This window comes from Nicotiana tomentosiformis, chromosome 3, assembly GCF_000390325.3.
Source record: "Nicotiana tomentosiformis chromosome 3, ASM39032v3, whole genome shotgun sequence".
Taxonomy (NCBI): Eukaryota; Viridiplantae; Streptophyta; class Magnoliopsida; order Solanales; family Solanaceae; genus Nicotiana; species Nicotiana tomentosiformis.
The window spans coordinates 7764240-7836328 of NC_090814.1; the positions used below are offsets into that span (position 1 = coordinate 7764240).

Below are 72089 nucleotides of genomic sequence, written 5' to 3' on the forward strand. Positions count from 1 at the left end.
CAAATAAATATCTTTCGAATAAAAGTCACCGTGTGACACCTCATTTCAAAATCATACAAATACGGGTCTCAACCCACTTTCATATTTCCACGGTACCTCATGCTAATTTCTCTATCACAACTGTACGGACAACTCACGTGCCAATATCATCATCATTTACTCACGGCACCTCGTGCTCACATTTCATATCATAATTGCACGGACAATTCACGTGCCAATATCATCATCATTTAACCACGACACCTCGTGCCCACATTTCATATCACAATTGCACGGACAATTCACGTGCCAATATCATCATTATTTACTCACGGCACCTCGTGCTCATATTTCATTTCATAACCCGCCTGACAATAGCCATAGGCTCCCATTTTCAACATAGATCAGACTATCAAGTTTACCAAAACAACAAGATAAATTGCACAAAATATAGAAATAAACACAAGAAAAATCATAACATCACATAAAAATTACCAACGCAATAACTTCACATCATCACATATCATCCCTGAAAATAGCCACCATTATCTCTCCTATAGCCATCCTTATCACTCCTATAATAGCCTCCCTTATCCCTCTGCCCTGACAATATCAATAGCCACCCTTATCGCTCCTATAGTCACCCTTATCTCTCATATAGCCACCCTTATCATTCCGCCCAGACAATATCCCAACACACATAACAACAGTGAAATGACATCCTTATACCCACATAATATCAACAGTGGAATGCCACCCTTATATCCTCAAAATAATAACTCAAATAACATAATAATTTACACGGAATATTATCACGACAACATAACAAAATCAATTCATATCACAATTTTTTCAATGACCACAACCAATTTCAAAGATATAACAAAAATAATTAATTTCATAACAAATAGCTCAAGGCTCCACACAATGTGTATAAAACATCAAAACAACAACAGAGATGGAAAATACTTAGTATAGGGCAACCCATTCATTAATCCAAATTCTTGATAATTATATTAACGTCTCAGTTTAAATTTATTTCATTAATTATTTGCAGATGAAAAATCCATAATATAATTAGTTCCATGAAATATCAAATCACCAAACTCACGAAATTCACATAAATATACAATTAATAATCACATCAAATTGTCATATAAAAACAACTTCAACAAACGCGAATTGAGGCGTGGCAAATAGATGATTTAATAAATGCCAATAATTATCCAATTTCACCTTGTCACCTCGCGTACACGGCTTTTCACATTTCACAAATGGCACATAAGACTCGATGCCTAAGGGGTAATTCCCCCACTCAAGGTTAGGCAAGATACTTACCTTTTTGAAGTTATGCCGGTATTTTAAAATCACCTTCTTGTTTGAATTGACCTCCGGACAGCTCAAATCTATCCAAATTAATTGTATAACTTCATTAAAATTCATCGGAAATAATTCCGGATAATAAAAAGTCGACTTAAAATTTTATTCTAAAAAGTCAACCAAAGTCAACGCGGGGCCCGCCTCTCGGAACTCGATATAATTTTTACAAAATCCGAACACCTATCCCGATACGAGTTCAACTATACCAATTTTATCAAATTCCAATAACAAATCGTCCTCCAAATCTTGAATTTTAGTTTTTGGAAGATTTTGCAAAAATCTTGATTTCTTCTATTTAAATCCGAATTAAATTATGAATATAACTATAGATTTATGAAATATAATCACTTTAGGATATAGAATACTTACCCCAGTCGAAATCGTGAAGAAATCCTCAAAATCGCCCAAAAATCGAGCTCCAAAAATTTCAATCGAAAATGAAGAAATGAAAGATTTTCAATCCTTAAATTTCTGCCCAGGTTCGCATTTGCGGATAAAAACTTTGCATTTGCGAATGAACAGTAACCTCCCATGAACAATGTTCGCAATTGCGATACTTTGTTCGCAATTGCTAACTCCACTAAAATCCAAAAATCATCGCAATTGCGATAAATTATTCGCAATTGAGAATGAACAGTAACCTTCAATGAACAGTGTTCGCAATTGAGAATGAACAGTACCTCACCAGAAACCATCAAACTCAAACTTCTCCAAAATGATCCGAAATTACCCCGAAACTCATCCGGAACCTCCCAGACATAAACCATATATGAATTTCAATCATAAAACACGCTACGGACCTGCTCGTGCACTCAAAATACTGAAAAGAGGTCGTCTTGACCCGATATTTACCATGGTCAAACTCCCAAATTTCTTAACTTTACTAGTCTCTCAACCAATGATCCAAAAATACACCCAAGCCCCTTGGGACCCCATAAAATCATACCAACAAGTCCCAAAAGATGATACAAACTTAGCTGAGGCCTCAAATCACATCAAACAATGCCGAAACTACGAATCGCGCCGCGAATCGAATTATGAGTTATGAAATTTCTAAATTCTATAATTTGCGCCGAAACGTATTAAATCAATATGGAATGACTTTAATTTTTGCACACGCGTCTTAAATGACGTAATGGAGCTATTTCAATTTTCAGAATCAAAATCCAACCTCGTTATCAAAAATTCAACCTTCGGTCAAACTTTCCAAATTTTTTTTATTTTTCCAATTTAGCCAAAATACTTCGAATTGTCCTACGGACTTCCAAATCCAAATCCGAACATACGCCTAAGTTCGAAATCATCATACGAAACTATTGACTCCATCAAAATTCTATTCCGGTATTGTTTGCTCAAAAGTCAACTCTCCGGTCAACTCTTTCCATTTACGCTTCAAAAATGAGAATTGTTCTTTTAATTTAATTTCGAATCTTCCGAAAACCAAACTCGACCACACCCGTGGTCATAATATATATTATGAAGCTGCTCAAGATCTTTAGTCGCTGAACGGGGCGTAAATTCTTAAAATGACAAGTCGTGTCATTATAGTAAATCCATTAAAAACTCCATTGACAGCCATTAAAAAGCTTCAAAGCTTTGAATTCGAAAATAAAATTTCATGAAATTATTTTTTGTTTGGATTGGGTGTTGTTGCAAATGATTGAAAATATCCTTTGGAGTTTATATCTCAAATTTGAGACAATTTGGTAAAGATTCGAGGTAGTTTTGATTGAAATTTCAGATTGAAACTCGATAAAGAAGACATGAATAAATTGTATATATTTTGTATGTCGAATGTAGAAACGGTATATAAAATATCTACAACTTACATAATTATATATAAGTTGTATATAAATTGTATGTAAATTGTAGTTTTTGACCAGATTCTGTACAAAAAATGTATATTTATGTTGTAGATAAATTATAAATTTTGACCGAATTTGTATATATTTTGTAAAAAACTTTTGTTACTTCCTGTAAATATGAAAACTTAGATAAAATCGGATAAATAAGTTTAAAATCTTGTATATATACAAAAAAAAAAAAGTCCCTTTAGATATTAATGAATGTATCAAAATTATGCAGTCGCAACTCATCTAAAAACTCAATAATTTTGATTAATTTCTTGAGTTTAGGAACAGTTTAACCTACTTCCTTTATCTCTATTTCGTTGTGAGATCACTAAGCAAGGGATTTAATTAAAATGCAATATGCAAAAGTGATAAAGAAAATCCATAAAATTCATTTCCGTGGGCTTCATTCATACTAAATCATACACATAAAATTGGTCATTCCTTTCTTTCCCTTTTCTTGCATGAAGCGTGTCTTTCTCACCTTATGTTTTCCTCAGAATTGCTTACTCTAATTTAGTAATAAATGATAGATAAAAATCCACTTTCCAAATCCTTATATTTATCTGTTTTTTATTATAAGTGCACATCATTTGCCCCCTTCTGATTTGACCCGTAGATACACTTTCCCTCTTCTTTGTAAAAGTAATTTCCACTATTTAACTTTTCTCAAGTATTTCATAAAGCAGAATGAGAACTTTTCAACAGGGAGTGAAGAAACCAAATTTATTGAGCAAACTGAGAGATCTGAAATTCAAACTCATAATAAAAAAACTGGGTTAGATAATTATTAAAACCTGATCATCAATTAATAGGTTATCAATATTAAGTTATATACACTTTTAACGATATAAATATTTTTTATATTATTAACAAAATTTAACACGAGATAGTAGGTTAGTTAATATTTTTACCTGATAATCAATTAATACTTATCAAGTGATTTACTTGTACTTATTTAATAAGTGACTAAATCATATAAATATTTTTTACATCGCAGAGTGTACACTAAAGTTGAGAAGGCCCAATCAAGCCATACTGAAATGAAAAAAAATCAAATTTATATAACTTCAGTTCGATCTATTTTTATTGAAAAGTTAATCTGATCGCCCACCCAACCCCTTCAACGAAAATATTCGTTGAATATAATATATATATATATATATATATATATATATATATATATATAATTTATATGTAGTTTATATATATCGATTATGAAAAGTAAATAATAAGTCCGGGCAGCAATTTGTATAAAGATTCCTTTTTAATTTTAAAAAGCTGAAAAAGAAAAAAGGTCAAATCAAAATTTGGCGAAACCGAACTGAACTACGGATGGGCTGTATTGTATTCTCTTCCTACTTCTCCCTTAGGAGTCGTTTGGTAAGATGCATTAGGGAAAAATAATATGTGTATTAGCTTTGATATTATTAATCCCTTATTTGGTAGTATTTTTCAACCTATAGACCCTATTTGGTATAATTATAGAGTCCATTACTCAAATGGTCAGTCAAATATTCCAAATTATCTACTAAAGTCACTTTTCTTTTGTTTGTAACAACAAAGTCACTTAACTATGCATATTGCACTCAGAATGTCACTCAACTAGATTTTTTAAATTTTTGATTGTCAAATACCTATTTTACCCTCTAAATTATTAATTTTTTAACTTTTTTAAATATTATAAGTTTTTTATCTTTTTAATCCACATTCTGGACTTACCTATAGAAAAATATATTTTATTTATAAAATAAAAATAAAAAATTAGTTTTCAGCTCATATAATGACGGAATAATAATATACTTGAGCATAAATTTCAACCATATATAATGTATATTATAAAAATACCTTTATTTAAATAATTATTTTTATATTACGTGCATGGAATATATATTTTACAACCTTTATTTTCTTTCATTCTCAATTGTGTAAATAAATTTTTAAATTTTTGTTGTTAATACTAAAATTATTACGAACAAATTATTCTAATTAATTTGCTCATTATTTTGTTATTCCAGCATTATATATAGTTAAATTCTTTTTATTTTTTTAATTTATAAATAAAATTTATTTATTATATAGGTAAGCCCATAATATAAATTAAAAGGGGGAAAATCATAATATTAAAAATTTAAAAAGAATAAAGATAAATGTTTATAATTTAGAGGGTAAAATAGGTATTTGACAATCCAAAATTTGAAAAATATAGTTGAGTGACCTTCTGAGTGCTATAGACATAGTTAAGTGACTTTGTTATTACAAAAGAAAGAAAAGTGACTTTAGTAGATAATTTGGGATAGTTGAGTGACCATTTGAGTAATGGACTCTATAATTCTATGTAAAACTAATACATAACAAATAATGGCATTAATAATACCATAATTTTTAATACATGAATAAGCATGTATATACCCCTATGCAATGCATGTTAATACACCAAATCAAATAGTGGATAAAAATAATCCAAATATAATTAATTCCAATATTACTATTTTCAGTATTACTAATACCTTATTCGATACTATTCGTATACACCCTACCGAACAATCATTTAACGCGACCATCACATAATAATTCTTAAGAAGCCAAAAGTTGACAGTAAAATAGTAAAAAAAGAAAATGGAAGGAAATAAATTTAACATAGATATACTTCAGATTGCGAGGTCTGATGTGACAAAAGAAAGATACTGATTTGACATGTAATTCTCATTTGATGTCATTTTACTATGAATCAATTCATAGATTTTTACCTAGTTACAAAACATGCGAAGCATCTTTCTTAGATTCTGTGCGGTGGATTTACCTCTTTCTTTCACTTTCCTTTGTGTTTTTGGAGATTTTACTGTCCCAAAATTTACCCATCTAAAGTAAAATTTTATCAGTTAGAGGAAAATTGCGTCGAGGACCAACACTTCACTGCTATAAGATATTTTTACAATGCTAGAATTAGAACTACTGTTTAAAAGTTCTTAAATTAGACGTAATACTAACGTAGAGCACAATATTTACAGTTAACTATAAATAACATTTAATTTATAACATAGGCATTAGGCAGTGTAATTATGACCAATATTTTGGCTAATGAAGTCCATCTCACATGAGCATAAACATCTTTGCAAAGTGTAGACTTTGATGGCACTATTCTTTGGGACCCAAAAATATTACATTGTGTGTTGGACATCATTTGTACAAGTTGTATCTCTTCTTTTACACCTAAGAGGCCAAGACTTTTTTGCTTATAAAAGGGAAGGCCATTAGTTCATTTTAGACATACCAACAAGACTTGTCTTCAATTCTTGTTTCTTCCTTTCTTCCTTTATTAAGAGTGTTTTGTATGAAAGTTAGTATTGGGAAGCACTTGTGTGAACCCTTTCTTTGGAGTGATCTTGTGAGTTTATTCTCTTAGGGTATTTGGGATTAATTAGAGTGTTTACTCTAATTTTGTACTCTCTTTTGTACTCTTATTGTTATAGTAAATTGCTCATCTCCGCTTGTGGACGTAGGTCACTTTGACCGAACCACGTTAAATTTGTGTCTTCTTTATCTACTTTAATTGTCGTTGTTATCAACTTTCATTGTCTTTGTTATTGACATTATATCGTTGTTTGGCTATATTCCGCACTACCCGAGTTTCCGATCCTAACGGACAGTGTAAAGATTTAATTATAACTACGTGAATTACTTGCAATGTGAACTATTTGCAATGTGATTCTGGGGCTAAGGGATCCAACTTAAGACTCTGAGATGCATCTTACGACAGTCTTTGATCGTTTGCAATGAACTAAAAACAAGAGCTATACCACCAAAAATTATGGTGTGGTGGACGAGATTCCTCCACCCTTAACTAATTAAGATCACGTGTTCGAGCATGCGAATGAAAGATAAGGAGTACTTTTACCTTTAATGGATCTTACGCGACACGAATCTGAATTAGTCGGGGCCCAATATAATTACCGGATACCGAGCATCATAGATAGAGTAGAAAATCCAAAAAGAAAAAACAAACAAGAAGCTACATTTTTTCAAATTCCTATGATGATCAATTAACAGCCTGGGTAGAAAAATAGAAAAGACGCGATATATTAAATATACCAAATCGTGATAAATGTTTTCAATTTGTCCAAATAATAGTTGAAATGTCATCGTTTACGATTTATACATACTGAAGTTGAACATGCAAAGCAATATTCTCCTCATCTCACACACCCCTGCCCCCAAAGAAAAGAAAACAAGAAATATGTAGTGTAGAGTTCTTACTTTCGGAAATCTTTATTCTCTCCTAACACGATACTTCAAATTAAAACAAGTTAAAGAGGAGAATATTAGCAACTCTTTTTCTTAGGTATATACTTGGTGACTTCTACATAGATTCCACCAAATATCTTATATATCTTATCTAAAATCTTACTTCCTCCCTCCGTATCATGCATCTTTAGCTCTTTACACAACTATTAGGAAAAATAATAAATACAAGTTGTAGTTTATTAAGTTACCTATATTAAATGCTTTTGAGAATTGAGCTAGTAAGAAGAAGGGAAGAACTACTTCTTTAATATTACGGCTATAGTTGGAAACAATTAACAAAAATATTCTTGAAAACCTAAATTGTCCATTATTTTGGAATAAAATTTCTAAAACGACAGTTAAAATTGGATGGAAGGAGTGATTCGTTAATGATGAAATACATTGAGTGTAAAGATTTTCTTACACTATCAATCGGAACATATATAACGTATTAGTTACTATTTTTATCAGGTTTCAATTTAATGTTTAGCATAGAGATTAATTACTTGTAATTTAATTTACAAAATGATTTAATTATGTAAATATATTTAACAGTATCAATGCATAAAATTTAAATTCAGTGCATAATATTTTACCGTGTCAGTATCCGTGCATAGAACTTAAATTACATGCTTAAGACAAAGAGGTGCTAAATTTGTACATAGAATTTAAATTCTTTACTTATGTAGAGAAAAAGCAACGTAGGGAAAATTAGTGAAGTTGAAAAAAGAGCAAAACCCTATGCTATTTTTGGTTTGCAAAGCTGCAAATAAGAAACAGACCACAACACCACGTCTGGTTTATAACTAGAAAACTTTGCTTTCAATGTCATTTTCTTTGCCAGCTGCTATCTCTTAATCTCTTTTCCTTTCACATTTTGAAGTCATATCTAAGCTAAGACTATATACAAAGATATTTAGTAAAGAGTTTCTTTTCTCATTCCTAAGGTGTTTAAAAAGAAGGGGTGTAAATTTGATCAAGACTAGCTTTAGTTTTTGGAATTCGTGTGACTTTCGGAAAGGGCTTTGAAAGTCGCCGGAAAATAGCAATATTTTCCATTGAAGATAGTCAGGTCTGTTTATGTTTTTCTTAGCATATGCTCTCATCTTTCCAATGAAAAACTACAAAATTTATATTATAGGAAAATGGAAAATTATAGTATGTACTATATAGTTTTACTTTGTTTATCCCATTAATTTCCTTACATTTTTTGCAGTGTCTGAAACGTTTTTATCTCTGTTCTTTATGGCAAATTCAAGTATCGTACGTGTAGCACTTTGTCAATATTTAGATCTGCTGCTATATTTCCAGAAATTGTTGAATTTTCTTATATGAAAGCTCAAACGTTTTTTTTTTTTTTTTTTTTTTTTTTTGGTTTTACAAACTTTCGAATTCTCTCCCACTTGTCAGGAGTTTTGCCTTTCGAAAACCATTCACCTTTATCTTAATAATTTTGTATCGCAAAAAAGTTTCCTAAAACAATTCTTCTCTTGTGTTGCCATATTTTTTTGCACGAGATTAATCAAACTATATATGCAATTGCATATAGTCACATTTTATGTATCTTGGAATCTCCGAAAACATCCCCGCGTGTCTTGCATCCTTCAAAAAAGTAATGTATTTTTGGAGGATCTGATACGGGTGCAGCAACATTCGTAGAGTTCCCGCAACTTAAGTCATATTTGATGTTTTTTGAGAAATAAAATGGAGAGAAACCCTACTTTTGTTCTTCTAATTGGATCTTCTACAAGGATATTTCTTTGGATGGTAGTAATTGTTATTACATCGAAAACGGAGGTATATATTCTTTTTCTTTTATATGTTAGCAATGAATACAATTTTGATTTCCTCTTCATTCTCCATATTATAAGTGTCAGAATTAAAAAGGTTATCTTGAACATCTACTATTTTTTCTGATCTGTAAATATATAAAAGAATGAAAAAAAGTTGTAATTTTGTTTAGGATGGGGAGAGGAAAGATTGAGATAAAGAGGATAGAAAACAACACAAACAGGCAAGTGACATTCTGCAAAAGGAGAAATGGACTGCTGAAGAAAGCTTACGAACTCTCAGTTCTCTGTGATGCTGAGATTGCTCTCATTGTTTTCTCCACCCGTGGCCGCGTCTATGAATACTCTAATACCAAGTAAATTTTCTACATCTGTTTTTTTGTGTATATATGCTTTTTTTTATTCTTATTGGGAGAATGGGAGCTAGCTAGGGTATATATATATTCATCTCATGCTTAATTTGCTAGATTTGTCATCTAATGGTTGTATTTTCATTTCTCCTTTTCGTAAATCCTTTTGCTGACCAGAGGCTGATCCAAAACTTAAGCTCTGTAGGATCCATTAAATTTTCAAAGTTATGTGTTCGAATCTACTATTTCTTACAATTTTAGCAGATTTTACACTCAAATTTATACACCACGCCGGAGTAGGAGGGTTAAACTATCTAATTTTCAGTTTGAATTTGGACATAGAATTTTTAAATAAAATTTACATTTAAAAAATACCTAAAAATTACAATAAGTTACAATAATTAACAATTTAAAATATTTAAAAGGCTGTGTGAAAAAATTGAGATAAAAGAACTTCTTTTAACTCTACGAATAATAACCTTGTCTCATATAGTGAGAGAGAGTTATAGTACGTTTGTGTATGTTCCTAGCTAACTACCAGAAGCCTAGACAATAAAGCATGGTAGAAAGATATATACACTGATTCCAAGGAATTCTCTGCTCACAAGTTTAAGATGCTTCTACTCTAAATGGATTCATAATACTTTAAAAAGTTATAGTAATTACTACTAAAAGAAAGAAATTATAAGAACATCTCTGTACAACAGTCAAGTGTTTATGTGTTGTTGATGATGAATTACTCGAGAATGGTATAAGCTTGTTTTCATATATTTCATGAATAATTTTTCAAATAGTCTCAAAGTACTTGGATCTGATGTACTAATACACCAATTAGAGTTCCCTAATAGTTTTGTAACCAAAATTTGTTTTCTGACTGCTTTGTGTTTGGACTAGGTTATTAATATTTGCTTACTTTTCGGGGTAAGTTTTCAAAATGGATTTAACTCATGACCCGGTGTGAAGAATTTTTACATCATCAATTATAGCCTATGTATTGAACTCCACGCCAGTTTTCAGTCGATGCTACACTTACATAAATTCATGTAAAGTTAAATAATATGCAAATCCCCCGCTCCACTCACGTCTGACCCAGAGGCGGAGCTAGAATTTCAAACTTATGGATTCAAAATTTTAATAAGTTACATATTCAATAAATTTTTTAAAATAAATACAGAGTTGGAACCGAAGCTAGTGGGTTCGGTCGAACAGCTCTCGGCACTCTAGGTCCGCTTCAGCCCCAACCAATCCTTTGGAGCCTCTTTGTAGAAATTTTGCTCCCTCGAACTTCGACGTCTGACTTCATCATTTCCTTTTATATGTTGGCTACTTGGCTTAATAACGTGGCAACAACAGCTAAAAAGAAAGTTATAGAGGAATGAAAGAGTAGTAGTTATATGCTAGTTAGTTCTCAGTGTTTCAGCCTCGGTATGCAGAAAGAATTTAGACATATATGTTAAACAGCAAGCTAAATTAGTCTTTGAAAGTCCAATAACAAGGTAAAAATATCTACAGAACACAAACAAGAAAATGGACGTCAATCTATCAATATAAATATAAAAGACAAAGGGCATAGCATAAAGAGGTATCAAGAACTACAGTTTACCTTTGCAATGCCTTCTGATTTCTTTTCACTTTCATTGTTTGCTAACTTCTGGTTCCAGGGGTTGTTTATTTTCTATTTGTAGCTTATTTCTGTAAAAGCTTCTTTAGCTTTGGTTTTTCCTTTTTGGTGAAAGCAAATTATTTCACAAGCTAAGTTCAGGTTTTGACCTATATTTGTGATAAGAGAAAATGATGCATGGCGTATTTCTCTAGGGATTTTTCCCTTGCATGCATATGGCAAATTTTGGTACTTGGGTTCCTTTTATATAGTATATGCATTAACCAATAAATAAATAATACTAACTAAAAACTAAGATTGCTTGCAGTCTCCGAAATTGTCGCCAAATGCGTATTGGATCCTCCAACTGTATTTTCGAAGGATCCGATACGGATAAAACAATATTTTGAATAGTCCGTGCAACATATACCAAAAGAAAAGTGAATTTGAATTAATGGAGAAGAAAATAAAGAAATGTCTTCTTTCCATCATTGATAAGGACTTGAAATAATGCACCTTTTCGAGGAGCCCACAGGCCAGCGTCCGGAGCGCGCAGATGCCGAAGCACGCCGGAGGCGCGCGCTGCCTACCACAATCAATTCAATTCCCACTATATATGATTCCTTCTTGTTTGAGTTTGTTATTCCTATAAATATAATATACTTGGTCTTCACATCTATATATTTGTTTCAATTTTCTTTCTGTTTAAGAAGAGAACTTGTTAAGTGTTTTTACACTTGACTTACGTTAAAGCAAATTGTTGATTGGTAATCCGCATGTTTACCTTACTATATTAAAATTTTCGTTTAATCCAGTTTTACAACTTCTTTACAATTCTTTTAGAGTTTTATGTGCTATTTAATATCACGAATAATTAAGATTTCTAGAAAACGTATGATATTTTCCTTCTTCTATTCTCTTAATTTTGTGATATTCCGAGATAAGACTTGCACCTTATAGGAATAAGGGTTTCGTCGTATAAGGTTTGACTGCAATTTTTAGATTGAAAAGTAATAGTTTTTAGTGAAGTAATAAAATAAAGGGCAAGTAAGAATTATGAGGGTAGAGCAGCATTTATGGTCCTTCCATAACTCCATATGATTTTGAAAGACATATTAATATATTGACTTATTCAATAAATACCCATCAAGTTACGTAGAAAAATATAATATGAAATCACTGTGGCCATCTCATCTAAAAGTTTAAACTGTTAGATACAACATATTTTTATTTACTTAATTAAATTTTCAACATGCTCATTACCTTGGGGCTTAATTCTTTTTGATGAGCCAAACAGTCTGCTCTGATACCATATTAGACAAGATACATTGGGGAGTTTTGATATGCCTCAATCTCGAAGAAGCTAGTGGGTCTAGTTCAATGAATTTTTACTATCCACAACATTCTATTTAAGTCGTTTCAGCCAAATATTAAAGTTATGTAGAGAAATATAAATAATATTCAAGCTTATTAGTTTTATAGTAAAGAGAATATGACTACTAGGTGCATTTTCGAACATTTTTTCTAACTTGGTCTAGTATTGGTGACGGATTCAATAAACTCCTCTCAATTATGTACTATTAAATTAGAGTTACCAGAAATACGGTCTACTCTCGAAAAATTCCGAGTTGGGATATATTTTAAATTTTGTCTTTTGATATGTGTATATCAATTTGTTTTATTTTTGTAGTAGATTTTAACTGTTAGTTATCGAATAAAACTGCTAAAACTGTTTGATATATACAGCATAAAGGCAACAATAGAACGGTACAAGAAGGCAACCGCAGAAACCTCTAGTGCCTACACTACTCAAGAGCTCAATGCACAGGTAATTAACTATAAAAACATGTCATCATATGCCTTTTAGACTGTTTAATTCCTAAAAGAAACTAAACTATCGACTATCCCCTTAGATTAGTATCATGTAATGTTAAAAGAAATAGGATATTCTTGTGTACGTTGACTAAAGCGGCCATGGAGACCAAAAACCTTTTCTATTAGAGTCGCGAGCTTGTTATAGTCGGCCTAAGGGGAAAATCTTGCAGCATAACAGTAATACCAAAGCTTTTTGTAGTGCTAGAAGGAAATGCAAGCCAATGAATCTCACCCCCTAGCGATTGAAGTGCTTACATCCCTTTAAATATAGAGGCGAGCAAAAGAACTTGTTCTTCCATTTTGAAATCTTTTGATAAACTGGATTCCTATTTCTCTCGGTTCCTTCTATCATAACCAGAGGAGTGACCCAATAAAAATAGCCCGTCATGTCTCATTTATTTTTTTCCTTTTCTTGTGTCTTTTTTTTCTTCTTTTAAATATGTTTTCAGTTTTACCAACAAGAATCAAAGAAGCTGCGCCAACAGATACAATTGATGCAAAACACAAACAGGTGATTTCATGACTGAATAGCTTGCAGAAGATTTTGCAACTATTTCTGCCTTCCAAATATATTTTTTTTCTACGCACATCACAAGAAGAAAATAAATATTGTTAAATGGTGTATTTACTGAAAAATTTAATGCAAAAACATTTTTTCAAGTCCAGACATTTGGTAGGTGAAGGAGTGAGCTCTTTGAATGTGAGGGAACTGAAGCAGTTGGAGAACAGACTTGAACGAGGCCTTACAAGAATTAGGTCAAAAAAGGTATAATGGCTTTGTCAAATTATTTCCTTCAATTTCTGTGTCTTTTTTGAAAAAACATATAATTTTAGGTCTTTCAACTTTCAGGGTTAATGTTTACATTAATTAGGGAAAACACTCCTCCCTTATATTTTTCTTCTAATAACTATGTCTTATAGCGTGTGCACCTCCACTGTTTGATCGAGTACCTGCTAAATATAGAGTAACTTAACGTATTAAGGATTAAATAAATAAGAAAACATTTCTTAGCATTTTTTTTTATCTATGTTGATATTTGAATTATAATCTCTCATATTATTTATTCACTTCGACCGCTATTGTCACACCATGGTACTTCTTACTTAATTTGAAATCTTATGTTTTCTTATAAGTGTACCAGAACTGTAAGCATTTGTAGTTATATCAAATAATTTTCCCTGATTATAGAGTGGAAAATTCAATGATCTTATCCATATTACTTGTTTTTCTTGAGCAGCATGAAATGATACTAGCTGAGACTGAGAATTTGCAGAAGAGGGTAATTTTCTTGAAACTTGTTTGCTTTTTCTTAGTAGACTCTTAATGTTTCTGATTATGCTTTATTGATAAATACTCACTCATTTTCATCCTTGAACATGCATGCTCTTCTTATAGGAAATTCAACTGGAACAAGAGAATGCATTTCTTAGATCAAAGGTACTTCCTTTCTTGGCTTATATTGTTGGAAAAAATAATATCTCACCCAGGAATAATATCCACGATAAATAATAATATCACAAAAGAGTTACGACACCAAATTTTTTAACGGGGTAAAATATAATACCAGAGCAAAGCAATATTACCACTATAATATTACAACTTGATAGTGTCAAGAAACTATTACAACTTCAAAAAAAATAATATTTTTTATTTTATATACTTCACTATAATATTCTTTCCATTCACTATTTATCTCAAAGACTACACTACGTTGATTACTCAATCTAACCCTATGTTAGCTTCTCTCAATTTGCATAACTCCTTATAAGGGAATAGAAGCTCCTTATATATTGGAATAAGGGAATAGAAGCTCCTTATATATAAGCCTCCACCGTTGAACCAACCAATCAGAATGTTTGCATAACCAAAATCAATTGTTCCATCAAAACTAATTGCCGCCTAACATTGCTTTCTTTTCCACCAATCACATTTTTTCTTTAGTTCTTTTTTTCTCTTTTATTTAATGAGGCTGACCCCACATATATATATTCGTCAGGTCAAATGATTTTGTGGTCTATTACAAACTTATTTTTAGTTCTATGATTCCGTCTTTTTTTTTTTTTACGCATAAGAGATTTGCTTTTACACATGATAGATTTATCTTTTATACGTAAGAGATCAAAAAGTTATTTTTTTAATTTCAACATTGTAAAAAATTATAGAGGCCTAAAACCTCGGAAATATTTAGTAAACTTGTCCCTTTATATTAGACACATCAGTTTTTTTTTTAATTCCCCTCCCCTTTGATCCTTTTGTTGGAGCTATTGCTCATTTTGGTGACTCAAACCCACATCTCGGGTTGTAAGTGGAGAGTGCTGACATCTGACCAAACCTTCTTGTCAGACACGTACATCAGCTAAAGTACGTAATTTGTTTGTTTGTCCAAAGATAAATCAACATTTACTTAAAAGCTGAAGAAGTTTTTATATTAATCTTGATTTCAAAGGCATACTACGATTGGCAGGAAAAGGTATTGAAGCTTTTTTGGTCTTTTAACTGAAGAAACAAGCCTTTCTCAAATTTCACTGGCCAAATCTGTCCACTAGACCTAAGAATAAGATAACAAAAAAAATGAATTAACTCTTGTTTTCTTTCTTGCTATTCTAGTTTAATAATTGTTTACCGGAAAAATCGGATAGAGTTAAATTTGTGTATGATTCTAAGGACATGTGATATAACTTGATACAAATTATAGAGTGAAATGGAAATATCTATATTCTTGACAAATGGAACGAAATATAAGGCAGAAAAAAATGATATGTTAATGAACAAGGCAACGTAATTCCCCCAAACGTGTTGAAATCCCCCCTTATATTAGAGGAATCCTACTTTATCTATAATAAAAAATATATAGTGGAGAACTCACGATGAATTGTCTTTTCCTCGATTTCCGCCAAGATTCTCTCCCATAGTGCGGTTGTAACGGCTCTTGTCTGCGAGCTCGATACTGGCTCGAGCTCGGTATTGGATCGAGCCCTCGGCCTTGGTTCGAGCTCGATTCTGCCTTGGGGTCTCGATATTCGGGGTGAGTGTTGGTCGGTCTATGCATCTTCGATAATCTCCGCTTTACCTCGTAGTTTGATTTAGATATGAGCTTGATAATGATACCGAGCTTGTCATTGATAGGTCTTAGAGCTCGAAGCTCGACGCCCTTACTTCGGACCTCGACCGAGCTTGTCATGCAGATACCCTTTGATCGAAGCATTATCGTCTCGACCAGTCTGTACGACTGACTCAATCGGTCTTGACCGTACACAGATAGTCCCCTCGTTTCTCGAAAAAAGATGTGGCGAGAAACAATATGATTTCCCAACAACTCGATCAGATATATGCTGGCGTTTTCATCGATCCCGAGCATGACGTACGTGATAGCTGTCCCATCGGTTCAGTTTTACCAGGGCATTTAATGTGTGTCAGACGGTGGTCGGCGACCACTGATATTGAACCGCCATTGCTTCAATATATAAATAGCCTTTCCTTCCACCATTCATCACTTTTACGTCTTCAATCTTCCATAATCTGTGAGTTTTACTGCAAGCTCTTTCTTAAAACGCCAAATACTCCCGTTCTTTGTTCACGGAATTTTAAATGGAAAAAATGTCTAAAACTGTTTCGCAAAAAGAGACCGCTTCTTCATCTCGACCTGCTGGTGGCGAGGATGTGGAAGAGCCCCTCCCCGCTTCTCCGATACCGGGTCGGTATGAGCCGATGTCGAGGTACCAATGTTTAATTATCGAAAAATTTCTCGATAAAGTCATACAAAAATGCAACTGGGATAATAAACTCGTAGTAATCCCATCGCCCGATGAATCAATTACTGCCCACGTCGAAGGGTTCTTAAGTGTTTATATTTATCCTTTCACGTTGGGACCTCTAGACCCTATCATCGTTGCCTTCTGTAAGAGGTACGATGTGACCCTCGACCAAATCCACCATTCCTTTTGGAGGATAGTGATTCTTCTTCGATTTTTCTCGAGCAAGGTCGAGGGGCGTATCTTCACCCTCGATCATCTTATGCACCTTTACAGTCCCCGACTTTATCGAGGAGGGTTGATCAAGCTTGCTCGCCGAGCAACCAAAGGTCCATTCTCAAGCATAGACGAGACTCGGGATCGAGGTTGGATGGGCCGTTTTGTTCGAATCAAAACCTTTGACCTGATCCCTGCCGATGACTTGTCATTTCTCGAGAAATGGAATATGAGCCGTGAGTAAATATTTCTCTTTGCCCGTTTTGATTTTGTGATTGTCTTTTATTTTGTTGATCCATTTTTCTTTTCTTATCACAGCCGTAGCTCGAATGCCAGAACCGATCCCGGATCTTAAACAATGGGTCAAAAGTCTGGTGTTGCAGAGACCGTACTCCGAGCGTGCTTGGGTCGAATTATCAAAGGATCGGTGGGAGGCCCGCAGTCATGGTAAAACTTTTTGTCGATTTGTCTCTTCATCGGTTTGTATGGTAAATCTCCCTTTTCCCCTTTGTAGGACTCGGGAAAGATGTAGTCATGAGGGCCCCATCTGATGGCGAAGAAGTTCCTACCCTGAAGCAGGTAAAAGAAAGGAAGAGAAAAGGCGTATCGGGCTCTGGTGTTATGTCTTCGGAAGTGTCCCGCCATTTAAGGGACGAGCCCGAAGAAAGAGAGGATAATTTAGCCTGCATACGGGCTAATGTTGTGATTCAACAGTCTTCCAATTTGGTGAAAGCAAATCAGGGAACCTTGGCCATAATCCCAGAAAAAAAAGAAGCCGAGATTATCCCTTCTCGAGCTAAGATGATTGAAAGGGATACCGAGGGTGGGTCTTCTCGGGCAGTAGAAGATATTTCAAGGGATGAGTTCGGGATAGTTGACATTGGCGGATCCCCTCAGATTTCGGATGCCATGATTTGAGAGGCCATCATGTTGGAGGATCGGTCCTATGAGGGGATTCAGGAGTCGACCGATATCCATGGTTTTCTGGAGGGGCTCGAGTTAGGTGCCTCGGAGGAGGTTACCAATTTTGGTAGAATGTCGGTACCCAAAAAAGTGTTGTGGTCGGGTTCTACCGAGCCTTCATCGATTCATATACTGGTGGACCGATTCCCGACCCCGAGTATCGAGCCCGACCGAAGGCGGAAGATAGTGCTCTCCGTACCTGAGGATACCCGAATTTTTTCTTCCCCTGTGGGGATTTCCAGTTACCTTCGGTCCTTGGTGACTGAAGAAGATTAATCAGTGATGAATGCGGTGAGGCCCGACTGTCTCTTCAATGAGGCCCAACATGCTTTGAATCGGGTAACTCTGATGGCATTTTTGCCGCTTCTTTTACACATAGTTGTAGGTAATTATAATATTTCTCCTTTTGTTTTTAGGCTTCGGTGTTACATCACGAGGTCTTTCTTCGAATCCGGGAGGAGCATGATGTCGAGGTTCGGAGCCTTACTGAGAAGAGTGACTCGTACAAGCTCCTTAGTGAAAAACTTCGAGCAGATTTGACAACGGCTCGGGAAGAGCATGAGAAGATGGCTGAGCAGGTATTCCGAATGTTCCATGATAGTGAATATGAAAAAGAGATAACCACCAACAATCCGATTCTGCAGGTTCAGCAGAGGATCGAGAAGATTGGGAGGCTTAACTCATAGGTAGATGCACTACTGGCCGAGACAGAAGAATTTAAAAAGTATATGGATATCCTTTCCTCGAAAAAGGAAGTCGTTCAAGCTCAGTTGGAGTTGTCTGATGCCCAACTTCGATCAGCGAAAGAAAATGCTTCGGGGCTGATCGAAAAGATGAAAGAGCTTCAGCATCGGTTGGATTTGGCCACTTCTGATAAAGCAGATTTGACTAAAGAACTTGAAGTGGCCATATCTGAGGTGATCGAGGCCAATAAAAGAGCTGATGCCAAAGTGGCTCAGTTTAGGATCGATGTTGAGGTTAACCAAGCCAAAGCTAAGAGCATGGTCGAACATGCAAAATGGCAAGCTCGGAGAGAAGCTCTCGAGGAGGTCAGAGCTCAGGGCTTTGATATTGGGGTCGAAATTGAAGCCGCCAGGGTAGAGGAGAACAAAGCTCGAAGGCTGGCCTTTCTTGAGGAGGACTCCGATGACTCGGGGAGTCTGAAGATGAGGACGATGCCGAGAATACGGCCTCCGCTGAAGATTGAGTCATTTAGGGCCTTAGGTCGTTTGCTATGTTCTTTTGATACCGCTTTCGGTTTTTGTATAAAGAACTTCCTTTTGGCAGAGTTGCCGCCTTTGTACAAAAAAATTATAAATATAAATCTTTCTTCCTTTTGAAGAAAAATAGCCTTTCAAGCTAAATAGATAGTTTGATTTTAATCTCGGTTGCCTTCGGGCCTTGTGGGTAGTCCTCTTTGCTTTATCGGGCTCGAACATCCTTCAGCCTTAAATACTCAAGTGTTCATTTGAATTCGAATAAATGAGTAATTTTACTCGAAGTAATGTAGCCTGTAGGCGTAATGGTCGAGTGAGTACTTGCTCGAACTCGGAATAAAAGTAGCCCGTAGGCTTAGTGAATGATTCAAACTCGAAGTAATGTAGCCCGTAGGCGTAATAGTTGAGTGAGTGCTCGTTCGAACTCGAAATAAAAGTAGCCCGTAGGCTTAGTAGTCGAGTGAATGATTCTAACTCGATGTAATATAGCCCGAAGGCATAATGGTCGAGTGAGTGCTTGCTCGAACTCGAAATAAAAGTAGCCCGTAGACTTAGTAGTCAAGTGAATGATTCGAACTCGAAGTAATGTAGCCCGTAGGCGTAATGGTCGAGTGAGTGCTTGCTCGAACTCGAAATAAAAGTAGCCCGTAGGCTTAGTAGTCGAGTGAATGATTCGAATTCGATGTAATGTAGCCCGTAGGCATAATGGTCGAGTGAGTGCTTGCTCGAACTCAAAATAAAAGTAGCACGTAGGCCTAGTAGTCGAGTGAATGATTCGAACTCGAAGTATTGTAGCTCGTAGACGTAATGGTCGAGTGAGTGCTTGCTCGAACTCGAAATAAAAGTAGCCCGTAGGCATAATGGTCGAGTGAGTGCTTGCTCGAACTCGAAAATAAAAGTAGCTCGTAGGCTTAGTAGTCGAGTGACTGATTCGAACTCGATGTAATGTAGCTCGTAGGCATAATGGTCGAGTGAGTGCTTACTCGAACTCGAAATAAAAGTAGTTCGTAGGCTTAAGCAGTCGAGTGAATGATTCGAACTCGATGCAATGTAGCTCGTAGGTATAATGGTCGAGTGAGTGCTTGCTCGAACTCGAAAATAAAAGTAGCCCGTAGGCTTAGTAGTCGAGTGAATGATTCGAACTCGATGTAATGTAGCATGTAGGCATAATGGTCGAGTGAGTGCTTGCTCGAACTCAAAATGAAAGTAGCCCGTAGGCTTAGAAGTCGAGTGAATGATTCGAACTCGATGTAATGTAGCCCTTAGGCGTAATGGTCGAGTGAGTGCTTGCTCGAACTCGAAAATAAAAGTAGCCCGTAGTCTTAGTGATAGAGTGAGTGCTTGCTCGAATTCGAAATAAAAGTAGTTTGTAGGCTTAGTGATCGAGTGATTGCTTGCTCGAACTCGATCCTGTTTGCATAATAAATCTTGGATATAGGATATCGGTAAAGAAGAGGGCTTTCTTTGCAAGTCATTATACATGTGTTCATGTTTTGCGTCAGGGCTCGGGCCAACTACATAAACATAGTTTGTTTTGACTACTTGGCTCTTACAACGTTTCCTGTCGAGACACTGTTTGTCATGAAATAACGAAGTAACTTTCTTTGCACCAAACTTGATAATCATCACAGATATGTTCAATGATAAAGCCCCCAGTATTCGAGGTTGATTTTAAAGAGGCCTCAGATACTCAGCAGTAGTATCATTTTAGGTGTTACACGTTCCAATCACTTGGTAGTTGATTGCCATTTTATGAGACAAGGGTTTGGAGGATTTCCGCTATATGGCCGGTATCGATCTCTGGTCGACCTTTGCTTGGTAGTTCTTTTAGTAACGGACCTAGAAATCAACTGGTCATCTTCGACTCTTATTTTGGATTGATATCGATTGTGCACATCGGTCCAAGTAATAACTGGGTACTCGATTATATTTTTCTTCAGCCGCCGTGAAGCTATCGAGCTCCGCTCGTTTAGACCTTGAGTGAAAGCTTGAACAGCCCAATCGTCTGTGACTGGTGGCAGATCCATTCGTTCCATTTGAAAACGAGATACGAACTCCCTTAGCATCTCGTTATCTTTTTGTATTACCTTGAACAGGTCCGACTTTCTGGTCTCGACCTTTATGGCTCCGGCATGTGCTTTTATGAAGCAATCTGCAAGCATAGCAAAAGAATAAATAGAGTTAGATGGTAAATTATGATATCATACCATTGCCCCATTTGACAGGGTTTCACCGAATATTTTCAATAACACCGATTCGATCTCATCATCTTCCAAATCATTGCCTTTGATGGCACACGTGTAAGAAGTGACGTGCTCGTTGGGATCGGTCATTCCGTTATATTTGGGTATTTCGGGCATACGAAATTTTTTGGGGATTGGTTTTGGGGCCGCTCTCGAGGGAAAAGGTTTCTGCACGAATTTTTTAGAATCCAACTCTATTATCATTGGTGGATCCCCCGGGATCTAATCGACCCTAGAGTTATATGTTTCTACTTTTTTATCGTTAGCTTCGACTTGCTTTGTGAGTTCCTCGAGCAATTTAGCAATTTCGGGAGTAGTCCCCGATTATTGCTCATTTGACTTTACTATGGCTGGCTCCGTTCTGTGGGTGATTTCTCGAAGAGGATTGGGTTTCGGCCTGCTTTGTAGCTGTGTTTGGCTCTGCAATTGAGATTTTGCTGCTTGTTGGGCTTGCAACATTTCGAAAATCATACGCAAGCTAACGTCGTTTTCCTCGACGTTATGGGTATCTCGAGCTGCAGACCGAGTGCCACCATGAATGCTATTTTCGGGTTCTGCATGTAGGTTTGCCTCAATGGCTACATGCGAATTGATATCTATCGGCGCTCTGATTCGAACTCCAACGGCGTTTATAAGTAGTCTTTCGGTACTCGGTGTCAAGTTATTGTTTTCATCTTGAAGACTGGCTCCATTGTCGATTGGTGAAGCCATTTGATTGATAGTTAGTCGTTGCTAATCCGAAATTCAAGATATTTTCGGAAACAAGCGTAGAACACAATGGCGTGCTTTTTCAGATTTGTATCAAATAACCACTGTTATCCTTAGCCCCACGGTGAGCGCCAAACTGTTTATCCGAAAAATCGGATAGAGTTAAATTTGTGTATGGTTCTAAGGACAGTGATATAACTTGATACAAATTGTAGAGTGAAATGAAAATATCTATATTCTTGGCAAATGGAACGAAATATAAGACAGAGAAAAAGGAAATATTGATGAACAAGGCAACGTAATTCCCCCAAATGTGTTGAAATCCCCCCCTTATGTTAGAAAGATCCTACTTTATCTATAACAAAAAATATATAGTGGAGAACCCACGATAAATTATCTTTTCCTCGATTTACGCCAAGATTCTCTCCCATAGTGCGGTTGTAACGGTTCTTGTCTGCGAGCTCGATACTGGCTCGAGCTCGGTATTGGATCGAGCCCTCGGCCTTGGTTCGAGCTCGATTCTGACTTGGGGTCTCGATATTCGGGGTGAGTGTTGGTCGGTCTATGCATCTTCGATAATCTCCGCTTTGCCTCGTAGTTCGATTTGGATATGAGCTCGATAATGATACCGAGTTTGTCATTGATCGGTCTTAGAGCTCGAAGCTCGACGCCCTTACTTTGGACCTCGACCGAGCTTGTCATGCAGATACCCTTTGATCGAAGCATTATCGTCTCGACCAGCCCGTACGACTGACTCAATCGGTCTTGACCGTACATAATAATGTTGGTGTAACTTACTATTCTATTTTATTTCACTTGCCATTCTAAAAATATACCAACACTAACGCGTCGGATCCTATTAGAACTTTGAAATTAGGCGAGGGTAACCTTTTGGGAAGTCTTCATGTTGTATCCCTCTTATTCTCTTGACGTGCGGCCTTCCCCGGATCCTGTATAAACGCGGGATGCTTTGTGCACTGGGCGATCCTTTTTATTCTAAAAATGTAGTACTTTTTAAATGCCACTCGAGATATTAATCCACTTTGATCTTAGAAAAGAATAAGGCAGAGTCAAATCGAATTAATTCATAGACTGAATTTGGTATATTTTTTGTGCAGATAGCAGAAAATGAGAGGTTGCAGGAACTAAGCATGATGCCAGCAGCAGGGCAAGAGCAAGATTACAATGCTTTTCAGCAATATTATGCAAGAAATATGCTTCAACTCAATATGATGGAAGGAATGCAGCCTTCTAATTATGATTCATTATTGTCTTCTGACAAGAAGTCTCCTCACCTTGACTGAACTCAGTATGTCTTTCTCTCAAACACTTCGTTCTTACGTTTCTTCTAATTAATTAGTATAAATTTCCAAATATAATAATAAGAAAAAGCACAACCCCATGCATAAGGCATCCCACGTTCATCCCACGTTCATGTAAGGTCCGGGGAATTAAGGGCCGCACCCCAAATATATAAAGCTCAAATAAGTACTGGTTTTACATGCATGAAAATTAACTAGACAGTCTCCTAACTTTGAATATTACAACAACAACAACAACAACAACCCAGTATAATCTCACTAGTGGGGTCTGGGGAAGGTAGTGTGTACGCAGACCTTACCCCTACCCTGGGGTAGAGAGACTGTTTCCAATAGACCCTCGGCATCCTTCCCTCCAAGAACTCCCCATCTTGCTCTTGGGTGACTCCCCACTTTGAATATTGAATAACATATTTAATTGTACTATAAGGAAAATAAGAATTTAGACAAGAATTTGAATGGAAAATAATGCTGAAGTTGAAGAGTTTATTTGATATATAAAAGTGAAACCACATCTTTCTCACTATAATCATTTGGTTTCTTTTCATGCAGGTTAATCCATTTGGCTGTGGAGAAAGAAATTTGGTCTTTTAGAACATATAAATAATCTTTGATCTTTGTGCTTTTGCTTTAATTTAGTACCTTGTTTTTGGTGTTTTTGAATTCTTTGCTATTATTACGTGTAACTGATGGACGTGTCAGCTTTTTTTTCAATAGACCTTGCACCTTCTTAAAATATTTTGAGATTAGATGGAATGAACTTTTTAATGATGTTAAACTAATATGATTTGGTGTAAGCACGTCTGTGCAAGTAAGTAAATTTTCTTTGGTAATTGTTAGCCCAAATACCAATTACTAGCTTAGTTTTATCTTGAATTACACCATAGCTGGGTGATTCTTGTATGAGATCTCTATTTCTCTTGGTTTGTTCTGTTGATGGAGTATAATCTAAATTAGTGTCAAGTTATCTTTGGCTGTTCTTGATGTTAATGAATGTGCTTTAATTACTTGAATTAACTCTTCTTTCTTGCTATTCGGTTAGAATTATCAAGTGTCCAACTAATTCATAGTTGTTTGCTTGTTAGTTTCTAACCCACCCTAATTTCTATTCCACACATCACTTGTTTTTCTCTTCGATCTTAATTCTCAAGAGATCCGTTGACTCAACCACTGTCCTTTCTATTTTTTTAAAAGCAAAGAAAAATACACTTAAAAGTACTTTTTAAAAGTTTAGCCAAACAGTAATTAAGTATTTTTCAAATTAATTAACCAAATACAAACTGGTAACCAAACTCCACATAGATGGTTAAACAGTGAATCTGACCAGGTATTTACATAAATAGCCCATTATTAAATTAGTCCGCCTGACATATAGACCACTTGGTTGCAATTAGAAGCCTCTACAAAATAATTTCTTTCGGGAAAATAGCAATAACTTTATGTCATACGAATAAACAGACACCGAGTTGGTTTATATATATAATGCAATAAGAGAAGAAAGAAATATCAACAAAAGGAGAAATATAAACAAAAAATAAAAGCTAATCTCATCATCCCTCAACGTAGAGAGTCCACTTCTTTGATCCTTGAGTTTGTTCTGATTGATACTCATGACCATAAACAAATATGATCTCGCAATATATAATCAACATATTAAAATATCAGTCTTTTGCATGATAGGAGGAGGTGAAAAAGAGTCAAAGCAGAGTAAATTCAGTTTAGTGGCAGATTTTTCCCAGAAGAGTATATATATATATAACTTTGTCATAAAATATTACACACGCCATGATCTGCAGAACGACCTCGAAGCTCCTCAGTCTCCCTTTGAGCTCTCTCCAAATATTCTCTCAACTTGCGAATCTCGTCATCTGATTTCTTCTGTGCTTCTTTCGCACTTTGTTCTGCCTCCAACCGAGCAGCCTGCTCTTTCGCCAATTGCTCTTCAAGCCTATGTGTTGTATCCTTCAGCTTTGACTCAACCTGTCAAAGATGAAACAACAGCTATATAAAAAGCCCAAAGGCGCTACCTTGCTATCAGATCGCAGACCTAATTCATAGATTATAACGTACTTCCTTAGCACCAAAATACTACATACAATTCAACAAAGTTGTATTTGTATCGTGAATTTTCAAATAATCTTTTTCATCTTATCATTCTATAGCTATGTTTTTAGGATATATTTGGAAGAATACTTTCCACATATATATTTTCCAAGTTGAATTAATTCATTTACGAAATTGAGACATAATTTGCAGTTTGACCCTTGTTGAGTGAATCAAATTATCTGCTTTGGGGGGCAGAGTAAATGTCCAGCAGAATGACTTACAAATGCATATGAAGTGAAGTACTTTACTCTAGGTAGAGGGAACAAGACAGCTAAAATTACTATTCACTGCTCATAAGCGATATGATGTTCCAAACATGCCAAGTAAATTCCATAAACATGAAAATTTAGAAAGCTAAGGAAGATTGTTCAGACTTTCTCTCAAAGTCTAATATTTACCATGATTTCCAAGCGAAAAAGCAGTGCCAATTAAAAGTTTCTTTGTCGAAACCTACTATAACTACAGATTAGTAGAAGGTAGACATTAGCTCAATCCCTTGCTATTACTAAAAATGTATTGCACGATTAGCAGAGGCATCATTTGGCAATATGATATACAAGTTGATCAATGACTGATTAATTTATTTGTAGTAGTAGAAAAGGTTCAATAAAGATCAAACATACCACTTCAGTTATTCGCCTCAGTTGCTCTTCATACGACTTCCGCATTTGTTCCTTCAACTCTAATATCTCTTGCTTCGTATATCCCACCAAGTTATTAACCTCGGTTGCTTGATTTTGAAGTTTGATGGCTCCTTTCTATACATGTAACATTACAATTAATAAGTAGCCAAATTGCTGGATGAGGTCAGTTTGATTGATAATACATACCTTTAATTCCTTGAACAAGTCATCTGTATATGGTTTTCCACCATTATTCTCTACGACCACATTTACCAGGGAAAGTAGTTGTTTCAATTGGTCGGCTTTCTTCAAATGATCTTTAGACTTGTTATCAAAAAGCACTCGCCTGTTTCCACACATGGCGAGGATATCCTAGATCATAAATACAAAATACTTTAAGTTGAATACATCTCATACTTGTGTACAAAATACTTCAAGTTGAATATATCTCATACTTTCACAAGTTTGAAGAGGAAAACAAGAACTAACAAAGCCAACTAAAGTTCGACGATTGAATACTAACAACATATAGCTCTATTAGTGGAAAAACTTCTTTTTCCTGACTTTTTGAAAGGGAAAAAAAAGTCTGTGTATCGCAATGTTCAAGGTGCATTGTAATCGACGATTGAATACTAACAACATATAGCTCTATTAGTGGAAAAACTTCTTTTTCCTGACTTTTTGAAAGGGAAAAAAAAGTCTGTGTATCGCAATGTTCAAGGTGCATTGTAATTTTTCTCCCCATTTTCTTGTTCTTTAACCCTTCAAACCCCGACTGCAACATAAAACCATTACCTGGTGCTGATTTTGCTAGATCATCAACACAAATAAAGTCCAAACTATCTTATTTAATTCCAAGAATTTGAAAAGAGAAAACAAGGCAATCAAAGTACCTAGCTATGTTATTAGAAGAACTTCATTCCTTTCTCGTTTTTTGTAGTTCCTTATTTTTTTGGTTATTATAAATCAAGTCAGATGATTGGATCATAATCGTTTTCCTTTTACCATCCAACCACAGAGCAACCATTACTACCAACTCTTGCTTCTCCTGCCCCCCCCCCCCCCCCCCAAAAAAAAAAAAATTCCTCACATCTTCTACTAGATTCATCCCACAAACTAATGTTTCTCAACTATCAAGATGATTAAATCTCCAAAGTGTTGGGGGAAAAGAAAAAAAAAAACTCTTGAACAGAAGAATTTTCTAAATACAAATACATTTGACAAATAAAATCAATTAGCTTACTGAAAGTAAGATTGCATGAGATTATCTCTAAGCACATTATATACCTTTAAAGGCTCAGGGCAGTCACGACCTAGGTAATCGTCCAGAGTTTCGTCATTGTCCTCAAGATCATCCCCACCAGTGAAAACCAAAACCATGTAATCACTAATTTTGCCCCCAAAGAACTCCCTCAGACTCTGAACAGCAGCTTGTTCTTCTCTTGAAAAGCGAGTACGCACAGATAAAACTACAAGAACAGCATGAATCCCATCCTTGGCCATGTTGATGCATTTAACAATTTCATTTCCAATAAATTCAGGTTCAGCAGAAAAATCAAATAATCCTGCAATTCCGACAAAGTCAGCTAGTTTGGACTTTGATGTAATCAAACAACAGATCAAAGATCCAATATAGAGCATCTATACATGGGGAATTTTCTAGTGTTGAGGTCACATTGTTCAGTATGTTTTTTTTTTTAATAACCGCGGTGTCCGGCCCAGCTTGCGCTCACCTCGACTAATTCCACGGGATACCTGCCACCTCCCACCAGCAACAGGTATCAGGTAACTCTATCCACCAAGGCTTGGATAGATGGGAAGAAATCACCTAGTATTTGCCTCCGCTGGGATTTGAACCTGAGACCTCATGGTTCTCACCCACTTCATTGACCACTAGACCACACCCTCGGGTGCCATTGTTCAGTATGTTAACACGTTCATTTGCAAATCTGATGCACCGTGCTTTATCAGTCTCTTTAGATTACTCAGGAACAGTTAATACCATATGAGGAATGAAAGAAAACACAGTAAGACCGTCTCACCTGGTAATTTAAGATCTATAAAGAAGGATACTCCCATCAATAAGTTTACAGTTTACATACTTAAACAAAACAAGATATACATAATACACTCACAGTTCCGAGATTACACAACGACCAATTGAGAATTCTTAGAAAACTTTTTTCATGCCTTTTTATGTGCTAAAATTGGGATTGACTTTTTTCAGCACTATAATTCTTTTGAACATGTCAATCGTCAAAGCATATCACTGTATATAAAATGTACTCCACATGCCAGTCAAACACAACACAAATATAGATACTAACATTTCATAAAGAAATCTGCATTATATTCCACCTTTACTTAACGACAAAACATTTGTTCGAAAATCATTAGTTATAAACATCAGACAGAGTAGTACTTGACTTACTTGAACTCTTATCAATTATAAGATACTATCTTTATAATACAAATATAGCTTGTTGCAACAACTAAGGAAAAGAAACGATTTGCATCATATACCAGGGGTATCAATCACATCGAGTATTTGGCCATCTTCTAGTACAGTCCTCTGCAGCTCACAAGTACTTGTAACACCAGCTGAGCTAGACATTGACCTGAACGCCTTTCTTCCAAGAATGCTATTGCCTGTAGCACTTTTACCATTACCTGTACGCCCAACCAGAACCAGTGTCCGAGCTCCATTTGCAGCGAATTCCCAATCATCACTTATTGCACTTCCACCCATCTTATCTTATTGAATCAAAGAACATAAAATGAAGGAGCAGTTGAGTAAATGGTGAAACAGTAGGGTCAAAAGATGCTGCTGTTCAAAGAGTACAACACTGATAGCTATATGATCATATAAGCATTAATGCATTATCAACAAAACAAACTTTTCTTTAATCAAATGTCAAACCTGGAAAGTAATGCATGTGAACAGAAAGTGAAAGTAAGTAGACTCTTAAACAGTAGGTTCCAGTCAAAGCTAGGCTTTTTCTTCTATGGAGGTAAACGAATTATGTCTAACTATAATAGTTTCGGAATGGTTAATGGATGAAAAGAGGTAAGGAAATAGATGAATAAAAATACAGACAGTTTAAGGGGCTATTCAAGGTTTTCATGCAATACTATAAGATCCCTAATTGTTTTTTCAACTGTTATCTTGGTGGTTTGTATAAGCTCGAGATTATTGGATCTAGAAGGAGTTTGAGGCATGTTCCTGAAAATTCCAATAAGCAGACTAAAGGGATGAAGTTGAACTCTAAAACAAAGTAAGAGAAGAGAGCCTTAAGAATTTCCCTTGACAACCCTACAATTAGGTACAATCAATCTACTAATGACCGCAAAAAAACATAATCAGCTTGTTTGAAAACCTTTTAACTATTAATATCTGCATAAGATAGCTTATAATGCGGATAAAATCTGTAAAGAGAAGTCACAGAAATCTTGAATACTGGTTCAACAAACTATCATACTGGTCAGAGACATATTTCGGAATAGCTTGATAAATAAGTTAGATACGGCGAGACTTGAATGTAAATCTCCTTTGAAGTCCCAAGGCCCCAATCAACACCAGGTTAGACATTGAAAAATAACACCAGGCTAGCACCCAAGTGTGTGGCTTAGGGGTCAATGGTGTGAGTTGAAAACCTTGGACGCCATATTTCAAGTCCCCACAGTTGGGTAGAGTTATCCAATACTTGTACTGGTTGGAGGTAGAGGTACCAGAGGGAGTTAAGGTGCGCTCAGTTATTAAAAATAGTAATAATAACATACTAGAATCAAACTCAAACACCCTAGACTAAGCAAACAATCGGCAATATCAAGTGACTATCATGCCCAATTTCTACTCCCTCCCCCCCTCCCCCCCCCCCCAAAACAAATAACTACTATAGTATTACTACTAGAACACCATATATTCTCTCTATATAGTCAACTAGAATTGGTAGAAAACAATGCCAATGGATCAAAAAATTAGTACTAATAAACAACACACAAAAAACTAAAAAACCTCCAAAAATATAACTATAAAATCAGCTTTATCTAAAGCAGCACAGAAAGGGGCTGATCCCAAGCAATTCCAACTGGACTGTGCTCATTCTTTCATACTGATAATTTGCAGTACAATTGAGATAGAAAGCAGAGAAATACTACCAAATAACTTAGCATCTTTCCAGACCCCATACCTCTGATCAAACTTGTATAATTTAAAACATGAAACAAGTTTCAATGCAGAAAAAAAACATTTTTTTTCTCACCTTAATAGAATTAAACCCTATTATCAGTTGAATATCCCCAATTCAATCAATCACTTCATTCCAATTTCTTGATTTTCCCCATTTCATTAGATCATTAAAAAGGTTTTAATCAAAGAGAAAAACAAAATCCCAATTCATGAATTAAAATCTTTATGTGAAAAAAGAAAATAAGATTATACTTTGCTTACCTTGAGAGTTGCTAGAGAGAGAACCAAGAAACTGTGTTTTCGGAATAGAAAAAGAAATAATAACCTAATCAAAATCAGTATAAAAAGCAGAGAGACAAAATCTAAGATAACTCTATGACTTAATCGATAAGTAAGTAATTGCCAAGAAGTTGCAAAATACTTGTCAACATAAAATACAAAAGGAATAGAATTATATCACAAATAGGAGTGTTACTCCATCATACTTTATTATTTAGATAAAAAATATTTTTCATTTAATACGTAGTATACTACATGTACGTCTTCTCCATTATATTCAAATTGACTTTTAAGTTTATGAATGCCAAAATTAATTCGAGAAATTAATTTAAATAGGTGCCCGCCCAAAGTTAATTTTAGACTCTCTGTAATCTAGGTTGGTAATCTCTTTAGATCTTTTAAGATTATGAAATTATTTTTCTTTTCATTTTTTTTAGTTTATGCTATTAGACTCACTAATATAGAAGATAGTTTGTTATTTATGGAATAGAAAAGTAAATAGATATTAATCAAATATATTTGATACTCCGATTTTATTAATGAAAATCAAAACTTAAAATTCTATCTTCTCATTCAAAATCCACGATACCTAGCACAACTTGTGACCGAGGGTCTTCACCTAGCAATGAGCAATTACTGGAATCATGTGTGAGTGAACAGCATTCTACGACCACTAGCTCCACAACTAAATCCAAACTTAGTGCAAGAAATGAGAGCACAATGGAATCTCCCTCCCACCTTCAATCCAGTTCCCATACTTCCACAAAACCTAGGATTGGATCTTCCGTTCTTTCCACCGGAAGCCCTAATTGTCCTCAATCCTATTCTAATGCAATGGGAGGCACCACACCCAGCACCACCTCCCCAACCACAACCATAGAACCCAAACATGCAAATGCATATGGAGAAAATGAATCTCAACCCTCCAGCAGTTCCAAATGTATGCAACCTAATGAAAAACGAAATGAACGAACAAATAGACTTAGTAGGAGAATCAATGGTGGAATTATCAAACCTAGACGAGGTAAAAATGCTCCTATTCAAGGAAACACAAGAGAAGAGGCACATACTTGCATGCCTTCAGAATTTTCTCAAATGCTCAATGGACATACGTCCTCCACAAAATCCAACGGTGGGCAACAGGGCAATGATCCTAGTTCCTTCTCTAAGGAGAAACTCAACAACCCCTAAGGATGTGGTGGTAAATGGTCATGCACATGCACAAGATTTTAATATGATTAGTCCCATTAATATCATTATATGGAATATAAGGGGAGGAAATAATGAAGATTTTAGGAGGAACTTTGGAGAGTTAATGATGCAACACATCCCTTGTATGGTCACACTTTTTGAGACCAGAATGCAATCCCATGTTTTACTTCTAAATGAATTTGGATTCTCCGATATGATTGAAGTCCTGGCAGATGGTCAAGCTGGTGGTATGGTAGTTCTATGGGACCATGCTAAGGTCAATGTTCACAACTTTGTCCGTAAAAATCATGAAATCCATGCAACCATTGAGGTATGTCCTACTAAATTCATATGGTTATTTTCATCAATATATGCTAGTACTAATTCTACTACTAGAGACGAAATGTGGAAAAATATTAAAAATATTTCTGATAACTATAAAGGGCCATGGCTAGTGGGAGGGGACTTTAATAATATTTTTAAAACAAATAAAAAATTAGGAGGGAGACCACTGAACCGTAGGTGTATTTTTAAACTTTGGTCTGGTATCAATTATTGTAATCTACTTGATCTTGGTTATAAAGGTAGTAGATACACTTGGTCTAATAATAGATTTAGTAACAACAGTCTAATTATGGAACGACTTGACAAAGTCTTGAAAATGATCAGTGGATCCAAATCTATCCAAATGCTACTGCAACTCATCTCCCCAAAACTCATTCGGACTATAATCCATTACTCATAAATCTCATACCTAAACAGTACCATAATTTTCCAAAACCTTTTCTCCTTGAACCTTTTTGGTGCAAGCACCCTCAATTTAAAGAATTAGTTACTAACGCTTGGTCTAACAATCACTATGTAATGGCTTCATCGACCTTTAAAGATCATGTCACTAACTGAAAAAACAAAACCTTTGGTGATATATTTAGGAAGAAAAAATGAATTTTAGCTAGGCTCAAAGGTATTCAAACCTCTACTTCTTATCATTCCAGCCTTTTTCTTCAAAATTTGGAAGCTGCCCTATAATTTAATTTTAATAACATCCTAAAAATTGAGGAAGACTACTGGAAACTCCGCTCTAGAATTCAATGGCTCAACGAGGGAGATGCAAATACGAAATTTTACCATATTATGGCTACCAATAGGAAAAGAAGAAATAAAATTATTTTGTTTAAAGATGATAATAATAATTGAATCGATGATCCAGGGGCCATCCTTAACCATACTACAGAGTATTTTAGTAACATTTTCACAACAACACACACCTCCAGTGATTGGAATGCTATAAGATATGATCCAAAAAGTCATAACAAGACTGATCTATCCTCACTAGATAACCTCTCACAAACGGGGAGATTATTAAAGCTTGCTTCTCCTTTAAATCATACAAAGCTCCAGGTCCGGATGGACTTCACCCATTTTTCTTCCAGAATTATTGGAACATAATTGGCAACTATGTGATTAATCTCTGTAAAGAAGCCTTCAGCAGTGGAAAATTTTCTGATGGTATAAATGACACTCTTCTATGTCTTATTCCAAAAATTCCCAATGCAAATAACTTAAAAAACTTTTGGCCTATAGGACTTTGTAACACAATTTATAAAATCATTACCAAGGTAATGTCAAATCGATTAAAACCCTTCCTAAACAGCCTCATTAGCCCCTATCAATCAAGCTTCATAAAAAATAGGAAGGCTAGTGACAATTCTATCATTATTCAAGAACTCATGCTCAAAATGAATAAGTATCATGGTAAAACACACAATATGTTTTTAAAAATCGACCTAGAAAAGGCTTTTGATTGTCTTGAATGGTCCTTCATCTATAGAGCCCTCTCTTTCTTTAATTTCCCCCTAAACATTACGAAACTTATTATGAACTGTATTTCCTCATCAAAAATTACAATCCCAGTTAACGGCTCTAGAACTAATTATTCTATGTATGGAGATGCTGTCTTCTCTCATCAACCACAAAGTAGATATGAGATGCTGGGATCCAATAACCATAGGAAAAAATAACTACCAACTATCGCATTTATTCTTTGCGGATGATCTTACCTTAATGAACAAGATTAATAATAAATCTATAAAAACTATTAAACATTAACTTGATCTATTTTGTTCAATGTCAGGACAATCCATTAATAGGGTCAAATTAAAAATTATTATCTCCAAACACTGCCCAAAGCCTAGAGCGACTGATTTCTAATTTTTCATTGACAACATGCTAGCAAGACTAGCTACTTGGAAATCAAACTGCCTCACAATGGCAGGTAGGTGCACTCTAGCTACCTCGTGCCTAAATACACTCCCTAATCATATTATGCAGTATACCCTCTTACCCTCAAAGACTCTTAAAAATATTGACAAAATCCAGCGTAACTTCTTATGGGGCACAAATACTACCTCCAAAAAACTACATCTTATAAAATGGGACACCATCACCAAGCACAAAAAGGAGGGTAGATTAGGGATTCGTACGGCAAAAAGCAAAAATTTGGTAAACCTAGCCAACCTTTCTTGGAGACTCCTATCAAATGCTCATTCCTCTTGGGTAAAAACTATTCATGAGCTTCATGGTAATAGAAAGAATATTAAAAATTCTTCTTTTATTTGGAATAGCATTATCCATAGATGGGATATTTGTAGTAAAGGAATTACTTGGATACCCATAAGTTATCATCTCTCAATACCTGGAACACTCGTTGGATCCACTAATCCCCACCATTACGCCAATGCACCTATGGTCCCCTTGCCCAAAAAGATAACTTACTAACCATTAAGGACTTATGGATTAACAATCAGTGGGACTTATCAAAAATCTCTATGGAGCTTCATCCACCCTTAATAAATAAAATAAAAGCCACCACTCCTAATTCCAATAATTGCGACACCCCTATTTGGTCACTAACCACTAATGGTCACTTTACCAGTAAGTTGTGTTATAATCTATTAGATACTCACCCAATCATAACTCAGGACTTTACTTGGATTTGGGAACTGACTTGTCCTAACAAAATAAAATTTTTACTATGGAAATGCTTTCATAACAAACTCCCTATGAGAACCTACTTAAACCACATTGGTATAAACATTGACCTTACTTGCACCTTTTGTAAGAATGATAAGAAAATAATTACCCATATTTTTATGCACTGCATAGCCGTAAAAGATTTCTGACTGCACTTAGGCATAAACATAATCAGCTGGGATTCATCGAGTAATTGGCTAACAAATATTCATGACCTTAACTGTTTACTAATAAAGGGAACCATTAATTGGAAAGAAATATTTTCCTTTGCTATATGGTCTATTTGGGTTAATAGAAATAATAACCTTTTTAATAACACTACTAACAAAGCGTTTATGCAATATGCTTACAAGCTAGCAGTGGAATATAAACTCCTCACAGAAAAGGAAACTATACCACAGCAAAAAAAATTTATCTCGGTAAAATGGCTTACACCTACTTGTAACCATATTAAGCTTAACACTGACGGCTCCTTTAATGAAGAAACATCTACATGTGGCTTTGGTGGGCTATTCAGGAACAACAATGGTAAATGGGTGCTTGGGTTCCAGGGGTCTCTACCAGGCCTATCTCCCTTGCATGCTGAGCTGATGGCACTAAAGACAGACCTACATCTTGCAATGGAACAAGGATTCACTAACTTAGAAGTGGAATCAGACTCTACGGATGTCATTAACTGCTTACAAAATGGTAACACACTGCTTAACAACATTATTCACGAATGCAGGTTATTGATGTACCAGACGAGAGTGCAAACGATCGAGCACACCTTCAGAGAGGTCAACAAACCAGCTCACAAGCTGGCTAAGCATGCTCTTCGTGTCAACAATGGCAGGGATCTCGAAACTATGCACTATCCACGACCTTTTGTAACCGACGTCTTATCCAGTGACTATGAAGGTTCTATCTACCTAGTTAAGAATATTAGGAAAGGTGCATGCACTAAGCTTGCATATTGGAAACAAAAATGTCCTACGTGACATTACTATGTTATGTAATAGCCAAGTAGGTAATGTCCCCTTGGGCAACGTTGACTATGTAAAGTCTGTTTTATGATTTTAATATAATAGATCCCTGCTTATCAAAGAAAAGTATGTACACACTGGAAAACGGGTGAAAACTCAACATCGCTATCGACTTGAGCAGTAAGCATATATTTATAATTGAAGTGTTCTAAAATTAGATAATCATACCAAAGTAATACCTATTGTCATGAATAACTATAATTGGTACAGTGATATTAATTCAAAATCTTAATCTGTTCCTACTAAAATTATTAAAGTTAATGACGTTGGGTTTGATTTTATCCTAGGCCTAAATAATATGGTTATTTACACTCAAAATCGGATAACAATTATATTTGTAAGTAGTTTTAAGGATACACGGATTAATTTGATACAAAACGATAAATTGAGTTGTTATTGAATAAACAAAGACAAGATAAATTCAAATCACATAAGTTGGATAGTTTCAGTCTTAATAAAATAGTCACTCTCCTCACGTCGACTCAACGTTAATATCTAGCCGGACACAACTATCTCCATCGAAACTCAGTCATGAATTTCTACGTTCCTCCACTAGGAACGAGCACACACAAGCCCCCAGATCCACCAGATGTTATGAATTTCCCACCCCTTACCACAAATTCCCAAAGAAACCATAACATTAACACTCAAGTTGTGAATTTGGGGCAAAATCCCAACCCAGAAGATCAGGCTACTTACAGAGGAGCCCTAGGGCTAAAGGAGCAATCTACAAATAAGGCCAGAATCAAACTCCAACACAGAAAGCATGAAATCATCAACGGGAAACCAGTAGTAACATTCACAAATGAAGAACATGATCTACTAGCTGAGACTTGCAAATGGACGCTAATAGATAACTTCGATCAAAATCTCCCCCAAATTGACAAAATTAGGGCAGATTTCGCAAGAATCGTGCCTACTAAAGGGCATGTGAAAATTGGGGCCAAAGATGCTAAACATGTCTTCATTGATGTTGAGAATGAAGAAGACTACAATTTAATAGCTTCATATACCTTTATACAATTTGGTGACGACCAATCCATGAAGATATAGAGGTGGACCGCTAATTTCAAACCAAACAAGGCTATGTCTCTAGCACCGGTGTGGATCAATCTTCCAGATCTTCCATGGCATTACTACGAGTGGGCAGCCCTCTGTAGGATTGCTGGGCCTATTGGAACACCAATTGTCATGGATAAAGCCACTCAGACAAAAACCAGACCAACGACAGCAAAAATGAGAATTGAGATAGATTTATTGAAACCTCTGATCACGGAAGTTCAGGTGGCCATTCAGAACCCAGAAGGTATCTTGGAGACATTCAATCAAAAATTGAATACGAAATAGTCCCCCTTTTTTGCTCTCATTGTAGAATCCAAGGTCATATAAGGGAGGTTTGTCAAAGTGCCCCCAAAACTGATCATGTGGATACCCAAAATAAGGAGCTAGCAGAAGAAGAAAAGAGGAACCAGCAGGCTGAGAGAAACAACAACAACCAGATTAACAAAGGCAGCATATATAGTCCTAATAAGCCCACTTCTAGCACCATCAGTACAAAACATGGAACACAACAAATAGAAGTCGATACAAATATGAGCGACAAACAAGTCACCAAGGCTTCCACATCTACTTTAAAGGGAGGATGGCAACAAGTGGATAAAAGAAAAGGAAAAGGCAAAAACAACATCAATGTGAGTTCTTCTCCAAAGAGCCCACAAATCAGTGAGGAGAATCAAGTCATAAGTCAAGGTAACAACTTTCAGCTTAATGACAATATGTTCAATCAACTAGCTGAGAAGGAAATAATGGAGCAAACGATGAAGACTAGCACAGATAAGGAGAACATTGTGCAAGGAAAAATTGAGGAAGACTCTAACTTTATCTTTGGCATGAACTCCAGATGGGACAGAAAACACGACAACAAAACAAAGGAAAGAAAGCAGAACAAGAACGAAATGCACCACCATAACCTTAGAGTTAGGAAGAATAGAAATGTACCCTCGACCTATATGGAGAACACTGATCAACAAGCAAAAAGCAACAAGGATTCCTCGAACGGTCATGACGCCAATAATAGCAAAAGGATGCCTTCCAAGAAACAGAGATTCAAAGACAAAGTTAGTATCACTAAAGGGGTTACTACTAAGGGAGAGGATCAAGTACCCAAGACTGTACCCCAATGGACCCCCATAAACTTTACTCAAATGCAGAACCAGGATTTGGATATACTGAAGAAGAAAGAGGGAAACGGACATCAAAATCCTGAGGTTGAACCCCCAGACTCAATGGAAGAGCTTTTTAATGTTCCAGTGGGCCAAGTGCAAGAATTGGATATGGTATCTGGTGAAATGTTTATGGAATGTATTGAAGGGATATTGAAAAATCTCTATCAGATGATGAAGCGATCATGGAGGATATCAGAAAATCCTACCCTGAGGAGTCACTCTGCTTTCGAGACAAGGAGCAGACTAATGTTTCCAATATCAACAACTTGTCCCCAAGGAATCAACACAATATTGGAGGGAGATAATTTTTCAAAGACAAGTCTATTGACTCCTCAGTGGCAGATCAAAGCCCCCCCAATCCTAATACTTCCCATGATTAATACAATATCGTGGAATATCAGAGGTATAGGGTCCAAAGGATCTCTTGAGAGACTCAAAACCTTAAAACTTCAATATTAACTTCCTCTCATCTGCCTACAAGAACCTATGGTGGATAGTAGCAAGATTGAGAAATTCAAAAGAAAGCTGAGAATACAACATGCCTTCTTTAATTGCTCTAACAAGGTATGGACTTTCTGGACTAATGACATCAACATTAATATCCTCTAAGACAAAGAAAAACATGTTCACATTAAGGCTAATCACAATAATTGCCCCTCCTTCCTTTTAACGATTGTTTATGCTAAATGCTCTGAAGAACTGAGAAGGGAGATATGGGCAGATCTAAGGAACTTAGCTACTACCATCCAAGATCCTTGGGGGGTCATTGGTGACTTTAATATGATTACTAATAGAGAAGAGAAACTGGGTGGCAGATCTCATAGACTAGAGGAAAGCATGGACTTCATAGAATGTCTCAACGAGTGTGGATTACCAGATGCTGGTTTTACTGGTGCTAAAGTTACTTGGTGTGTAATAGGGATCCGCCCCTCACTATATGAAAAAGACTCGATAGATTGGTATATAATTCTGATTGGTTTGATATTCTCAATAGACAACTGTCACACACCTATCCAGATCCTGCTCAGATCATGCTCAGATCATGCTCCACTTCTAGTGAAGTTGCATCACGAAGATATACAAGGAGCCAGATACTTCAAGTTTCTCAACTTCTGGACTGAACATCCTGATTTCATACAGACAGTACAGAATATTTGGAGTATTTACATCCAAGGCAATGCCTTATTTATCCTGCAGCAGAAGATCAAGAACACTACTAAGGCACTTAGTACATGGTCCAGGTAAACCTTTGGAGATATCTTTGAGGAACCTAAAATATTAGAAAACCTCATTAGGGACTAGAAGAGATCTGCATGACCAATAATACTCCAGAGAATAGAAGTGAACTTTCTAAGAGTAAAGCAGAGTTTATAAGATACCTAAAGATTCATGACTCTATTTTGAGCGAAAAATCTAGAGTTAAATAGTTCAATGAGGGTGATGCCAATACTGCCTACTTCCATGCGACTATTAAAGAGAAAAGAAGAAAGTTGACAATTAGAAGGATTCAAGATGGAGAAGGTAACTGGCTTGAAGATTATGAGTCTTTTGCTGAGGGGGTTGTGAACTTTTACAAGAACCTCTTTTCAGAAGACTCCAGCAACACTGACTTTAGAGAACTAGACTGCATTGAAAGATGTATTACTGATGAGGATAACACTAGAATCAGTGCCATCCCTACTCTCCAAGAAGTCACTGACATTGTGTTATCCATAGATGCCAATAGCTCCCCAGGGCATGATGGCCTAAGTGGGATGTTCTATCACAAGTGTTGGGACATTATATCTGAGGATGTGCATAATGCTGTGAAAGCTGTATTCAGAGGCTCAACACTTACCAAATTCTACACTCACACTTGTATTATCATGATTCCTAAAGTTGATCACCCCCAAAGTTTCTCGGACCTTAGGCCAATTAGCCTTTGTAATGTGTCTTCCAAAATTATTTCTAAAATTCTCAACGCCAGGCTCTCCAGCATATTACCCTGGGTCGTCTCCAGGAACTAATCTGGCTTCATAAAGGGGAGATCAATCTCAGAAAACATACTCCTTGCACATGAGATCATCAGTGACATCAACAAACCAAATAAATGAGGCAATGTTGTTCTGAAACTTGATATGACCAAAGCATATGACAGAGTCTGGTGGATCTTCCTTGGAAAACTTTTAAAGAAGATAGGCCTCAGTGAGCAATGGATTGATATTATTCACATGTACATCTCCAATAATTGGTATTCTGTGCCGGTTAATGGAAGAAGAAATGGTTTCTTCCAATATGAGAGGGGCTTAAGGCAGGGAGACCCTCTCTCCCCTTCTCTCTTTATTTTAAGTGCTGAATTCTTTCTCATATGATGAACAATCTTTATAATAGAGTGGGTTACGAAAGTTTTTACATGAATATTAATTATCCTAAAGTTAATCATCTTTCTTTTGCAGATGACACCATTCTATTTTGTAATGAAAATAAGAGGTCCATGAGATTGGTATTAAGTACCTTAACTGAGTATGAGAAGATCTCTAGGCAACTCATCAATAAGAACAAGAGTTGTTTTGCAATGAGCACCAAGACCAATTTGGTTACTATCAACAGAATAAAGGCTATCACTGGCATGAAATACCAAAAGTTCCCAATCAAATATCTGGGATACCCTCTCACAACAGGGAGAAACAAGATTGAATTTTACTCAGATATTGTGAACAAAGTCATAGGTAGAATCAGAGGATGGCATACCAAACTCCTCTCTACTGGGGGAAGAGCCATCCTCATCAGACATGTTCTTCTGGCTCTCCCTATACATCTACTGGCAGCAATGAATCCACCAAAAGGAACATTAGAGCTCATAGAGAAATTTGTAGCCAAATTCTTCTGGTCAGGGCAAGATAGTGGAGGAAAATATTACTGGGCTGCATGGAAAAACTTGTGCTACCCTTATTGTGAAGGTGATGCTAATTTTAGGAGGCTCAGTGATACCTGTAAAGATTTTAGAGCTTAACAGTGGTGGCACCTTAGAACAACAAACTCTCTCTGGGGTCCTTCATGATTGCTAAATACTGTGATTTGAAGCACCCTATTACTATTAACTGGAATAAGGGGAACTCACAAAACTGGAAAGCCATTTGTGACATCAAAGAAGAAATGGAGCTCAATATTGTTTGGAACATTGGAAAAGGAGATGTCTCATTTTGGTTCGACAACTGGTGCCCATTGTGACCTCTATACAAGATTACTTCCACAGAGGTCTCCCTGCCAAACATTAAGCTGAATGAAATTCTATAGCACAACACCTGGAATTGGAACATGCTCACAATTTAACCAAATGAAGACACCAAATCTCATCTTTTATCCTTGGACATTAAACTAGAGATCAATAGCTATGATAAAGCTAACTGGAGCCTTTCCAACTCAAGAAAATTTATCATCAGCTCGACCTGGAACTCTATTAGGTAAAGGAATGACCATAACCCTTTATATAGCAACTTATGGACAAAGGACATACCATTCAAGATGCCTTTTCTCTTATGGAGAGCAGTTGGTAATAAATTCTACATTGACAAGAGAGTGGCTAGGTTTGGATTTACTCTAAACCCCCAATGTTATTGTTGTTGCCCTGCCATCAACCGAACTGAGCTTGAGGACATTAATCACCTATTCTGTCAAGGTGATCTTGCTAGGAAAATTTGGAGGAAATTTGCTGGCCCGTTGGGTATTGGCTGGAATTTCAACAGCCTGAACATAACTCTTTGGAGTTGGTGGAACCACAAATCTTCCAATCCAATCGCGAGATTCATCACCAAGAATCTCCCACTTATCATTTGCTGGGAGCTCTGGAAATCAAGATGCTGCAACAAGTTTGAAGGGACTAGACCCTCAATATATATAACCAGTTCTAATATCACTATTTTCTTTTTGCAGATAATCAAGAAGCAGTTTAGCAGAGTTCGTATTAGAGATAGCTGGAGCATCATATACATAGCCTGTGACGCACACATTCAACAAACTAGCAGTTTCCCAGTAAAATGGATCATACCACTTGCTCAAATAGTCAAACTGAACAGTGATGAAAGTTGCTCTAATGGGAAATATGGAGGGGGAGGTATTATTAGAGACCAAGAAGGAAATTTCATCACTGCCTACTCCATCTCTTTAGGAGTAGGCACCAATAATTATGCAGAAGCTGAAGCACTACTCTTTGGTTTGAAATGGTGTGCCGACAGAGGTCTAAAGAGGGCCATAGGAGAGTCTGACTCACTCCTAATGGTCAAATGTGCCAAAAGGGAGTGGAAACCTCCATGGAATATCAGTAACCAAGTAAAAGAGATCCAGAAAATGATTGAAGTCCACAGCTTCAACATCAATCACTGCTTCAGAGAAGCTAATAGACCTGCCAATAACTTAGCAACTCTGAGTCACAGAATTGAAGGAAACAAGATCTTCAACCTTTTCTCTGATCTGCCTAGCCACATAAGGGGACTAGTAAATATGGACAAATGGAGCTTACCTACCTTCAGAATCAAACACACAAAACCAACTAACATCATCTATGATCCTCCTTGAGCTAACTTTATTTTTGCCATCATTTACTTAGGATAGAGAGTGATAGCCAAATCTCAAGGATCATGTACAAAGTTTGGGATGCCAAACTCAATATGTAACCTTTTACACATCAATGATCAATGGTAACTGTTTAAATAAAAAAAATAATCAGTCTCGAACCGAGCTCACCAATACCGGTATAGATGAAAAAGAACAATAACTGAAGACAAAAAAAATAATAATATAATTGCTTTTGAGTGCAGGTTACAATGTCTTTCATGAATTATCAGACCCTCTTTATATAGTAGTAGGGGAGTTCTATTTTAGGTACAACTCTATAAAAGGTAAAGATCTTTTCATTCACTGATTGTCGGTTCCTTATCGATACGTGCCGAGATTTCCGCTGTAATATTCGGCCGGTCACGGATATTTCGGCCCTCTGTTGGCTATACTGGATTGTCTGGCAATGTTCTTCGAAGCCGTTCGAGGCTAAGACCGATTCCGAGACCATGACCTCGATATTCTCGAAGGCAGACGTCACGCCCCCGGGTTCTGGCCGGTGGGACTTTGGCTCGATTTCGGTCCCTTGTTGCCATATCTCAAGCCTGGCTTGTTTTGTCGGAGGTTAGGATGCACCATGAGCTCGATTTCATCCGTATATAGATAGTCCCCTTATTTTTCGGAGAGTAAGTTACGAGAAACGACATGAGCTTCCGATTCTTACTTCGATGCACCGTGACATAAATGACAAAACAACCGAAATATCTCGTCGATCAAGTCATAATTGCATTAAATGCATGCCAGCCGCCGGTCGGCCGTCCCTGGATGCGAAACGCCGCTGAACTACTATATACCCCCTCCTTTGTTCATTTTGACTTTACATCCAAACCTTCTACCCCCTTTAAGATTTCGATACTCTTTAGCACTTTTAATCAGGTTATTCGAGGTCCTTTGCAAGAATTTTTACCCATCTTCATCTCAAGTCAACAAGTCTATTCCTTCAACTTTCTTTCTTTCTTCGTCTTTTCTCAGATTTTCCTCTATTTTCTAAAGATATGGCAAAGACTTCCAAAACCATTCCCCATAAAGAAGCTCTTTCTACTTCGTGGCCGGCCATTGAGGCTGAGGAGACCGTTCCGCGCGCAGCCGTCGATAAACCAGTACCTGAACCCCCTTAGAAAATGTTCATCCCCGGGGGATGCTCGGTCAACATCGATTTCAAGGTCAAAAAGCCTTCCTCCGTACAGGGACGGTGTGAGGAGGTCTCGAGATACATCTACTCGATTACCGAAGAGGTCCTCCCTACGGTCCAAAAAGATTGCAACTAGGACGATAAAGACATAGTGGTCCACGACCCCCATGAAGCCATTACCACATATGACGAGGGATACTTAAGTGTTTACACTTATCTCTTTACACTGAGCCTGGTGGACCCGGTCATCTTAGATTTTTGCAGAAGGTACAACACGTACCTAGGCGAGATTCATCCATCGCTCTGGAAGATCGTGATCTGATGGTAGGCTATAATTGCGTATTTTGGCCATTAATTGCACTCTAATTCGCTGTACTTTACTAGTGTTTGAGCTTTAAATAGTATTATTTTGCACTGAGTGTGTGTGTTATTCTTTGTATGAGTGATTCTAAGTTGCGATGAGGTTGTGGAGCTAATTGGAGCTATTTTGGAGCTTTGAAGTCTGAGTAAAAGCCCAACGATCAAGTTGGGATCGTGTTCGGGGATCAACGGACAATAGTACATTTAACGGGAGAAACGAAGAGCGAGAAGGAGGCTCACCCAGGTGCGCAACCGCGCATGAGACCCCTCCAGTGCGCACATGAGCATGCAAATGAAGCAGTATACTGTCTGAAGTGCGTGACAATATGCGCGATCACAGACCCAGGTGCACAGCCATGCACGTCCAGTTCCAGAAACTTTTTCCAAGCCTATTTTTGTAATTTTGGAGGCGACTCCTTTTGACCTATATGAAGCCTAGCTCGTCTAAAAAGAGGGTATCTTGGATTTTGAGAGCAACTTTTTGGGAGAGAAGACGGAAGGAAGCAACGGACACGCAAAATACTTGATCCAATTCATTTAATACGAAAGTTTGTTTGATTTTGGGAATTGTAATGTCTTCTTGTTCTTCTAACACTCTTGTGATGAATAAATTCTCCACTATGGAGTAATCTTTCTTAGGTTATTGACGAATGTTGTGATTTAACTATTATTTGGGTTTTACTCTCTGTTAATTGCCCGAATTCATTGAATGAGTTATTAATTGAATTGCAAGGCTAATTATGGTTTTACTTTAATCGAAAGAGAAGTGTTGCTGCAATTTGCATTGTGCCATATTGTTTGGGTTGATTTTACTCCTCTCATAGGTAATCGAAAGAGCTTAGAGAGTTATCAATTAACCCAGTTTAGAAGAATAGTCAAGATGCGTTCTTCGAAAAATCCTTCATTCACTGTATTTGTGCATATGTTCATAGGACCTGTTATTAGGTTGATTAAGGGCACTCTCATTCATTCGGAAGAAGAATTTGAATCCCTAAGGTAGCCTAATCATCTGTTGAAATCGAGGGAGTCAATAGAAATTAAGAGTGAACTTAACACAGAGTTACACGGAATAATAGTTGATCACATATCTTGTCACAACCCTTACTTCTCACCTTGATATTCAATTTAGTCATTAGATTGCCATTAGTTTATTACAATCGATAATCTTAGTTTTATCAGTAGTCGATAATAACATAAATCAAAGGTTTATTATCCTGAATAGTCTTAAGTTGAAGATTTATTAGAACATTATTTAAACCAATCCATGTGGAGACGATTTAACACTATACTATCTTTGACTAGCGAGCCTAAGTTTTATACAGGGGTTTTGCGCTCGTCAAATTTTGGCGTTGTTACCAGGGATTGGCAATTAATAGTGTTTGAATTAATTTTTGGTGCTAATTCAGGAGCAATTTTATTTTATTTTCGTTTTTTACGCTCCTCTTCTTCATTTTTTGGATGATTAAAGATTATTTACTTATTGCACCATTATAATTTTCTGAAGTAGTCCTATTCATAATCTTTTTCTATCAACATACTGAATTATTCACCCATCCAAGTGATCTTTGCCGATCGACGTCGCCGTCACATTTTTCGATCAAAGCTATTAAGCTGTTTTTGCAGAATCTTCTGCAATTCTGGTTCAGATCCTTTTATTCTCATCCATATTTTCCACAATTTAGATTCAAATCTTTGGGGAATAATCTTTTCTTGGAATAATCTTTTCTTGCAATTCGTCTGAACACTTCTCCTTTGGTGGAGGAGGCATCCATTTCTCTGACAGTTCTATTTTTTCTATTTGCTCTTCTTGTGCAGGAACGTCCATAACATATCGGATTTGAAAAAGAAGTCAGGAAAACAATACAGAAAAAAGCAGTAACGGAGCAAAGATTGTTTCACTTTTCGAGCGAAGTTCTTGAAAGGGTCTCTGTTTCGCTCTAGCTTTTGTTGAGTCTCAAAAAAGATTAGTTCATTGTTCTCAGTTCTTTAATCAAATTATTTAGAGGAGAGGTTTCACATTTTGGCTGGGTATTATAACTTCGCTTCAGCTTCTTAGCCGATCAGATCTGTTTGCTCCATCACGTGCCGGCGCCACATTTTCGTTAACTTCAAGGGCTACAATCCAGGTTTTATTGTTGTCTTGATATTTTAATAGTTTGATATTTTAGCTCCTTGCCTACTTAGTTGTTCTGGAATTGTATTTCTTTACCTGTTTTTCTGACCTTTAGTTGTAGATTATAGTTCCCTTTAGTGCCTTTATTTTATTTCTACACTTGTTTCTCTCACCTTTAGTTGTAGATTATAGTTTTCGTTAGTTATTTTATTTTAGTTCTTCACATGTTTTGCAACCTTTTAGTGGTAGATTATATTTCGATTATTCATTTTATTTTTGTCGCTTGCTTTCGGGATAGTGCTTGCGTAGTGACTCCTAGATTATTGTGGCTTTGGTGAATGATGGCAGGGTAAGGTCTTGTCATCGGGGGTGTCATCGCAGCGGAGGGAGTAAGGGGGTAAGATGGATAAGGGAGCTACTAGGTTGAGAGTGGGGTCTTGGAACATAGGAACTTTGACTGAAAAATTTGTAAAGTTAGCGAAGATTCCCGAGAAAAGGAAGATTAACATAGATTGTGTACATAAGACTAGGTGGGTAGGAGATAAGGCGCGGGATGTGGACAGGTTCAGACTATGATATTCTGGGAGGGTGGGGGAAGGAACGGGTTAGGTATCGTGGTTGATAAGGACCTCCATGAACTAGTGGTGGAGGTTAGGAGGGTGAATGACAGGCTGATAACTATTAAGTTAGTTGTTGGAGGTTTTACTTTGAACATAATCAGTGCGTATGCACCCCAAGCAGGCTTGAATGAGGAAGGCAAGAGACGTTTCTGGGAGGATATGGATGAGATGGTGCATGGTATTCTGCATACCGAGAAGCTTTTCATAGGAGAAGATTTCAACTGCCACATTAGAACAACATCTGGAGGGTATGATGATGTGCATGGTGGCTTTGGTTTTGGAGATAGAAACGGAGGAGGAACGTCTCTGCTGGACTTTGCTAGAGCATTTGATTTGGTGATATCAAACTCGAGTTTCCCGAAGAAGAGGGAGCACTTGGCCACCTACCGGAGTTCGGTGGCCGAGACTCAGATTGATTATTTACTCTACAGGAAGTCCGATAGAGGTCTTTGCAAGGATTGCAAGGTCATCCCGAGTGAGAACCTCTCAACCCTTCATAGGCTCCTGGTCATGGACCTTGAGATCACAAGGAAGAGGAGTAAGAGAGCAATGTATAGCCAACATAGGATCAAGTGGGGAGCATTGACGGAAGCTAAATCGCAGAACTTAGGGGTCAAGCTGCTGACTATGGGGGTTTGGAGGAGTAGTGGGGACGCAAACACTATGTGGATCACTACTGCGCAGTGCATTAGGGAAGCCGCGAGAGAGGTATTAGGGGTATCAAAGGGTTACTCTAGTGGTCACAAGGGAGACTGGTGGTGGAATAGATAAGTACAAGGAAAAGTGGAAACCAAAAAAGTGGCGTATCTGAAGCTAGTGGAAAGTGTAGATGAGGAGGAGAAGAGGGCGAATATGGAGCAATATAAGTTGGATAAGAAAGAGGCAAAGCTAGCAGTTACGGCGGCCAAGACTGCAGCTTTTAATCATTTATATGAGGAACTCGAGGGCCGAGGTGGGAATAAGAAGTTATTCAGGTTAGCCAAGGCGCGAGAAAGGAAGGCTCGTGACTTGGACCAAGTGAAGTGCATAAAGGACGCAGAAGGTAGGGTTTTGTTGGATGAGGAGCTTATCCATCAAAGATGGTAGACCTACTTCCATAGTCTCTAGAACGAGGAGGGGACATGAGCATTGTAATGGGTGATTTGGAACTCTCTAGGAGTTGTTATGACTTTCGGTATTGTAGGTGGATTAGAATTGATGAAGTGGAGGGGGCTATGCGTAAGATGAGTAGGGGCAAAGCGTCTGGGCCGGATGAAATCCCGGTGGAGTTTTGGAAGAGTGCAGGCAAAGAAGGCTTGGAGTGGCTCACTAGGTTATTTAATATTATTTTTAGAATGAAGAAGATGCCCGAAGAGTGGAGGTGGAGCATGATGTTTCCTGTATACAAGAACAAGGGTGATATCCAAAACTGCAATAACTATCGGAGTATCAAGCTGCTTACCATACTATAAAAGTCTGGGAGAGAGTGGTAGAGCTAGGGGCGAGGAGGAGTGTGTCTATTTTTGAGAACCAATTCGGGTTTATGCCGAGGCGTTCGACTTCAGAAGTCATCCACCTTGTAAGGAGATTGATGGAACAATATAGGGAGAGGAAGAAGGACTTGCATATGGTGTTCATCGACATAGAAAATGCGTACGATAAAGTCCCGAGGGAGGTTTTGTGGAGATGTTTGGAGGCTAGAGGTGTTCCTATTGCATACGTTAGGGTGATTAGGGACATATATGATGGAGCAAATACGCGAGTGAGGACGGTGGGTGGGGACTGGGACCATTTTTCGGTTATGATAGGGTTGCATCAAGGGTCGGCACTCAACCTTTTTTTGTTTGTCCTGGAGATAGACGTACTGACGCTCCACATCCAAGGGGAGGTGCCGTGGTGCATGCTATTTACAGATGATATTGTATTGATTGACGAGACGCGAGGTGGAGTGAACATGCAGTTAGAGGTATGGAGGCAGACCCTGGAGTCTAAAGGTTTCAAGTTGAGCAGTTACAAGAAAGAATATTTAGAGTGTAAGTTCAGTGGTGAGAATCAGGGGGGAGGGGGAGGGGGAAGGGGAGGTGAGGATGGACTCGCAGGTCATCCTTATGAGAAGAAGTTTTTAGTACCATGGGTCTATTATTCAGGGGGATGGGGAGATTGATGAAGATATCACACATCGTATTGGGGCGGGATGGATGAAATGGAAACTAGATTCCAGTCTTTTGTGTGACAAGAAGGTGCCACTGAAACTTAAAGGTAATTTCTACAGAGTGGTGGTCAGACCGACGATGTTGTATGGGGCTGAGTGTTGGTCAGTCAAGATCGCTCATGTCTAGAAGATGAAGGTACCAGAGATGAGGATATTGAGATGGATATGTGGGCACACCATGTTAGATAAGATTAGAAATGAGGTTATTCACGGCAAGTTGGGTGTGGCCCCTATTGAGGACAAGATGCGGGAAGCGCGGCTTAGGTGGTTTGGTCATGTGAGGAGGAGGAGCACAGACGCCCCGGTGAGAAGGTGTGAGAGGTTGACATGGAGGGCCTACAGAGAGGTAGAGGTAGGCCAAAGAAGAGGTGGGGAGAGGTGATTAGGCAAGACATGGTGCAACTTCATCTGACCGAGGACATGACCCTTGATAGGAAGGAATGGAGGTCGAGGATTAGGGTAGTAAAGTAGGTAGTCTAGGATGTTCATAACAGTAGTAGTGGCACGCAGTCTCTCTTTCTGTTGGTAGTAAGTTTTTATGACTAATAGTTGTTTTCTTTTATTATTGATCACCTTATTATCTTGTTATTTTTATTCTGCTTTTATATAGCTTTTTGGTGATGTCCCTTCTTGTCTATATTTTCATTAATGTGGTTCTTATACTTTCTTGAGCCGAGGGTCTATTGGAAACAACCTCTCTATCCTCACAAGGTAGGGGTAAGGTCTGCGCACACACTACCCTCCCCGAGACAAAACTGGGTATGTTGTTGTTGTATTGTTGTTATTGTTGTTGTTGTTGTTGTTGTTGTTGTTGTTGTTGTTGTTGCCGTTGCTGTTGTTGCTGTTGTTGTTGCTGCTGCTGCTGTTACTGTTATTGTTGCTGTTGTTGTTGTTGCTGTTGTTGTTGCTGTTGCTGCTGCTGCTGTTGCTGCTGCTGCTGCTGTTGCTGCTGCTGTTGCTGATGCTGCTGTTGCTGCTGTTGTTGTTGTTGCTGTTGTTGTTATTGTTGTTACTGTTGTTGTTGTTGTTGTTGTTGTTGTTGTTGTTGCTGCTGTTATTGATGTTATTGCTGTTGCTGTTGTTGTTGTTGTTGTTGCTGTTGTTATTGTTGCTGTTTCTATTGATGTTGTTGTTGTTGTTGTTGTTGTTGTTATTGTTGCTGTTGTTGCTGTTGCTGTTGCTGTTGTTGTTGTTGTTGTTGTTGTTGTTGTTGCTGTTGTTGCTTTTGTTATTGCTATTGTTGTTGCTATTGTTGTTGCTGTTGTTGTTGCTGCTGGTGTTGCTACTGGTGTTGCTGCTGGTGTTGTTGGTGTTGTTGTTGGTGTTATTGTTGTTGTTGTTGTTGTTGTTATTGCTGTTGTTGTTGCTGCTGGTGTTGCTACTGGTGTTGCTGCTGGTGTTGTTGGTGGTGTTGTTGGTGTTGTTGTTGGTGTTATTGTTGTTGTTGTTGTTGTTATTGTTGTTGTTATATGCTCCTCTTATCTGTGTGCATGCAATATGTTAAATTCAGCGGTGCATGACTCGGGCCTCTTCCAAGGAATTGGTGCCATACGATCCAAAATTAGGCAAGCACTTGCGACAGTTGAGAAAGGAGAAAGGATTGAGCGGATTGTTGTTGGGTCAGCCTTCAACACAGAATACAATGGTGAACAACGAAAAGGAGGTGGACCAAGCTGCGAGAGAGGCAGCTCAGCGACAGTAAGCACGGTTAGTAGCTGAAGCAGCTCTTAGAGTTGCGGATGAAACAGTCGACAAGGAGAGAAGGTTCAATCTCAATCGAACTATGATCGAAGATGAATTTGAAAATGCAGCCCCTAGGCCGGGGAGGTCGCTAGGAGATTATGCCAGACCGATGTACAACCAATAACAATCTAGAGTGAGGCCCTCGACCATTGATGCCAATAATTTTGAACTCAAACGGGGAGTCATCCAAACCATTCAAAATAATTGCATATTCAGAGGGAAACCCAATGAAGATCCCAACAACCATCCGATGGACTTTGACAAAATTATGAACACATTATGCTATAATAGAGCATCACATGATGCCATCTACCTCAGAGCAATCTCGTTCTCACTTAAGGATGATACAAAGCAGTGGTTGAGAAGTCTACCCACAGGGTTAATCCGTGTGTGGGAGGAGATGACTACCAAGTTCTTAGAAAAATATTTCTCTGCCGCTAAGACTGGACGGATGAGGAAAAAGATTCACAATTTTAGCCAAGGTGAAGGAGAGACAGTGTTTGAGGCATGGGAAAGGTTCAAGGAGCTATTGCGGAGGTGCCCTCATAACGGAATGGAGCAATGGATGCAGCTCCAGGACTTCTGGGACAGTTTAAACCCGTCATCAAGGAGATTGCTGAATAGTGCGGTTGCAGGTCCTCTGATGAAGAAAACTCCTAAAGAAATTGTCACTCTTCTGAATGAAATATCTGAAGATGCAGAACAATGGTCCACTGACCTAGGGGATTGAAGAAGATCAGCAGGGGTGCACCAAGTAGAACCGTCGGTAGCAATGTAGGCTCAAATCAGCTCAGGTGCAAAATCAACCACATGCGGGATGTGATATCTGTGTATTGGGACACCTGACACATGAGTGTCAAGCTACAACTGAGGAAGTCAACGCTGTGGAATTGAGGAAACTACCAAGGTGGGAACAACTATAATGCCTTGGGCCAAAGACATCCAGCTTTTTCGTAGAGTTCACCTAATTGGAGCTTGAATTCATGGCAGCAAAACAATCTCAGACTCAGGGTCAAGGACCACTAGGTTTTCAGAACCAGCAGAAGCAACAATACCAGCCACCACAACAAATTCAGTCAAGTATGGAAGACCTCATCAAGGCATTCATCAACAAAACAGATGAAAAATTCCAGAATCAAGGCACGACTATCCGAAATCTGGAAAGAAAAATGGGGCAGATTGCGAATTTGTTATCTGAGAGAACTCTGGGTACTCTTCCCTCTACACTGAAAAGAACCCAAAGGAAATAATCAAAGTTGTATCTCTGAGAAGTGGCAAAGCATTGACTGACCTAGTGGTGAAAGCTAGACCCGAGGTGGTTAGAAAGTAGATTGAGACACCAATAGAGAAAAAGGGCTAGAGCAGCGGGGTACAAAGGGAGATTGAAGAAAATAGACATATGCCAGCTCTACCATTCCCTCAAAAGATGAAGCGAGAGAAACTTGACAAATGTTTTAGGCGATTCCTGGAGATGCTCAAGCAACTTTATGTGAACATTCCTTTCACAGAGGTACTCACTCAGATGCCTGCTTATGCCAAGTTCTTAAAGGAAATCCTGTCGAGTAAGAGAAAATTAGAGGAAACAACAGTGGTCAAGCTAAACGCCCATTGTAGTGCTATCTTGAAAAATAAAATTCCCCAAAAGTGTGGGGACCTCGGAAGCTTCACCATACCATGCACATTGGGGAGTGAAAAATTTCTACAAGGCCTTATGTGATTCTGGTGCATCAATAAATCTAATGCCTCTGTCCGTATTTAGGAAATTGGAAGGTAAGCTTGGAGTGCTAAAATCAATACCAGTGTCCCTACAACTGCCTGACCAAACCACCATTCTACCTGAGGGAATCATTGAAGATAATTTAGTGAGAGTGGACAAGTTTGTGTTCCTCGTGAATTTTATTGTGGCAGATATGGAGGTAAATAAGGAGGTGCCTCTAATTCTAGGGAGGACATTCTTATGTACATGAAGAGCTATCCTGGATATCTATGAAGGGTAGCTTATGCTCAGAGTGGGCAATGAAAAAGTGGTGTTTCAGATGAAGAGGATGATGAAATATCCCCGTGATAAGGCGTCTGCCTACTCGTGTTTCAAGCTGGACATTATTGGAGAATTGGCTAAGAAATACAAGTTCGACAAGCTTGTGGGGGATACTCTAGAGAGGTGTATTACTCAGTCTAGCAGAGTAGAGGATGAAGATTCTGAAATAAAGAAAGATATAGAAGCTCTTGAGACTAAGGACCAAGTGGTTGATGAGGAGGAACTAAAGGAGGAGGCTTCTAAGCCTAATGTGGAATTGAAAGTCCTCCCTACTCACTTAAAATATGCTTTTATTGAAACTAACTATTTTCTTGTAATTATTTCTGCTGACTTGATAGGTGCACTTGAGCGAAAGCTGGTGAAGTTGCTGAAAAAGCACAGGAAGGCCATGGGCTGGAGTATAGCTAATATTCAAGGAATTAGTCCAGCCATTTTCATGCATAAAATTCTGTTGGATGAAAATAGTAAGCCAGTGGTGCATCCCCAGTGCAAGCTGAACAAAAACTTGGAGGAGGTAGTGCAGAAGGAGATCATCAAATTGCTAGATGCAGGAGTAATTTTCCCCATCTCTGATAGCCAGTGGATTAGTCCAGTACAAGTTGTACCTAAGAAGGGGGGCATGATAGTAGTGAAAAATGAAAATAATGAATTGATCCCCACCAGAACAGTCACTGGGTGGAGAATGTGCATTTATTACAGAAGGTTGAATGATGCAACAAGGAAGGACCACTCCCCACTCCCCTTTATTGATCAAATGCTCGAGAAAGTGGCTGGATATGGATGCTACTTCTTCTTGGACGGGTACTCAGGCTACAATCAGATACCCATTGCTCTAGAAGATGTTGAGAAGACCACATTTACTTTCTCGTCAGGTATTTTTGCTTACAGAATAATATCGTTCGGGTTGTGTAATGCACCTGCCACGTTTCAGAGGTGCATGATGTCTATATTTTCTGATCTAAATGGAAAGTGTGTAGAAGTATTCATGGATGATTTCACCCTCTTTGGTGATGACTTTAAGGATTTCCTAAAGAATTTGGAGCTCGTACTTGAACATTGTGAAGCCACACACTTAGTCCTTAACTGGGAGAAGTATCACTTTATGATGAAAGAAGGAATTGTCTTGGGCCACAAGGTGACTGCACAAGGAATTGAATTTAATAGAGCGAAGGTTGATGTGATTGCTAGGCTCTCTCCACCGACCTCTGTGATGAGCATACAGAGTTTCTTGGAACATGCTAGGTTCTATAGGAGGTTCATCAAAAACTTTTCCAGCATTACCAAACCATTGACTGCATTGCTAGCGAAGGATGTCAAGTTTGTTTCCAATGTGGAGTGTGTAAGAGCATTCAAATTGATAAAGGAAAAGCTTGTAAGTGCTTATATTATGGTGACACCTGATTGGAGCTAGCCATTTGAGATAATGTGTGATGCCAGTGATGTAGCTGTGGAGGCAATTCTAGGGCTAAGAAAAGATAAAAAGTTTAGGCCCATCTACTATGCAAGCAGGACGTTGAATAATGCTCAAGTAAACTATGCCACTACTGAAAAAGAGTTCTTTGTTGTGTTCTTTGATTTTGACAAGTTTAGATCATACCTAGTGGGGAGCAAAGTGATTGTACACACGGATCACTCAGCCTTGAAATATCTTTTGAGCAAGAAGGAGTCCAAGCAGTGTCTGATGCAGTGGGTGTTGTTGCTCCAAGAGTTTGATTTGGAGATTATGGATAGGAAGGGCACAGAAAATCAAGTCGTCGATCATCTATCTCGACTTGAGAGACCACCGGTTGAAATAATTAAAATAAGGGAAGAATTCCCTGATGAGTAGATTTTCTCCATTGTTGCGGTCTCCGAAAGGCCACCTTGGTATGATGATGTATCCAATCTTTTGGCTAGTGGATGGTTACCTTATGACCTCTCTCGTGATCAAAGAAGGAAGCTTCAAGGTGAGGTAAAAAGTTATTTTTGGAATGACCCTTTCTTGTTTAAATTGTGTGCAGATGGTGTGATTCGAAGATGTGTGCCTGAAGGAGAGATGGCAAGCGTTATGTCTCATTGCCATAATGGAGCAGCTTGAGGACACTATGGTGGAAATCGCACTACAACAAAGGTCATGGAAGCAGGTTTCTTTTGGCCTACTTTGTACAAATACGCTAGAGCATATGTAGCTGTATGTGACAAGTGTCAAAGGGCAGGTAATATTAGCAAGAGGGACGACATTCCTCTCAACTCCATTCTGGTATGTGAAATTTTTACGTTTGGGGCATTGACTTCATGAGTCAATTCCCATCATCACATTCTTATGAGTATATCCTAGTAGTTGTTGACTACATCTCTAAGTGGGTCGAAGCAATCCCTACTAGGACCAATGATGCTCGGGTGGTGTGTGAGTTCGTAAGGAAGAACATCTTTACCCTCTTTGGGACACCTCGAGTGATTATCAGTGACAATGGGTCACCCTTTGTGAACAAGCAATTTGCTGCATTGCTGTCCAAGTATGGGGTCACACACAAAACAGGAACCACATACCATGCCTAAACTAGTGGGCACGTTGAAGTGGCTAACCATGAACTTAAACGAATTCTTGAAAAGACGGTTAGTGCTTCTCGTAAAGATTGGTCTGTAAAGTTGGAAGAAGCTCTATGGGCGTACAAAACTAATTTCGAAACAACCATAGGGACTTCACCATTCAAACTAGTGTATGGAAAATCGTGTCACCTACCTATTGAGATAGAACATAAAGCTTATTGGGCAATTAAGATGCTTAATCTTGATCTTAGTCTTGCAGGTGAACACAGGTTGGCGCAGATGAATGCATTGAAGGAGTTTAGACTAGACACGTATGAAAATGCGCGGATTTTCAAGGAAAAGACTAAAAGGGGGCATGATCGTCTGATTAAGTCAAACGAGTTTCATTTAGGGGACAGAGTCTTACTGACAGATTGTTTCCCGAAAAATTCAAATCTAGATGGACGGGACCGTATGTGGTGAAACATGTATCACCATGTGGGGCAATTAAAATCTATAACCAGGACAGAACGAAGAGTTTCAAAGTGAATGGGAACAGGCTAAAACTGTATCTTGCTGGAGGATTTTCTCATCAATCCTCGAGCATCAAAATGAGTTGAGGATTCCTGGTTGAGTTAAGCTGACGACTATAGCTCATAACTACCTCTTACTCTTATACTAGTTAGATTTTTCACTTTTGTTTATTGTGTAAAATAGATAAAAATTAGTGTATATTATGATGTGGTAGGTGCAGGAAGGTACATGTCACGGAAGGTAAGAACTGAGGTATCTAAAATGCCTCTTTTGAATGCATACGCCACAACCGCGCACCTGGAGTGGGGGGCACTTCGCGCATATAGTCGTGCAAAAGGGCAACGTCAGACGATACGGAACGTGCAAGGCCATGCACATGAAGGGTTGACCGCGCACCTGACCATGTATATTCAGCAGTACACTGCCACACATGTGCGGCCGCGCACGGTATAACCCGACCGCGCATAGGTAAAATTTTCCTTCTCCTTTTTAATTTCGGAACCCCCATCACAACCCCCAATTCTAAATTTTCCCCTTTTCCTCTCCCTTACAAAACACGATCCCAACCCCCCCCCCCTCCCCACTCTCATCTCCTCTCTATAAAATCAACACCAAAACACTCCCCTACTTTTCCCCTTTCACCGTCCTCACTAGCTATATTCCACAGAGACCCCTCAGGTATGTGCTATGCTTTCTCTCTCTTTTATTATTTTTATTTTGTTTTATTTTGTTCTTTCTTTTTGTTCTCACTTTTGATATGGGGGAGGTTGAGTTTCACCATGGAGACCGACTATATAATTGCTAGGAGTGAAAGTGGTGTATCCTTTGTCCATCTAGGGCTAAAATTGCTTTGTGGGGGGTTAGGGACAGCTGTGTATGTTAAGTGTTTGTGTAAATGCCACAATGAGATTGCGGGTGTAATTTTGTGACCAAGTGTGAGGGTGAAGTCTAAGTAGCCTCTCTTGGTTTGCCAAGTGATTCATTAGCTAAGTGTTGGCGGTTTGTTACAGGTAATATGGCGCCCTCCAAGAAATGAAAAACTTCAGGTGCCTCCACAAGTGGGCACATCCCGGTCGCGAGCTTCGGCATCCGCTCGCCCGTATGATCAGAACAAGTTCGTCTCCTGGGAAGCCCAAGAACGATTTAAAAAAAAGACAAGCAAAAAGCCCATACCGAAAAGGGGAATGGATATTGGGTCTCTCCAACTTGAGTGTCCCAGAGTGTATAATGAATTGGCGAGGCGAGGCTTGGGGGTATTCTTTGAAGAAGATGATGAGGAAAACTTAATGGTTATTTGGGAGTTTTATGCAAACTGCTCGGAACATGAAGACCATGTATGCAGTGTCCGGAGGAAGAGAGTGGACTTCTCCAAGGAGGCCATCCGAATAAATTTCACTCGGCTTTGATTACCTTTGAAGGGAAACACTGGATGTACATCATTAATAACCGCCTGCTGCCTTCAGGCAACACCACTGAGGTGAATGGTCCTCAGGCTGCTCTGATTTGGTGCTTCATCAATGGTCACAATTTTGATGTGGGTCAGGTCATTCAAGAAGAGATGACCATTTGTTGTCATGTGCAGAGATATGGGTTCTTCTTCTCCTCATTAGTCACTCGGATATGTCGTGAGGCACGGGTGCCGAAAAACAGGGCCATGAATGGGATAGTCAAGTACGAACAAAAATTTCGGGTTGATAAAGTTGTAATTGGGAAGGAACCTACTCAACCTGCTAAGACGGATAGTGAGGAATCCGATGTGCCTGATGAGGGCAATGAGGTGCATGGTGAGAATGTCGTCGCTTCTCCACCGCATGAGCAGGGTGTTGGGGAACCTTCAGGCGGCGGATGGGACACGAGAATGAGCGCTTTAGAGCAAGAGATGGTGGGGATGCGTACTTCCTTCACTGATTTGGGAACTCGAGTGGACGCCCTTGCTACACAGAATGCCAAATCCGAGAAGAATATCATGGCATGGCTGCGTGCACTTGGACGGGCTTGTTATCTGGACCCCGACACCATCTCCGACACGAACTGACTTGATCAGGGGAGTCTTCTTTGCCTTTGCATTTTTCTTTATGTGTCATGAGAACATGCCACCATTTAAAGTGTGGGGTGGGGGATATTTGTATGTTGTATGTATATGAGTTTTGTTTTTGGTAGTTGAAGTTTGTTTTTGTTACTTTTAGTAGTTATAAAAATAAAACAAAAAAAAATACATAAATATTTTTAAATTTTTGATTTTTCCCGATGATGGATATCATTCGATGGGTTTCTTGAAGGATTAAGTCGAAAGAAAAAGACAAAGGTTTTGTTTTGTTAGATAGTGTATTAATTCCCCCTTGATTTTTCTTTGTGTCACGGTTCTTTTCCAAGGATTTTGATGAACCGGGTATAGTTAGTTTTTATTTTTTCTAGGAGTAGGAACCTTGAGCTATATTTTTAATGGAAGGCAATATTTCTTGACTCTATTATGCCTTGAGAATAGTGAGTGCTTTAGTTGTGATGCTTAGGCTCAGTTTTTGACTCTTGTATAAGTACCTTAAATTGTATGATCTTAACTTTACTTCACTTCTTTGACTAGAGTGTCTTGATAGTCCAATCCGGAGTGAGTTATGTGCCATGTGTGTTTTAGGTTTGTATTATTCATTGCATTGCATTTGATGTCTAGAACTTGTCCCGTGTGTTTTCAAAGCAAAATAATAGTTTTATTCAGTCTTGGAAGGGATATAGACACTTCTTTGTTAAGTCAGTTATATGTTTTACCCAACTAATTGTTATGTATGTTAGCTAACCCTTTTTGAGCATGTAATCTTATTTTTTTGGCAACCACATTACAAGCCTTACCCGTTGTTTGAATTGACTATTTATTTGAACCTTTTACCTCTCATGAGCACTTAAAATTGTTGTGAACTTTGTACAAGTTAAAGTGTGGGGTGGTTGATTTGGCTTTAGAGCGGAACTAATGAAATCAGGAGAAAGGTGCATTGTATTGAAAAGTGAGAGCCACTTGAATAACAAGAGAAAAGAAAAAATAATGTTGTATTATTTTGCAAAATATTCTTTGATGATGGTGACTCTTGATATAATTGTGCTTAAAAGAGTAGAGAGTTAATACATATTGATGTGAAGGTGGAGTTTGGTTTTACATAAGTGTGGGATTTTGAATGGTTAAGTGTATGTATTAAAAGTGCTTAGGGAGGTGTAGTCACTCTTATATCCAAATGTATCATACCCATCCCGCAGCCTACATTACAACTAATTAAAGTCCTACTTGATCCTTGACTGAATAAGCTCAATTAGTAGAGTAGTACACTACGGGCAAGCCCATGGTACGTCTTTTGTGGCATATGAATGTCGTTTCTGAGAGTGGGTGGATTATTTCTATCTTGAGTTCCTAATTGTTCTTAATGTCTGTTGTGTGTGGAACTACTCTCTATTCTTGTGTGAGGGCACTGGATTCACGAAAGAAAGGTAATGCTTAACCTCTGTGTTGGAGTAAGTGAGTGGGTTATAAATAATGTGCGATGCTTTTGAGTCAAATCTTGAGGTTAAGATGTTATGATATTGCACTTAATTTATTTTAAAAAGTCTTGGTGTGATGATTCATGAGAGTGTTGAAAAAGGTTGTATTTTAGGTTAAGTGTAGTTTGATTGCTCGAGGACGAGCAATGGTTTAAGTGTGGGGTGTTGACGATAGGCTATAATTGCATATTTTTGGCCATTAATTGCACTCTAATTCGTTGTACTTTACTAGTGTTTGAGCTTTAAATCGTATTATTTTGCACTGAGTGTGTGTTTTATGCTTTGTAGGAGCGATTCCGAGTTGCGGTGAGGTTGTGGAGCTAATTAGAGCTAATTTGTAGCATTGAAGTCTGAGTAAAAGCCCAACGATTAAGTTGGGATAGTGTTTGGGGATCAACGGATAATAGTGCATTTAATGGGAGAAACAAAGAGCGAGCATGAGGCTCACCCAGGTGCGCAACCATGTATGAGACCCCTCCAGTGCGCACATGAGCATGCAAATGAAGCAGTACATTGTCTGAAGTACGCGGCAATATGCGCGATCATAGACCCAGGTGCGCGGCCGCGCACATCCAATTCCGGAAACTTTTTCAAGCCTATTTTTGAAATTTCAGAGGCGAATCCTTTTGACCTATATGAAGCCTAGCTCGTCTAAAAAGAGGGTATCTTGGATTTTGATAGCAACTTTTAGGGAGAGAAGACGGAAGAAAGCAACAGACACGCAAAATACTTGATCCAATTCATTCAATACGGAAGTTTGTTTGATTTTGGGAATTGTGATGTCTTCTTGTTAACACTCTTGTGATGAATAAATTCTCCATTATGGAGTAATCTTTCTTAGGGATATTGACGAATGTCGTGATTTAACCATTGTTTTGGGTTTTACTCTCTCTTAATTGCCCGAATTCATTGAATAAGTTATTAATTAAATTGCAAGGCTAATTGTGGTTTTACTTTAATTGAAAGAGAAGTGTTGCTGCAGTTTGCATCATGCCATATTGTTTGGGTTGATTGTACGCCTCTCATAGGTAATCAAAAGAGCTTAGAGAGTTATCAATTAACCCAGTTTAGAAGAATAGTCGAGAGGCGTTCTACGAAAGATCCTTCATTCACTGTATTTGTGCATATGTTCATAGGACCTGTTATTAGGTTGATTAAGGGCACTCTCAATCATTCGAAAGAAGAATTTAAATCTCTAAGGTAGCCTAATCATCTGTTGAAATCGAAGGAGTCAATAGGAGTTAAGAGTGAACTTAACACAGAGTTGCCCGGAATAATAGTTGATCTCACATATCTTGTCACAGCCCTTACTTCTCACCTTGATATTCAATCATTTCTAATTAGTCATTAGATTTCCTTTCTTACAATCGATAATCTTAGTTTTATCAATAGCCAATAATAACATAAATCGAAGGTTTATTATCCTGGATAATGTTGAGCTGAAGATTTATTAAAATACTATTTAAACCAATCCCTGTGGAGACGATTTAACACTATACTATCTTTGACTAGCGAGCCTAAGTTTTATACACCGATTTTTTGCTCATCATGATCCTCCTCCGGTTCTTTGTGAACAAAATCGATGGGTGCTCGTTCACCATCGACCATCTTTTTTGCTTATAAAGTCCCCGAATCTTCTAGGGATGACTGATAAAGTTTGTACGTCGGGCCAGTAAAGCCCCGTTCTCAAGTATTGATGAGGACCGAGATCGGGGCTGGAAAGGATGTTTTGTCTGAGTGAGGACATCAGACTTGATCCCAGCTGAGTGCAGGCCATTACCCGAGAAGTGTAATACATCACGTAAGTATAATTCACTTTCGAATTTTGATTTTATACTTACTTTTTTTCCCTTATCGGTGCTTTGTGGTGGTGCAGCCGTCGCTCGGGTCCCCAATGCTATCCCTGGACTCAAGGAGTGGGTCGAGAGTATCATATCACAGATGCCCTACTCCGAGCGCTCGTGGCAAAAACTCTTGAAGGGCCGTTTGGAGGCACGTTTCCATGGTGAGACTTCTTTCACGAGTAGGTAGTATTAGGATTCTTCTTTTAACATTAAGTCTTTACTCCATTTACTTCTTTTTGCAGGTTTATACAAGGATGTTGAGTTGAGGCCTCTAGTCGGTGGCAAGGACTTTCTTGCTAAGTCCCCAGCTCTGAGACAGGCCAAAGAGAAGAAGAGGAAGAGGGCTCCGAGTTCCCTGAACTCGGAGAAAAAGAAAACAAGGAGAAAGCTGGTGCGCAAGTCAAAAGAAAACACCAGCCCCGAGCACCACCTTCGGATTCGATCTATCAGCTGAGGGACGAATTTGAAGAAGAAGAACCTTTTGTTCCAGTGGCCCGCGAACCGTCACAGCTCAAAAAGCAGGGGGCCTCTAAACCATAGATCCGTGGGGCCGATCCGCCTCAAGCCAGGGGGGTCGAGGCTTCCCGAGATGCGGGCAGTGCCACGAAGAAGGCACTCGGTGTGATAGACATCACTGAGTCACCCTCATTTACTGGGTCCATGTACAGCGAGGCCCAAACAGTGAAAGAGCACACCAACGAGGGGGCCCACGGAGCAGACGACCCCCTATGCTACTTTTTTGATGGCATAGATTCCACTGCCAAGGAAGACATCACCGGATTGGGTGACATAGAGGTACCGAGGAAGAGTCTGTCCTCAGGGGCAAGTGGGCCTAATTCTAGCCCGAAACTGATCAACCGGTTCCCTGCCCCGAGTGTGGATCCTGGTCGGAAGCGATCCATTATCATTACCATTCCAGAGGATTCTGGTTCTTTCCCCCCCATAGGGGTGTCCAGTTACCTCAGGTGCCTGGTGACCGAAGAAGACCAAGCCAAAATAAACGAGGTAGACGCGCCCTGCCTGTTCAATAAAGAACAACAGACCCTGAACCGGGTAACTTTAGATAACTATCGATGATTTCAATTTCTCCTCTTATACTTGAACTAATTCATTTATAATCTTAATATTTTTCTTCGTATTTGTAGGCCTCAGTGCTTCACCACAAAACTTTCCTCTGGTATTGGGATGAGCCGAACCAACTCGAAGCTGAAGTAAGAGAGCTTACTGGGAAGAGAGACACGTACAAACTTCTTAGCGAGCAACGTGAAGGAGAGGCTAAGAGCCTTCGAGCTGAGTTGGAAGTGGCTCGGAAAGAACACGTCGATCTGGTTGAACAGGTAAAATTTTTGGAAGTTAGTGACTATAAGTTAGACACGGTGACTAATGGTCGGAACCCGCAGGTCCAACAGAAGATTGAACGGATCAACCAACTCCAAGCTGAGATGGATGCAGTCAAGGTCGAGACCGAAAAGTGGAGAGGCAGGATGGACCGCCTAGCCTTAGAAAAGGAGACTGCCCAGGCGCAATTGACCTCGATGGAAGCCCATCTTTGAGCAATGAGGGAGAAGGCTGAGGCACGGTCCTAAAAAATTGAGGAGCTCGAATCTCAGCTATGCTCGTCTGTTTCCCATCAAGAAACCCTTGACAAAGAGCTTAAAGCGGCCAAGTCGGTGGTTGAAGTGACCAAAGTTGATGCCGACGAGATGGTGGCCCAGTATAAGGCTGATGCCGAGGAAGCCCAGGACCGGCTGAAAGATATCGTCGAATATGTGAAGTGGCAGTCCCGAAGGGAGGCCCTCGAGGAAGTTCATGCTCGGCGTTTAGATTTGCTGGCCGAGGTCAAAACTGTCAAGGGGATTGAAGATGAGGCCAAGAAAATAGCGTATCCTGAGGACGAAGAAGACTCCGAAGGTTCGAGTGGATTAGGGGCGGAGAAGACTCCGATGGTCCCGGTGACGAGGCGATCTCCGGTGGAGACCAAGCCGTTTAAGTGCCTTGTAGATTTTTCCTTGTTTTTGTACTCTTGTGTTTTTTTGTCAAGGTCGTTTGGCATTTGTAAAGATCTTTTCATATATATATATATATATATATATATATATATATATATATATATATATATATATATAGGCTCTTTTTCCCTTCGATAGTTTTTAAGCTCGTTTCCTTTTGCTTTTTTCCTTATGATTGTAAAGATATCGAGTGCCTTAGCATGTAATAATTAGGTCTTGTTCGGAGGTTCGAACATGCCTTGCTCTTGATATTATTTTGTTTAAGACTCGTGGGGGGATCGGTATGACTAGAAGCTTTTCCCAAAGTACTTAGAATTTTTTAAATTATAATTTGTCGAGAATAGCCTTTTGAACCGGTTTAGAAATTTTGAAGGCCACCTATTTTTTTTTGGTTACGGGTCTTTGAAGTCTCCGAGCTGTTTTAAGACGGTCGTAGCCTTACTAGTTGAGGTGTTGCCTAGTGGGCTTGTTATCCCGAATCATCCAGGCTTAACCAAGATAATAGTTCTCGAATGAGGGTGGCCGTAGCCTTTAAAGTTCAGGCACTGCCAAATAAGCTTTGTTCCCCCGGTCTTTATTATCTCGGGCTATCCGGACCTGCCTTGGGCGACAGTCCTTGAGTGAGGTGGCTCTTGGGCTCGATGTCTTTGGGGGATCAAATGTAAGAAAGAAAAATTTTCAAGGGGCAAAATATTTATCTGCAAGGTAGAAACTTCCTTTAAATTTTGTGCGTAATATATAAACTTACACATGTGTTCAAGCTTTGTGTCCGGTCTCAGACAGTCTATATGGGCACGGTTCATTCGACTGTTTGGCCCTTACAGTAAATCCTATCGAATGAGCCTAGACTATTTGAGCACAAAGTTTCTTTCCTTGCCAAAATCATTATCCGAGGGTGATGTCCCCCAGTGTTCGAGGTCGATCATAGAGAAGCCTCAAATACTATTGACAACCGATCTTCGATTCTAAGTTAGCACGATCCATTGCTTCCTTGTTAAAAACCTTTCCAAAAAACCCATTTGGGACAAAATCGACTCAAGGGAAAAAGAGTGCAATGCGTGCTTTCAGGCCTAAAAAATTGTATCGTTCTTTAACGGTTATCTGCAAGCGTTAGTCCTAAACATAAATTAATAAAAGAAGTAAACGGGGTCGTACCTTAGCAATAATATCATTTCAAGTATGTTATATTCTAGTTGTTCGACAGTCATTCACTGTTCATTGCTCCGAGCTTGTACGACCCTTTTTCGGTGATCTCGATAATTTGATACGGACCTTCCGAGTTCGGTCCTAGCTTTCCTTCGTTCGGATTTCGGGTGTTTAATGTGACCTTCCTCAACACTAAGTCCCTGACACTGAAGTGTCGAAGGTTGGCTCTTCGATTGTAATACCTTTCGATCCGTTGTTTTTGGGCGGCCATCCGGACGAGGGTGGCTTCGCGCCTTTCATCTAACAGTTCTAGGCTCGTATTCATGGTCTCGTTGTTTGATTCTTCGGTTTCATATCTAAACCTGAGACTTAGTTCTCCAACTTCGGCCGGTATTAGAGCTTCGACATTGTAAACTAACGAGAATAAGGTGTCCCCGGTACTGGACTTCGAGGTCATACGGTAAGCCCATTAGATTTCGGGAAAGAACTCTTTCCATTTTTCTTTGGCATCGGTTAGTCTCTTTCTGAGGTTTTGGAGTATGGTTTTATTCATGGACTCTGCTTTCCCATTCCCACTAGGGTGATATGGTATTGACAGAATTCTTTTGATCTTATGATCTTAGAGAAACTTGCTTACTTTTCTACCGATGAACTGCTTCTCATTATCATACACGATCTCGGCCGGCATTCCGAACCGACATATTATGTGGTCCCAGATGAAATCAATGACTTCCTTCTCCTTGACTTTCTCAAATGCCTAAGCTTCCACCCATTTAGAAAATAGTCATTCATAAACAATATAAATTGAGCCTTACCAGGTTCCCATGGATTGGGGCCGACTATATCCATCCCCCATTTCATGAACGGCCAGGGCGACAAGATCGAATGTAACAACTCCCTGGGCTGATGAATCATCGGAGCATGCCTTTGACATCTGTCGCATTTTCTTATGAACTCCTTCGCATCTTTTTCCATGTCGATCCAATAGTAGCCGGCTTTGATTATTTTCTGATTTCTGTAGGTGCCTTCGTGGATTTCCCTCATAACATACTCGGTGTCTCCGGGTCCTAAACATATTGCGAGTGGGCCATCGAACGTTCTCCGGAACAGTGTACCATCTTCGGACAGGCTGAACCAGGCCGCCTTCATACGCAGAGTCCTTGATTCCTTAGGGTCCGAAGGCAGTTTTTCGGTCTTAAGATATTCTATATATTTGTTTCTCCGATCCCAAGTCAGGCTTATTGAGTTTATCTTGGCGTGACCTTCGTCCACTACCGATCTCATTAGTTGTACGACTGCCCCCGAGTTGAACTCATCGTCATCGACCGACGATCCCAAGTTGGCAAGGGCATCAGCCTCGCTGCTTTGATCCCGAGGCACATGTTGTAGAGTCCACTCTTTGAACCGATGTAACGTTACCTGCAGTTTATCCAGGTATCTTTGCATTCGTTCCCCTCTGACTTCGAACGTCCCATTAACTTGGTTCACCACAACGAGGGAGTCGCACTTAACTTGGATCACCTCTGGCCCCAAGCTTTTGGCAAGTTTGAGAGCTGCAATCATGGACTCATACTCGGCCTCATTGTTAGTTAATTTTACAGTCCTAATAGATTGTCTAACCATATTATCTACGGGTGGTTTCAAGACAATTTCAAGTCCGGACCCATTTGCGTTCGAGGCGCCGTCTGTAAGGAGGGTCTAGATTCCCAAAGAAGTCACCGAGTTCAACAACAACTCTCTTTCGACCTCGGGTATTAGGACCGGTGTAAAGTCGGCCAAAATTTGAGACTTAATGGCTGTCCGAGGCCGATATTCGATGTCGTACCCACTGATCTCTACGGCCCATTTTTCCAACCGTCCTGAGAGCTCGGGTTTATGCATTACATTCCTCAATGGGTAAGTGGTTATGACACATATGGGGTGACATTGAAAGTACGATTTTAGCTTCGTAGAGGCGCTTATCAAAGCGAGCGCCAGTGTTTCAAGGTGAGGGTACCTAGTTTCAGCCTCACCAATAGTCTTGCTAACATAGTAAATTGGAAACTGCGTAGCTTTATCCTCGCGGACCAGGACTCCACTTACCGCTATCTCTGATACTGCCAAGTACAAGTATAGTTGTTCGTCTGTCTTCGGTGTGTGAAGCAGCGGTGGGATCTGTAGATATCACTTGAGCTCATCCAAGTCCCGTTGGCACTCCGGGGTCCATGAGAAGTTATTCTTTTTCTTCAACAGTGAGAAGAAACGGTGGCTCATATCGGATGACCTCGAAATAAATCATCCCAAGGCGGCTATGCGTCCGATTGACCTTTGTATGGCCTTCATATTCTCTTTAACAATCTTTTCATCTTCACAAATTTGTGAGGGAGTCAAAGGCCCAAGAATGAGTTTCTTCCCATTAACCTCAAAAGAGTATCTATTTTTTTCATACTATATGAAGCACTTCTATAGACATACCATGGCCTTCCCAACAAGATATGAAAACTATTCATGGGAATGACATCACACCAAATCACATCCTCGTACCTTCCAATAGAGAATTGCAATAACACTCATTTATCTACCTTTACTCCTTTTAACATGTAGGGTTCAATATGTTCAACACAAGGCAAGTTTAATTTTTTAACCATATAAGTGTTAATTAAGTTATAGACAAATGCTTTCTCAATTCTAAGGGCATAAATCGCAGACATCACTTTAGCTCTTATTTGAAAAATAATTTTACCATTGTCTTCCTTCCATTCGGTATACTGTAAGTTCGACATTTCAAATTGTTGAGTCACAACTCTCCTCCTTCCACTATAACTACTTGTTTGAGACATCTTGACATAAATTAAAGGAAATATGTATCTCTTAAATTTGGCTTTTTCCTTATAATGCTCTCACCTCTCTTTCCTTTTTTCACTCAAAGCAACTCTTGATCGTTAATATTTAGATTTATCAATAAACTTTACTAGTCACAACCTTAGTGATAAGAATGTGGAGTTAGACAAAAGGAAAAAAAAAGTGAAGGACCAAACCAAACCTAGGAAGAACGGGAATTGGTTATTAAGAAAAAAAAAGAATTTAAGAAACCTAAAGCCCATAAGAATAAGGAAAGAAGTTGCCTTAATCTTCAAGAACTAGGATCCCCTCTTCTTGTTTCTTTCTTGACTTGGAAACTAAATTATACTTGAATATGAAAATAATAATGAGCAATAACACTTTTTTGGGGCTGATTTTTATATTTTTTTGTTTTTATTGTTTTTGATATTTTTTTATCTTTTTGTTTTTTTGCTCAAGAACCACACAAGATTATCAAGATTAAAATCTTAATGAGAAGAACTCCTTATTTACAGGAGTAAAAGTCCTTAAAATTAGGTGGGGTGGCTGCTAAGGCATAAAAAGTCATTAAAATTAGGTAGGGTGGTTGCTAAGGAATAAAAAAAGTCATTAAAATTAGGTAGGGTGGGCGGCCAAATCCCTATGGGACAGATTTGGACCTTGAAACTACTAGTTTGGGCCATTGGTTTGGACTCCAATTGGGATCCTTTTCAAACATCCCCTTTTGGACCTCTTATAAGCTCATTTTGAGCTCTTCTGGGTGCCCTTTTGCTCGATATCAAGGGCCGAGTTTGGGACCCAGTCTTCCTCCTCTTGGACTTCAATTTGGGCCACCAAATAATTATAAAACTTGTACAATTCATCTCCTTTGGGTTTGAGCTCATCCTCTACAATTATAAGCTTCTTTATTTGCCATTGAAGTCCAGCAACCTTAGTCTGCAACTCTTTAACTTGAGATCTTGTAAATGGCCTTCTTGGAGCTTCCAAATCTCTATCATTGTCCTTGATGCTATCATTCCCCTCTTCTTGAAAAGAATTCCTCCCCGAATTTGATCATACATCAAACAAAGACAAGTCAGCAACATTGAATGTAGCACTTACTTGAAACTCACCAGGAAGGTCCAGCTTGTAAGCATTGCCTCCAATCCTTTCAAGAACTTGAAATGGGCCATCTCCTCCAGGATGCAAATTTGACTTCCTTTTGGAAGGAAATCTTTCCTTTCTAAAGTGAACCCGAACTAAATCTCCAGGTTTAAAAATAACTTATTTTCGACCCTTATTCTTTCTCAAGGAAGATTGCTCATTTTTCTTCTCAATTGCTAGCCTTGTTTGCTCATAAAAAGTTTTCATCATCTCAGCCTTTGTCCTACCATCAAGATTAGCAATATCATTAGTAGGTAATGGTAATAAATCAAGGGGAGTAAAGGGATTAAAACCATAAACAACCTCAAAAGGAGACATACCTGTAGAAGAATGGATTATTCTATTATAAGCAAATTCAATCATAGGTAAGTGATCTTCCCAAGAAGTTAATTTACCTTTCAAAACAACCCTCAACATGTTTCCGAAGGTTCTATTAACTACTTCAGTTTGTCCATCAGTTTGTGGGTGACAAGAAGTAGAAAACAACAATTTAGTGCCTAACTTCCCCCAAAATATACGCCAAAAGTGGCTCAAAAACTTAGCATCCCTATCACTAACAATAGTTCTAGGTATACCATGCAATTTAACAACTTCTTTTACAAAATGATCAATAACATGTGAAGCATCATTAGTCTTTAAACAAGGAATAAAATGAGCCATTTTGGACAACCTATCTACCACAACAAATATACGATCCTAACCATACCTTGTTCTAGGAAAATCTAACACAAAATTCATAGAAATATCAATCCAAGGTCAAGTAGGAACAGGTAATGGCGTGTAAAGACCATGTGGTAACACTTTAGATTTAGATTGTTTACATTCCAAACACTGTGCACATATTCTTTCAACATCTTTTCTCATTCCAGGCCAAAAGAAATTTTCAGCAAGTATGTCTAGTGTCTTTGGGACACCAAAGTGACCCATAAGCCCTCCACAATGTGCTTTCCTTACAAATACTTCACGTAAAGAGCAATTATGGATACACAACTTATTTTCCTTAAAGAGAAACCCATCTTGGAGATTAAATCTCTCAAAAGGACCCAACTTACAATCTGCAAAAACTTGCCAAAATCAATATCATTAGCATAAAATCCCTTGATTTGATCAAAACCCATCAATTTAGAAGTCAGAGTAGAAACTAAGACATACCTTCTTGAAAGTGCATCAGCAACAACATTCTCTTTTCCTTGTTTGTAAGAAATTACATAAAGAAATATTTTAATGAATTCAACTCACTTAGCATGCCTCATACTAAGCTTACCTTGACTCTTTAAGTATTTCAAGGATTCATGGTCAGTTTTAATGACAAACTCTCTTGGCCACAAGTAATGTTGACATGTGGCTAAAGCCCTTACCAAAGCATATAACTCTTTGTCATAAGTGGAATAGTTCAATGTGGCTCCAATCAACTTCTTACTAAAGTAGGCAATAGGTTTAGAATCTTGCATCAAAACAACACTTATTCCTTTGCCAGAAGCATCACATTCAATTTCAAAAGATTTAGAAAAATTAGGCAATTGTAACAATGGAGCAGAACATAAATTTTTTTTCAACAAGTTAAAAGAATCATCTTGTTCTTTTCCCCATGTAAAATTCTTATTCTTTTTAATAACTTCAGTTAAAGGAGAAGCAATGGTGCTAAAGTCTCTCACAAACCTCCTATAAAAACTAGCAAGTCCATGAAAACTCCTAACATTAGTTACACTCTTAGGTTTAGGCCATTCTTTTATTGCTTTGATTTTCTCTTCATCAACCTCAACTCCTTTATAACTAACCACAAAACCCAAGAAAATCACATAATCCATACAAAAAGTACACTTTTTAAGATTAGCAAATAAAAGTTGCTTTCTAAGAACTTCAAAAACTTATTTTAGGTGTTCTACATGCTCTTCTAAAGTGTTAGAAAAGATCAAGATATCATCGAAGTACACCACAATAAATTTTCCATGAAATTCCTTAAAGATATGATTCATTAATCTCATGAAAGTGCTAGGTGCATTAGTCAAGCCAAAAGGCATAACTAACCACTCATAAAGCTAATATTTGGTCTTAAAAGCAGTTTTCCATTCATCTCCAGGATTCATTCGAATCTAATGGTAACCACTTTTTAGATCAATTTTAGAAAAGATTTTGGATCCATGTAATTGATCCAACATGTCCTCAAGACGAGGAATAGGATGGCGATACTTTACCGTTATCTTGTTGATTGCTCTACAATCCACGCACATCCTCCAAGTTTTATCCCTTTTGGGTACCAATAGGACGGGAACAGAACAAGGGCTCATGCTCTCTCTCACAAAGCCTTTCTCAAGCAACTCCTCAACTTGCCTTTGAAGCTCTTTTGTCTCTTCTGGATTACTCCTATAAGCAGGCCTATTTGGAATTTGTGATTCAGGCACAAAATCAATTTGATACTCAATTCCTTGCAAAGGTGGCAATCCATTAGGAATATCTTCAGGAAATACATCTTCAAAATCCTGTAAAAAAGAAGAAATACTACTTGGCAAATAAGAAGTTAGTAACTCAGAATTAATCAAGGCTTCTTTGTAAGTAAGTAGTATTATGGGCAATCCATCTTTTCTTGCATTTAAACACTCTTTGGCTTTTATATAGAAACTCTCTTTTTTCCTTTCCTTAGCCTCTTTCCTCTCACCAAGACTTTCTATTTTTTCAGTCAAACCCCTTTTTATCTCTTCTCTCAAATTGCTGCCCTCTCTCTCTTTCTCTCGGCCATCTCTCTTTTTTTTTAACTCCTGGCCTCCTTTCTTTTTTTTCCTCAAGCTCACTTTTTATCCCTCCCCTTGGTTAATCTCTTTTGATCTTCAAACACTTGAGAAGTAGATAAAGGTGCAAGAGTAAATTGCCTGCCATTTTAGCTCAAGAGAATATATATTCTTCCTTCCATCATGAAAAACATTCCTATCATACTGCCAAGGACGACCCAGTAAGATATGGCAAGCTTGCATAGGGATTATGTCACAAATAATATTATCCTCATATCTACCAACATTGAATGAAATCATTAATTGTTTGTTTACTTTTAGTTCACCATTATCATTTAACCATTGGAGTCTATAGGGAGTAGGGTGTTTCATGCATGCAAGTTCTATTTTTTCCACAAAGTACGAACTCACCACATTAGCACAACTACCACTATCAATGATCATAGAACAAGTTTTTCCCTTTATCCCACATCTAGTATGGAATATATTCTCCCTTTATTCTTCAATATTGCTTCCCAAATTGATAGTCATAATCCTCCTAACTACTCAAATCATGCCATCATTAGGTAGTTTTATATCATCTTCATCACTCACATCTCCCTTTTTCTTCTCCCTCACTTTTTTCACTCTCATATCCTCCATCTTCTCTAAGAATGATGTTTCTTCTACTTGGGCATTCATGCATCATATGTCCCATTTCTTTACATTTATGAAATTGAATAGAACTAGAAGGTGTAAAAAGTTTAGGGTTAAAGGTTTTACCTCCCTCTTTGTTCTCAAATTTACCTTTATCCTTGTATTCTTGAGGTCTAGACGAACTCTTCATCTATTGATTCGTCCATGGCTTCT

At 38.1% G+C, this 72089-nt stretch overlaps 4 protein-coding genes across 7 annotated transcripts; 3 read left to right on the plus strand and 1 right to left on the minus strand.

Moving 5' to 3' along the window:
• Nucleotides 1–8366: 8366 nt before the first annotated feature.
• LOC104108054 (agamous-like MADS-box protein AGL11) lies at nucleotides 8367–24309 on the plus strand. Of its 3 annotated transcripts, none has more exons than XM_009617016.4 (9): nucleotides 8369–8565; nucleotides 9457–9639; nucleotides 12980–13061; nucleotides 13558–13619; nucleotides 13775–13874; nucleotides 14347–14388; nucleotides 14505–14546; nucleotides 23327–23517; nucleotides 24080–24309. In XM_009617016.4, the coding sequence occupies exons 2-8, from the start codon at nucleotides 9458–9460 to the stop codon at nucleotides 23510–23512; spliced, it is 696 nt and encodes a 231-aa protein (XP_009615311.1). In that variant the 5' UTR covers nucleotides 8369–8565; nucleotide 9457; the 3' UTR covers nucleotides 23513–23517; nucleotides 24080–24309. The 3 variants fall into 3 exon arrangements, with proteins under 3 accessions (XP_009615313.1, XP_009615311.1, XP_009615312.1); XM_009617017.4 differs by lacking the exon at nucleotides 8369–8565 and adding an exon at nucleotides 8917–9290; XM_009617018.4 differs by lacking the exon at nucleotides 14347–14388 and having other exon boundaries at nucleotides 8367–8565.
• Nucleotides 24310–25144: 835 nt separating this feature from the next.
• On the minus strand, nucleotides 25145–30876 carry LOC104108055 (immune-associated nucleotide-binding protein 9-like). Of its 2 annotated transcripts, none has more exons than XM_009617019.4 (6): nucleotides 30707–30876; nucleotides 28780–29010; nucleotides 27544–27821; nucleotides 26464–26628; nucleotides 26257–26391; nucleotides 25145–25507 (listed from the first exon to the last, which is right to left on the minus strand). In XM_009617019.4, exons 2-6 carry the CDS (start codon nucleotides 29003–29005, stop codon nucleotides 25292–25294), a joined length of 1020 nt encoding a protein of 339 aa, XP_009615314.1. In that variant the 5' UTR covers nucleotides 29006–29010; nucleotides 30707–30876; the 3' UTR covers nucleotides 25145–25291. The 2 variants fall into 2 exon arrangements, with proteins under 2 accessions (XP_009615314.1, XP_009615315.1); XM_009617020.4 differs by having other exon boundaries at nucleotides 28780–29005; nucleotides 30707–30871.
• A 6183-nt stretch (nucleotides 30877–37059) lies between these two features.
• LOC138907317 (uncharacterized) lies at nucleotides 37060–41190 on the plus strand. The gene is made up of 5 exons (XM_070197911.1): nucleotides 37060–37279; nucleotides 37321–38601; nucleotides 38896–39419; nucleotides 39626–40055; nucleotides 40634–41190. Exons 1-5 carry the CDS (start codon nucleotides 37060–37062, stop codon nucleotides 41188–41190), a joined length of 3012 nt encoding a protein of 1003 aa, XP_070054012.1.
• A 5778-nt stretch (nucleotides 41191–46968) lies between these two features.
• On the plus strand, nucleotides 46969–47787 carry LOC138907318 (uncharacterized). Its single transcript, XM_070197913.1, has one exon. It carries the CDS (start codon nucleotides 46969–46971, stop codon nucleotides 47785–47787), a length of 819 nt encoding a protein of 272 aa, XP_070054014.1.
• The last annotated feature ends 24302 nt before the right edge of the window (nucleotides 47788–72089 follow it).

Coding starts and splice junctions, on each gene's coding strand:
- LOC104108054 (XM_009617016.4), top strand. CDS start 9,458: ATGGGGAGAGGAAAGATTGAGATAAAGAGGATAGAAAACAACACAAAC. Junction 13,062..13,557: donor CTCAAGAGCTCAATGCACAG/GTAATTAACTAT, acceptor ATATGTTTTCAG/TTTTACCAACAAGAATCAAA. Junction 14,547..23,326: donor ATGCATTTCTTAGATCAAAG/GTACTTCCTTTC, acceptor TTTTTTGTGCAG/ATAGCAGAAAATGAGAGGTT.
- LOC104108055 (XM_009617019.4), bottom strand. CDS start 29,005: ATGGGTGGAAGTGCAATAAGTGATGATTGGGAATTCGCTGCAAATGGA. Junction 27,822..28,779: donor CGATGTGATTGATACCCCTG/GTATATGATGCA, acceptor TCGGAATTGCAG/GATTATTTGATTTTTCTGCT. Junction 26,629..27,543: donor ACTGCCCTGAGCCTTTAAAG/GTATATAATGTG, acceptor TTTATGATCTAG/GATATCCTCGCCATGTGTGG.
- LOC138907317 (XM_070197911.1), top strand. CDS start 37,060: ATGTCTCTAGCACCGGTGTGGATCAATCTTCCAGATCTTCCATGGCAT. Junction 37,280..37,320: donor GGCCATTCAGAACCCAGAAG/GTATCTTGGAGA, acceptor AATACGAAATAG/TCCCCCTTTTTTGCTCTCAT. Junction 40,056..40,633: donor CAAATTCTACACTCACACTT/GTATTATCATGA, acceptor TTTCTTTTGCAG/ATGACACCATTCTATTTTGT.
- LOC138907318 (XM_070197913.1), top strand. CDS start 46,969: ATGATATTCTGGGAGGGTGGGGGAAGGAACGGGTTAGGTATCGTGGTT.